We start from the raw sequence: 72,089 nt of genomic DNA, 5'->3' as shown, positions 1-72,089 counted from the left end.
TAATAAACAATTTAAGACAGTCAAAAAAAAAAAAAGAAAAGAAAGAAAATGTGTGCATTTTTCAAGTGGTGATTGCTATAACTGAACAAGGAGGAGGGGGCACATCAATGTTGGTTGAAGTTCCTGGGGGAGGCTTCATCAAGCAATGAGGAAATTATTGCAAATATAAAAGCGTTACCGATGAGCAAAGGGTCCTTTGCACAAGCGTCTTCTCCCTTGGGATCCATGTCACACCGCCACCAAGATTTCATCACCATGGCAACTGGTCATTGGACCAACGAAATAATCAGTTGTCATGGTAACATCATCTCCATCTTACTCCCACCAGGCACCTGTTCCAAATCATCACATCCTCCAACAACCCCATGCCACCTTAGTGCTCCTTTCTTCTTTCCCCTAGTCACCCTGTCATCTTCAGCCACCTTGTTTGAGTCCCTAAACTTAAGGCTAGATATGTATATGAGGCTATTGAAGCCAGAGCAAAGGAAAGTGACTTTGTAGTGGAGAGCTTCACTACAGACAGGGAGAAAGCCTCTGAAATGTAAGAGATGAATGAACCAGATCATTGAAGAAAGAGAGCGTGTGATGCTTTCCGGCCACACACACACACACCCATGTTTCCATAAGTATAATTCCTTTGGATTTTGAAACATTGCACTATCTGGATTCTCCTCCTGTTTCTGTCTTTTCCTTCATTGGCTCCTTTTAGTTCTTCTGTCTCTGAAATGCACCCATCTCTCAAGGCCCTACACTTTGTGTCTGCTCTCTCTCCAAACTGCACTGTCCAACACAATAGCCACTAGCCATGTGACGGTTATAGAGCCCCTGAAATTAAGTATAGATCTGCTGAACTGAGCTGTGCTGTAAGTATGAAATGCACACCAGATTTCAAAGATTTCATACCCCCCAAAGTGTAAAAATCTCATTAATAGTGTTTATAGTGATTGCATGTTACAATGATAATAATTTGGGTATGTTGAGTATAATAAAATACATTGTTAAAATTCAATTTCATCTGTTTCTTTTTGATGTGGTTACTGAAAAATTTGAATTGTAAATGTGGCCCACATTCATGGTTTGTGTTATGTTCCTATTGGACAGTACTGCTCTAAACTTCCTCCCTAAAGCCATCTCACCCGTGCTTTAGGTGGCAAGTATCTCCTCTTTGAAATGGTTCCAGGATCCTAAATCCCAACCTCTTTTCTGAGATCCAAATCCACATTTCCAATGGCCTCTGGCCCTTGCATTGATAACCACAGGTTCCTCGGCTCAGTATGAGCAAAGCCATGAGCTCTCCCTCAAAATCTGTTCTTCCTTTTGATCAGCTTCACTAGCCTTTTGTATCACTTTCTTATTGCTGCAAATTACTACAAACTTGGTGGCTTAAAACAACACAGATTTATTAGCTTCCAGTCCCGCAGGTCAGAAGTCTGAAATGGGCCCACGGGGCTAAAATCTAAGTATCGCAGGGCTGCATTCCTCTGGAGGCTCTTAGGAGAGAATCCATTTCCTCGCCTTTTCCAGCTTCTGGAGCCACCAGCATTCTTTGGCTTGTGATCCCCTTTTTATTTTCAGAGCCAGCGATGACTGGTCCAGTCTTCCTCATGCTGCATCACTCTGGTACTGAACCTGTTTCCCTCTTTCACTTCTAAGGACCATTGTGATTACACCGGACCCATCGGGATAGTCTTTCCATTTTAAGGTCAGCTGATTAGCAACTTTATTTCCATCTTCAATCTTAATTCTCCCTTACACAGCATAACATATTCACAGGTTCCAAGGATTAGGGTATAGACATCTCTTCCAAAAGGGCTGGGCAGAGAGGGGGAATCTGTGTGCAAGGCCAACAAGAAAATAAATGCTCGTCAGAGCAGATCAGAGTATAGTTCTCATTGCTTTCAAGGAGATTGCTGACTTATAGGGAGCAGTTAAAGGGTTGGCTGGTATGGACATCAGTGGTCTAACACCTTTCATAGTTCACTGCAGAATCTACTCTCCTAAGACTCTTTCCTGATCACTCCTTTCCCCCAGTCACACCTTCCTTCCATGTTAGCTTTCTTAAGTCCTTGGACATCTATCTTATTCGTTTTGTATGATGTTTGTGTAGGTAATCTCTTGGTCTGAACCTCTCTACTAGGTTGGAAAATATTTTGTGAACAGGAGCTATTTGTTTTACCTTTGTATTTAACCATGATGCCTAACATGGCACTCAATGTATAGTAGTTTCTCTCTCTCTCTCTCTCTCTCTCTCTCTCTCTCTTTATATATATATTCTCTCTCTCTCTCTCTCTCTCTCTCTCTCTATATATATATATATATATATATATATATATATACATATATATATATATGTATATATATATATAGATTTTAGAGAGAAAGGAAGAGGAAGAGAAAGATAGAAACATCAATAATGAAAGAGAATTATTAATTGGCTGCCTCCTGCACACCCCAAACTGAGGATAGAGCCCCCAGCATGTGCCCTGACCGGGAATGGAACCATGACCTTCTGGTTCATAGGATGATGCTCAGCCACTGAGCCACTCCAGCCGGGCTGTGAACACTTTCTTAATTGAGTGCCATTTAACTGATATGCTTCATTCTGTCTTAAAAGAACCACCAGTGTGATTCTTATAGGTAATGGGCTACTGTGCACTTGAGTTTTATGCTCATCCAGGGTCATTTGTATTTTATTTCATAACCTATTGATGCCAGGTATACTTGATATTATAACCATATAATTTAATTTGAAATTATATAAAACAATCTAATATAAATGTCAAAAGAATGAGTATTGTTCCCACAAAGACTAAGTTGAATATCCTGGAAATGCAAATGTACCACTTGAACAGATTAAGTTAGAAAAAATGATTATTCCAATAAATGCAAAAAAAGTATCAACAAAGTTTAATACTCATTTGTGATTTTTTAAAAACCTTTTAAACTGGGTTTAGAAGACCACTGTCCTCATGTACACATACATATACACAAAGAGAGACTTGAATAAATGGAGACATCTACCAGGTTCATGAATTAGAAGAGGCAATATCATAAAATGTAAATTCTTCCCAAGTTAGTTCTTAAATTCATTATAATTTTAAATAAAATCTAAATATGACTTTTTGTGAAACAAAACAGACTGATCTTAAAATTCATATAAAAGAGAAAAAGGACAATATAATTTTGAAGATATAAAACAAAATAAGAAGACTATCCCACCAGATATCAACTTAATTTAAAGTTATAAGATTTAAGATGGCATGACATTGGCTCAGGGATAGACAAATGGTGAATGGAACAGAAAAGAGACCTCAGAAAGAGGTCCATAAATATATGAAAACTTGATATATTCAATGTGGCATTACAAATGTGGGGGGAAAGAATTAAGTATTTAGTAAATGAGAAAATTGGTTATAAATGATTCAAATAATACATCTGGACCCACCTGATTCCTGGGAACCCCAGCCATACTGCTATTTCTTCACCTCCTAACACTTCCAGCTGTCTCAGTCTCCCCATAGAGGGAGAGCCTGGCTTTGGCGTGGCTTCTGTTGCTCCTAATACAGAAGACACATGGCTCTGGTGCTTTGATTACACTCTACCAAACTCATGGAGGATATGGTCTTCCATCGCTTTCAGGCTCAGCTAAAGCATCAAGCATTACATAACAAACAGCACCAGAGACTGGTTTGCCCATTCGCTACACAGAGAAAGTGTGTAACTCAACCCACAAGTGAATTAACTTCCAGTAGAACAAACTTCAGCCCAGAACAGGGAGGAGAAAAGAGGGGCCAGCAGACTGTTCACCCCTCCTCCTCTGAGGGACTCTTCTGAGGTGTAGTACTTGCACAGAACCTGTCGGGAAGATGTCCTGGGTGACCAAGGCTAGATTCCCGTGGGAAGCTGTGTCCTGCTTTGTAACATATCAACTTGCATTTGCTTTCTTTTCTTCTATGTCTCACTTCCCTTTTCCCTGACTCTTGCTGCCCTGGGATCTTTCCTCTCAATATCTTGGCATGTAGGTGGTGCCTCAGGCTCAGTTTTTCAAAAAACCTGGGGTGAGATAGTTGTATATACCAAAAAAAAAAAAGAAAGAAAGAAAAAAGAAAGAAAGAAAGCTATGTGCCTACATCCACACCATACCAAAACCATATCTCATATCTAAGTGGAATAAAGATCTAAATATGAAAAATAAAACATTGTAAAACACTTTGAAGAGAATGTTAGGAGAACCTGTCAGAAGAAGAAACAAGTATTTATTCAAACCAAAAGCATAAATCATGACAGAAAATATTGACAAATGTGATTACCTATAATTTAAAAACATTTATTCAACAAAAGATGACGTGAACAAAGATAAAATACAAGCTGCAAGCTGAGAAAGATATTTGCAATTCATTTAATTGACAAGTATAGGTATTCAGAATTTAACAAAAATCTTACAAATCAAGAACAAAAGGTAAACAACAGACAAGAGCAAAGGACAGAAACAAGCTGTTCCTAGAAGAGGACTTCTGAATGGCCAATAAACATGAAAAGATAAAGAACCTCATTATTGGTCAGGCAAGTCAAAATAAAACCACTTGAGATACCATTTCACAATCATCTAATTAGGAAAAAATGGAAAGGAATAATAACATGAATGTTGGATGTGGAACAATAAACTCTCACACACGGCTAGTGAGAGCTAAATTGTTACAACTATATTAGAAAATAATTTGACAAGGTACTTGTAAAGATGTGCATGCCCTTTGACCCCAAAATTCCATTTCTTGTTATGTTTGCTAGACTAGAGAAACTCTCTCTCCATTACACACACACACACACACACACAGAGAGAGAGAGAGAGAGAGAGAGAGAGAGAGAGAGAGAGAGAGATCTATGAAGGAATGATCACTGAAGTGTTGTTTGTAATAGAAAAAAGAAAATAACTCATATATTCAATAAGAGAAAAATATAAATAAGTTTTGGAGTATTTTAAAAATGGAGTACTATGCAGAAGTTTATTTTTTATTTAATTTTTAGAGAGAGAGATAAACATTGATTTGTTTTGCATTCATTGGTTGATTCTTGTATGTGCCCTGACCGGGGATTGAACCCACTATCTTGGTGGTATTGGGACAACACTAACCAACTGAGCTACCCAGCCAGGGCCTACTATTCAGCAACTTAAATAATAAACTAGAGCTACATATATCAACAAGGATAAATCTCACACATGATGAGAGAAAAAAATCAAGTTGAAGAATAATACATACAGTATGATACCATTTACATAATTCAAAATATGACAAACAAAACACAGCCATATATTTATGGCACACATATGGAATACATATAGAGACACATATGGGAAAGCTAAACACTGAATTCAGGATAGTTGTTATAAATGGGGAAAATGGGATAGAAATGAAATCAGCATGGAGTGTATACAGGTTTCAACTCACCTGTAATGTTTACTCCTTTTTAAAAAAATCAAAAGCAAGTATGGCAAAATGTTAGCGTTCATACAGTTGGACATGGGAACAGGTCCTTCTGTTCTTTTTCTTGTATGTTTGCAATATTTCATTATTTTTTTAATTAAGTGAAATGCTTTCAAAAGATTTAATAAAGGCTGAGTTATTAAAAACAACAACAACAAAACGCCATTGAGATAAGAATGGGCAAATAAATATACTGTAAAGAGTTGATAAATAATTCTAAGTAATTTAAAGCCCTGCACACAGGTTTCTTTCCAAGGTGTGTTTACTAGTAAGCTGTTGCTCCACTTGAAAGAAACCCAAACTGGGAATCATAAAAATGCATATTGTGAGTGTGGTTTGTTCAAGAAAGATAATTCAGAGCTCCAAATAGTGTCCAATTTATTTACAACCTGCCTTACATAAAAATTTGGTGAATGAATGTGTTTAAATATGTTTGAAGTTAAAGTAAATATTTTAAATGAGTATAGATCACATTTTGTGATTTCCTACTTTAATAGAATTTTTCCATTTCGGATCCAAATCCTGTTGGATACGAAGTCTTCTACTGAGGAGATTCCAAAACGGCGGCAGAATAAGTGGAAGCTACACTGACACTCTCCCAAGACCAAACTGCAATTACTACTAAAATACAGAAAAACCATCCTGAACGACCAACTGAAAACTGCGTCTGACATTGTCCCGCACTAGAGATTGGGATCTACCTAATACATAGACACAAACACAAACAGGCAGCCAAAATGAGGAGACAAAAAACAAGCCCCAAATGAAAGAACAAGAGAATTCTCTAGAAGAAGAGCTAAATGAAATGGAGATAAGAAATTTGTCAGGTATAGAGTTCAGAATAATGATGGAGAGGATGCTCAACAGCATGAGAAAAAATATAGTAACTATGGAAAAGTTTTCTACTATAATCATTCCAAGATCTAGTATCACATATTAAAGGCCTCCATGCTGTGCATTGAACTAGATGCAATGGTTCCCTGACTGAGTGAAACAAAGAGGTTGGGTGTAAGAATCCTGGGCAGTAAATGAGAGCAAATTTAGCAAGACATGGACAGGAAATAGAGCATAGATGCCTTCTGGAAGGTGTAGGACAAGCATGTCAAACTCAAAGGCTAACACAGGCCAAATAAACAAGGTTGAAGCTTAGGTGGGCCACAAAAAAACAAAAGCTTCAATTTTCATAGAAACGTAGGTTTATTTGGATAGAGACATGCTGAACACAAAGGGATGAAATAAATGAATAATCGTTAACATAAAATAATAGAACATTTTAATAAAAATTAATATTTTTTCTTGAACATTAACTTACCAGACACCGAATAACTGCACAAATTAATAAGCGTAACACAAATAAACCTACTTTGGGAGAAACCAAGATGGTGGCATAGGTTAAACACCTAACCTACAGCCTGGCACAACAATTTCAAAAATACAACTAAAAGTCAAAACGGACATAATCCAGAACCACAGGAAAGCTGGCTGACTGAAATGCCCACAACTAGAAGGAAAGAGAAAACCACAAGGAAAATCAGAGGAGCCGTAAAAGCCTGAGGTATGGAGACACGGGCGGAGACACGAGCACGTGCGCGTGCGGGGAGGACGGAGCCGGAGAGGAAGGGGCGGCTGATGGCCTGGCCAGCGTTCTCTAGCAGGAAGGAGATAAAAGCTCCAGATTGCGCTGAACCCCAGCTCTGACTGCACTGAACCCCAGTTCCGGGTGAAACCCTGGGAAGCCAGGCTCATGCTGGGGGAATCTGGGCTGTGGGGCAGAAACACAGAGGAGCGGCGAAAGGCAGAGCTCCGGAGGCACGCTCATGAAGGCGTGCAGAGGACGGACTATTGACTGTGCCGCTGAATTGCCCTGGTGGGAAGGAGACAAAAGCTCCGGACTGTGCTGAACCCCAGTTCCGACTGCACTGAACCCCAGTTCCGGGCAAGACCCTGGGAAGCCAGTCTCATACTGGGGGAATCTGGGCTGTAAGGTGGAAATGCAGAGGAGTGGCGAAAGGCAGAGCACCGGAGGCGCACACAGGAATGCGCGCAGAGGATGGTCTGTTGACTGTGCCGCTGAATTGCCCTGGTGGGAAGGAGACAAAAGCGCCAGACTGTGCTGAGCCCCAGTTCCGACTACACTGAAACCCAGTTCCGGACGAGAATCTGGGAATCCAGATTCATTGGGGGAGAGACTAGACTGTTTGGCAGCGGGCGAAACTCCAGGGCGCTTTTCTCTCAGAGGTGTTTGCAGGGAGTACAGAGGGACACTGAGACCCAGGAACCTCATAGGGCGGGGCTGATGGGAAGCCAAGGCTGTAGGCTCCACCCTGTAACTCCACCCCATCCAAGCTGAGCACAGAGGCTTTTACAATTTTGCAAGTCTAGTTGAATAAGGCTGTCTCCTGGCATAGACACAGCTGATCCTCACAGCCAATTGGACTGGAGGTCAAATCCTCCCAGTGTACCAACAGCAATCAAGGCTTAACAACACCAAGACTTTGCATTCAGACCACAAAGTGGGGTATCAAGAGCGACCACCTAGGGAGATTGGGGAAGCTGAGCTATAGGGAGGCAGCCAAAAAGTGAAGACACCGAAGCAGGTCAGGGATGAAGGAAAGTAAACTAATGGACGACACAGTGTTCAGAACCACATTTATAAGGTTACTTAAGAATCTTCTGGAGGACCAAGATGGCAGCATAGGGCAGACGCCTGATTGTTGCCTACCACAACAATTTTGAAACTACAACTGGAAAGCAGAGCAGACACCATCCAGAACAATGGCCGGAGGAATTGCTGAGAAGGAATTGACCGATGGGAGTTGAGATCGGGAAGACGAGGCCCCGCTGGGTCCCGGATCCAGGTGCGCTCGCCTGGTGACTGGTCGCCACTGCAGACCTGAGTGCCACTGCAGTGACCTCGGACCAGCCCGCCGCCGCGCACCGGGCACACCAGAGCTTCGCCGAGCCCACCGCCCAGTGAGTTCCGCGGCAGCCGCCCCGGAGCTTTGAGAAAATGGCCGAAGGAATTGCTGAGAGGGAATTGACCGACAGGAATTGGGATCAAGAAGACGAAGCCCCACTGGGTCCCGGGTCCGGGTGAGGCCACGCCCCTGGGTCCGGGCGAGGCCATGCGCCCCCGGGCCCGGGCGAGGCCGCGCGCCCCCGGGCCCGGGTAAGGCTGCGCACCCCCGGGTCCGGGTGAGGCCGCGCGCCCCCGGGTCCAGGTGAGGCCACGCGCCCCTGGGTCCGGGTGAGGCCACGCGCCCCTGCGTCCAGGTGAGGCTGGGTCCTGGGCCCAGGTGAGGCCGCACACCCCTGGGACCGGGTGAGGCCGCGCGCCCCTGGGTTCGGGTGAGGCCACGTGCCCCTGGGTCCAGGTGAGGCTGGATCCTGGGTCCGGGTGAGGCCGCACGCACCTGGGTCCGGGTGAGGCTGGATCCTGGGTCCAGGTGAGGCCACACGCACCTGGGTCCGGGTGAGGCCACGCGCCCCGGGGCCCGGGTGATGCTGGGTCTTGGGTCCGGGTGAGGCCGCGCGCCCCTGAGTCCGGGTGAGGCCGCGCCCCTGGGTCTGGGCGAGACCAAACCAGAGGGAGTCAGACCTGCATTACCACCATTTGTCCACCATCCAGAACTGAAAAGTCAGTGCCGACATGTACACATAAGGAACTGGTGGACATTGAAATTGGGTCTCAAAAGAACTGTTGGTCCAGAAAGAAACTTACTACAGACTGATTCATTTGCCTATCAGCATAACTATTATTGCTTGTCTCACATTCGGTTCTTATAAGTATATTTCTAGTAACACATGATCTCACTCATCTAGGGGAAATGATGAACAACATAGACTGATGAACAAGAACAGACCCAGAAACAAGGAGGCATCGATCGGACTGTCGGGCCTTAGAGGGAGGGTAGAGGAGGGTGGGGGTGGGGGGGAGAGATCAATCAAAGGACTTGTGTACATGCATACGAGCCTAACCAATGGTTAAGGACAACAGGGGTGTGGGGGCATCCGTGGGGAGGGGTGTGGGATAGGAATAGGAGGATGAGGACAAATATGTGACACCTTAATCAATAAAGAAATTAAAAAAAAAAAAGATTGTGGTGCCCAGTCCCCTCAGCCCCGCCGGGATGGCAGGAGGGCCCAGCCGATCCACGCGCCTGTCTCCAGACTCTCCCAGTTCCCTCGGCCCCCCAGCCACCCAGGGCCAGCCTGAGGTGCAGGCAAGCCTCAGATGGCAGCTGCCCAGCCACCTAGGGCCACCCGAGGCTCAGGGAACCAGGGCTGGCTGAGGCTTGCGCTGCCGGCAGTGGCAGCAGCAGAGGTGTGATGGGGCGTTGCCTTCCCCTGATCGCCAGGTTGCCGCCCACCCTTAAGGACTCCTGGACTGTGAGAGGGAGCAGGCGGGCTGAGGGACCCCCCACCACCAGTGCATGGATTTTCATTTGTATTGTCTTTATTTTAAAAAATAAAGACAATACAAATTAGGCCCTAATTTTCTTTGAATACTACCCCAATCTCATCCCTCTCTTCCCCTATATAACCAAACTTAAGACTGATAGCTCTGGAGCGAGATTGTCCAAGTTCAAGTCTTGATTATGCAACTTACTTATGACTTTGGACAAGTCATTTAACTTCTCTCAGTTTCAGTTCCTCATTATGGAGCTAATGATAGCACACATCTTACAGGGTTTTTGTAAAGATTGAATGAGTTCAATCTTACAAAGAGCTTAGAGCAATTTATCTTAAAAGAAAACAGTATTATGTTAAGTGCTGTTATTAGCTTTCTTGTTTGTTTGTTTGTTTGGTAGTATCTTAGACCCTTCTCTTATATTTTAAATATATGCACACCTGCCAATAATGATTTTTTGTGTGAGGCTGTTTTAACTAAATGGTACATCAAACATATTGTTCTCTTTTCACAGCAAAAGAAACCATCAACAAAACAACAAGAAGGCCTACTGCATGGGAGAACATATTTGCAAATGGCATCACTGATAAAGGTTTAATCTCCAACATCTACAGGCAGCTTATACAACTTAATAAAAGGAAGATAAATGATCCAATAAAAAAGTGGGCAACAGACCTAAATAGAATCTTTTCAAAAGAAGACAGAAGGAAGGCCAAGAGACACATGAAAACATGCTCAACGTCACTAATTATCCAAGAGATGCAAATCAAAACAACAATGCGGTACCATCTCACACCTGTCAGAATGGCTATCATCAACAAATCAACAAACGACAAGTGTTGGCGAGGATGCGGAGAAAAAGGAACCCTCGTGCACTGCTGGTGGGAATGCAGACTGGTGCAGCCACTGTGGAGAACAGTATGGAGTTTCCTCAAAAAACTGAAAATGGAACTCCCATTTGACCCAGTAATCCCAATCCTGGGAATATATCCGAAGAAACTAGAAACACCAATCAGAAAGGATATATGCACCCCTATGTTCATAGCAGCACAATTCACCATAGCTAAGATTTGGAAACAGCCTAGGTGCCCGTCAGCAGATGACTGGATCAGAAAACTGTGGTACATCTACACAATGGAATACTATGCTGCCATAAAAAAGAAGGAATTCTCATCATTTGCAGCAACCTGGATGGAATTGGAGAACATTATGTTAAGTGAAATAAGCCAGTCAATGAAAGAAAAATACCACATGATCTCACTCATTTATGGATAATAAAGAACATTATAAACTTGAACAAAAAGATAGATACAGAGACAGTAAAGCATCAAACAGACTGTCAAATTACAGGGGGAAGGTTAGGGAGAGGTGGGGGAGATAAGAGATCAATCAAAGGACTTGTATGCATGCATATAAGCATAACCAATGGATGCAAAACTCTGGGGGGTGAGGGCATATATGGGAGTGGGGTGGAGGGTGGCAATGGTAAGATATGTACACATATAATTCCTTAATAAAAAAAAATTGGAAAAAAAAAAGAAACATATTGTTCTACAACTTTGTTTTGTTACTCAGTAATAAATCCTGGAGGTCATTTTCTGTACATAGAAATCAACCTTTTCTTTTAAATTTTACATAGCCAATTCACTTCTGATAGACCTTAGACCTTTAAAGTATTCCTAATTTGTCCTATGATAAGCAACGCTGCCGTGAACAAAACATCTCTGTACAAGTGTCTTGTGCACATGGATAAATGGTTCACTATGGTAAATGCCTAGCGGGGGGAGTTCCTAGGTCATGATATACACATATTTTACATTTCAGTCAATGCTGCCAATTTGCCCTCCAAAGTGTACCAATTTATATTCCTACTAGCAGTCAGTGAAAATTACCCATCTCAACTCTGTGAAATTTTTTCATATCTTTTCTAACACTTAATACTAATAATCTTTTAAATTCTTAACAATGTAAAGAGTAAAACTTTTTATTTTAAGTTAAATTTTCCTGAATCCTAAGAGAGTTGGTTAAATTTAGATTTTAATAAGTATATTGGTAATTTGTGTTGTCCCATTTATATATTATCTGTTGGTATTCTATTTCCTTTTCTTTTTGTAATTAATTATTTGAGTTCTTTATACATTATGAATCATAATTCTCTGATACACACACTGCAAATATTTTCTCTCAGTGTGTTACCTGCCTTTAGCTTTCTTTGTTACCTACTGTTTTACAGAAGTTTTTAATACTGATACAGTCAAGCGTATCACTTTTCTTTTAAGTTTTTAAAAATTTGAATCTTCTTCAATCAAATTTTCCTTGCTCCTAAAGTCATAAACATTTTTCAATAGTTTTTTCTAGTATTCTCAATTTTTATATTTAGGTTTTTAATTCATCAGATGTGTATTCTTAATGGTACTGTTAAGAATACAATTTTATTCTTTCCCCAAAGATTTCCAATCATCTCCAACATCATTATTTGGAAATCAGTTTTCTTGAGAGATAATTCACATGCCATACAATCCACCCATTTAAAATGTACAACTCAATGGTTTTTAGTATATTCACAGAGGAGTACAATCATCACCACAGTAAATTTTAGAACATTTTTATCAACCCCCCCCCCTCCAAAAACAAAACCTCATACCATTTTACCCCATCCCTAGATAACCATTAATCTACTTTCTGTCTTTGTAGATTTGCCTATTCTGGATATCCTATATAATAAAGAGCTAATATGCTAATTAGACAAAACAGCAGAAACGACTATCCAGACATCCTTCCAGACAACCGTCCTGATGACCTTCTGGATGAAGCCAGGGCTGCAAGGGGCTGCGAGGGGCTACGAGGGCCGCCTGAGGCTACAAGGGCCGGCCAAGGCAGCTGGGGCTGAGAGGGCTGAGCCCTTTGCATGGATTTCGTGCATCAGGCCTCTAGTTTCAAATAAGTGAAATCATATAACATGTGGTCCTTTGTGACAGCTTCTTTCAGTTGCATATTGTTTTAAGGATTATACATGTTGTAGCACCTATCAGTATTTCATTCCTTTTTATTAGATAGCCCATTTTATTTATCCATGTGTCAGTTGATGGACATTGGGTTGTTTCCATTTGGGGGCAATTATGAATAATGCTGCAGTGAGCATTGTGGCCCCAGGAAATCATTGATCTGGTTCCTGTGGCTTTTCTAGAATTTCATATATGTAAAATCATACACTATGTATTCTTTTGTGTCTGTTCTCTTTTTACTGAGCATATTGTATTTACAACTCATCCATGTTATTGTACATATTAGTAGTTCACATCGCTTTCTGGTTGAATAACATCCTATCTAATAAAGAGGTAATATGCTAATTGACCCTCACGCCATCACAAAGATGGCAGTGCCCACAGCCAATAAGGAAGGAATGTGCTAATTGACTGCTCCACCCTCAAATATGGTGGCACCCACAGCCAATAAGGAGTGAATATGCTAATTGACTGCCACGCCCTCAAAGGTGGCAGCACCCACAGCCACAAGATGGCAGTGCCCAACCCCTCAGCCCTGCCAGGGTGGCAGGCGGGCCCAGCTGCTCTGCATACCTGCCTCCAGAGTCTCCCAGTCCTCTCAGCCCCCCAGCTGCCCAGGGCCAGCCCAAGGTGCAGGCAAGCCTCGCATGGTGGCTGCCCAGCTGCCCAGAGCAACACAAGGCTCAGGTAACCAGGGCCGGCCGAGGCTTGTGCTGCCGGCAATGGCAGCAGCAGAGGTGTGATGGGGCGTCGCCTTCCCCTGATCACCAGGTTGCCTCCCACCCCTGAGGGCTCCCAGATTGTGAGAGGGGGTAGGCCAGGCTGAGGGACCCCTCTCCCTCCAGTGCATGAATTTTCATGCACCAGGCCTCTAGTTCCACTATGTAGATAAATTCCCAAATTTGTAAACTTGTGAACTTCAATTTACCAATTTTTTAAAGTTTCGTGCCTTTGCCTCTTACACACAATGATCCTTTAAATTTTATTCATTGGAGAAGGTTGACCCTCTGTTTTTGATGAATCTCAGGTATTCACATGACTCTTAGATAAATAAAGAGTCCCACAGTCACAATAAATGACAGTCTCTATTCAAACATCAGAATGCCCAATTCTACATAAAAATAAAAATATCAACTTGACTTAAAGTGAAAACTCTTCTCTTTTGCCGAAACCGGTTTGGCTCAGTGGATAGAGCATCGGCCTGTGGACTCAAGGGTCCCAGGTTTGATTCCGGTCAAGAGCATGTACCTTGGTTGCAGGCACATCCCCAGTAGGGGGTGTGCAAGAGGCAGCTGATCGATGTTTCTCTCTCATCGATGTTTCTAACTCTCTATCCCTCTCTCTTCCTCTCTGTAAAAAATCAATAAAATATATTAAAAAAAAACAAAAAACTCTTCTCTTCTAACTTAAACCATACTCATGAACATTTATAGTAGGAATGGAGGGGAGGTAGGGCCATGATTAAACTATTTCCCCAATTAGGTCATCTCCTTCTTTTACAGCTGACTCTCTCAGATTTAAGAGAAAAATATTCTTGTTAAATAGTCTTAAGCTCACTGGGATTGGCAGATATTGAAAGCTGACTATTTTTCTCTTGAGGTATGCTTGTGGGCAGAAGTCCCCAGTGGGAACATCCTATCATACCTGCCACAATGCAGGTGATACCATTTCCCTTTCATTGGCTGTTCTCATCTTAGCTTTTGTTTTTTTGTTGGTCCCCTCAATACTGGGTTTTTCTGTTGGCTCTACCAAGCAATTCTTTTGGGCAGGATTTTAAAAGGTTTAAGCCAGTTCTCTTTCCAAATAAATCATCCACACTGACTGACTCTGGGAGTGCAGGCCACTTGACATAATCATTTCACCTTCACCACTGTAGTTGGAGGAGCTAGTCCAGCCCATCTCTGCCTTTTACATGTTCCAGGCATGAATCAGACACTGGCCCAGTACATGGAGGAGCTACATATCAATGTCCCCAAGTGGTCCTACTGAAATGGCTCCCTCTTGACTTGAAGAGAATGGTAAAGTACCCTCCAAACCCACCGCACAGCTCTCCGTAGAAAATTCACCATAAAGCCCTATACCAACTATCTTTATGACCCTGAGGGCGAGAGAGTTGAGAATTGTGAAACCAGTTTTTTCCTATCTCCTTGAAAACTCCTACAAGATGGTCTGCTGACAACTTTGTCATCTAGTATATACTGCCTGAGGGTTTCTGGTTGAAACTTCCAATTTAAAATCCTATCACACTTGCATTTGTAGGCTGAACACTATTTGGCTGTGATGTATTATTCTTTTACTATCCTAATGGATTAAATTTGCTAATGTTTTATTGAAGAGTATGGAATCTATGTTCTATAAATGAAATAGACCTATACTTGTGCTTTTTTTTTTTGGAAACTGACCTTGTAAGTGTCATGTAGCAGGACAGAAATTTGCATCCTATGACTCAGATGTGCAAAAGGTTATAATGTTCATTATTTTCTACAATTAATCCTATCTTAGACTCAAGCCTCTATTTCTGCTAATAGTATGGGGAAATTCTATTTGTGTTTATGTCTCTGAGTTTAAATTGAATTTAGTCGGTTCAGAATTCAGACTCCCTGCTGGCTTTGTTTCCCCCTCATAACAGCAGGGGTGGTACCCCACGCTGTCTTGCTGCCTTCCCTGATCCCACTGTTTCAGCCCCTGAGGGAATGCTGGCTCCACTTTGTCTTTTGCAGTATCATTCTGATGACTACTACTGAGATTTGTCATTGCTGCGGTCTGTACTTGCTTCATGCCAACTTCAGGCAAGGAAATAATCCATATTATTAAGAAGGGAAAATGCATCAGGGGGTATTTTCTAAACATTTTAACTAGCTTCCTTACATTTAAATCCAAGATTTTATTGTTCTAATGCTTTTGTTGCTAAATCAAGGATCCAATCCCACATAATAGCTCTCCGTTATACTGGTGGGGGAACATGCTGCCTATTTCCTCCAAGTTTTTGACTCAGCTTCTCAGGATCCTCTTATGAAACCTCTGCTAATAACTATGACATATAATAGTTATGACCCAGGTGCCTTACTTATATTATTTCTAATTATTTTTTTTCCATATTTTTAAAAATTGATTTCAGAGAGGAAGGGAGCGGGAGACAGATAGAAACATCAATGATGGGAGAGAATCATTGATCAGCTGTACGCCCCCCACTGGGGATTGAGCCGGAAACCAGGGCATATGCCCTTGACCGGAATCGAACCTAGGACCCTTCAGATCACAGGCCAACGCTGTATCCACTGAGCCAAAGCGGCTAGGGCTATTTCTAATTCTTGCAACAACCCAGTGGAGTACATAATTCTGCTGCCATGTTATAGAAAAATAAACGGAAGCACAGAATAATTAGGATACAAGCTAGGTTGCAGTAACAACAAGATACCAAAATACAGTAGCTTGAACAAGGTGGAGGTTTATTTTTCTCTCACAAAACAAAACAGAGGCAGCTGGAAAGTCCAGGGTGACAGGTGGCTCTATTTCACTCAGCTATGGAGGGACCCAGCACCTTCTGTCTTGTTAGACCACCATCATCTAATGTCTTGTTCTCATCTGTTTGGTAAAAGCTGACTCGCCACTTCACATGCATGTCCCAGCCTGTGGGAAGGAGGAAGAGAGAGGATGAAGGACAGGTATTTCCTTTGTAAAGAAAATCGTACACAAACCCTTTAACCCACATCCCATTGTCCAGAAAGATCATAGTCACATTTCCACAGCTAACTGCAGGAGGAGAATGTAACCGCTACTCAGTGGCCAGCTGCCAAGGTCAAAACTAGTAGTGGACAGGTATGGTGGTGATTCTATTGCTAAAAGAAGAAGGAAATCATAGATCAGATGGAGACCATTTAGGCATCTCTGCCACAGAATCCCGTGTGATCCTCTCCTTCCCGATTCTGAATAGTGTGCCCCAAACTACACTTCCTATTTCCCTTGCAGATAAAAGCAGCCACTCAGATATAAGCAGAAGTCGTGGGGCTTCCTGCAAAACTTTACCTGCCCTCTTCCCTTCATCTTTCTTGCTGCTTGGAAAACAGATTAGGTGGCTAGAACTTCAAAAGCCATCTCAGACCATGAGTGACCTAGAATATGGAAGTCTTGTGCTAAAGACGGTGGGGCATTCAGAAAGGGAGAACCTAGAAATGTAATGATCAATGTGCCACCACACCAATCCTGACCTTCCTAACTCCACACGTCATTATTTTGAGGGAGAAATAAGCCTCTTTCATAATTAATCATGACCTTGCACAAACAACCAAATGTAATTCCTAAGTAATTAAAATTATTCAGTGAAGTGATGTATTTGAAGTCATGCAGCTAGTAAGGTGTTCGTACTCAGATTTACCTAGCTCCAAAGCCCATACATTTTCTTGCCCCTCCAGGATTAAATTTGTCTTTTCCAAGGTAGAAATGTTATCATTTTGTAAAAACTCTCTGAAACAATCAAGAAATCGTAGCTGGCTCCACCATATTTAAGGGAAGATATTTATCCTTTACATCCAGAGTTCTTTATGTGATAAAGCTGTTTGCTAGCAAAATATTTATCTAATAGATGGATGCAACATAAAATTATAGAAAAGCATCATGAGCCCTAGCTGGTTTGGCTCAGTGGATAGAGTGTTGGCCTGTGGACTGAAGGGTCCCAGGTTTGATTCCAGTCAAGGGCACATGCCTGGGTTGTGGGCTCCATCCCCAGTAGGGGGCATGCAGGAGGCGGCTGATCAGTGATTCTCTCTCATCATTGATGTTTCTATCTCTTTCTCTCCCTCTCCTTTCCTCTAAAATCAATAAAAATATATATATTTTAAAAAGCACCATGAGCTATTGAATTAGGCATGACTTTTTTATTCTTATCTCTGACTTTTTCTATTAATATTCATTGTTTATTTCTTTTGTTGTCAGCTAGCATGTGCTGAGAGACAAGCAGTAGAAGGTACCAGTGCTAAGGAAAATTAATGGGGAACATTTTCGAAAATTATAACATTATATTCATTACTGTAAATTCTTTTCCATTGGGAAAAAAATTCACTATTACTTAATTTTAAGTCTAATACATTAGGTCCACCCTATGAGACACATAGTTGAAGATGCTTTGACCTACATGATTGACTAATGGGGCCTTATACTATCAGGATGGAAAAGACATAGAAGACAAGTAATAGGCTTTGAGCCATCATGGCCCTCTGAACCTAAATAAAGGCTTAGCCTTTCATGTTTAGAGATCATTTGGCTAGAGAAGCAAATCAACCACATGGACTATTTAACCCACGTGTTCTAAATTGCTACTGGAGAAAATATCACTAGAACAAGTAAGGAAAAGTGTGCTACTTTTTTGGGCAAAATACCAAAAAGTGACATAGTTGTTTAGAGGGTCTATTAGATAATATTCTTATTATGATCTTTTTAGAAAAGGAGAAACAGCTCTGCTGGGTTTGGCTCGGTGGATAGAGTGTCAGTCTGTGGACTGAAGGGTCCCAGGTTCAATTCCGGTCAAGGGCACATGCCTGGGTTGCGGGCTCGGTCCCCAGTGGTCCCCAGTGGGGTGCGTGCAGGAGGCAGCCAATCAATGATTATCTCCCACCATTGATGTTTCTGTCTCTCTCTCCCTCTCCCTTCCTCTCTAAAATCAATAAAAAATATTTTTTTAAAAAGAAAAGGAGAAACAATTTTCTGAAGCTGTTGAAAATGTTTAGATTTAGAACATCCTGTATGGTATAAAGGAAATGGGTAAATCTGCAATTTATCAGCAAATGGCAGTTTTTGGTTTTAGGCTTTTGTGGTAGAGAGAATAATAACCCCCCAAAGATGTCCATTGTCTAATCCCCAGAACTTGTGACTATGTTACATTACATGGCAAAACAGACTTTGCAGATGAGGTTAAGTGAAAGGCTTTGAAACAGTGCTATTATTCTGGATAATCCAGGTGAGCCCAACATAATAACAAGGGGCCTTAAAAGATGGAAGAAGGTGGAGAGAAAGAGAGTGAGAGAGAGAGAGAAGACTGTGAAATCAGAGGTTGGTGTGAAGCCATTGCTGAAAGGGGGCCATGAGCCAAGGAATGCGGGTGGCCGTTAGAAGTTGAAGAAGGCAAGGATCTGATTCTCCCTAGAGCCTCCGGAAGAAACACAGCCCTGCCAACACTTGATTTTAGCCCCACAAGAGCCATTTCAGACCTTGAGAGCTATAAGACAAAATTGTTTTTAAAACCACCAAGTTTATGGTTATTTGCTATAGCAGCAATAAGAAATTGTGAATGTTACCCACAACAACAAGAAACAAATATAGGTTTCAAACTTTTGGGGGATTAAGCCAGGTAAAATAGTTGAATTAGTAGCAAGTGGAGTCCCACCCATTCTACTCCCAACCTTCCTCACCAGTTTTTAGAGTTTGTTTTAGAGGCAAATATGGCTTTTTGTTGAAATAGGTGATTCTAGGATTGAGATGGGAAACATACACAATAAGCCTGAAGCATCTTGTTGTGCCAGAAAGAGTTAAAAAAAAACAAAACAAATGAAACAAACACAATAAGACAAGATGAGGATATGTCAAAGGAACGCGGGAACCAATGGAAAGGGCTCCTAATGGCCAAAATTGGAATCATTTAATCAAGAAAATAATCACATCAGTATTGGGCTATCACCCATGGCATAAAATAAATTCCATGAGAACCCAGTGTGATCCTCGCCTTCTAAATGCTGAGCATGTGGCCAAATGAAAAGCTACATGCAAGCAGAAGTCAGCGGGTGAGATAAATGAAAGATGAAATAAGTAAGTAAGCAGGGTGAAGAAACAAATCTGTGCAAAACAATTCCAAATCGTTTCTGTAGAGGCTCTGCCCGCAAGGAGGTGAAGTGTAACTCCTCACCCTTGGACTTCGAGCTGCATGCAGTGAGTGACTTCTTGCCGGAGAGTTCAGTATAGAAAGCAGGGAGGGAGTAACTCTGTGGAGAACCTGAAACACTACTTCAACCAGGTGATCCACGTCAACATCAGCAGGAATAAGTCATACTCATAGTATGTACCCTTGATATGACATGATGAAAAAATGGCCTGTTACCTCTCTGGTCTTCCTCCCAAAAGTCCATAACTCATAACCCCTATCCAACCATGAGGAAACACCAGACAAGTCCAGTTGAGGGCTGTACCACAAATACCTGACCAATTTCCTCAAAACTCTCTAAGTCACCAGAACAAGGTAAGTCTGAGCAAGTGTCACAGCCAACAGGAGCATAAGGAAACATGACAAGTATATATAATGTGGAATCCTGGAACAGAAAAAGGGCATTTGGCAAAAACTAAACAAGTTTGAATAAGGTCTAGGCTTCAATTAATAATCATGATAATGTATGAGTATTATTTCTTTAATTACAACGAAAGTACCATACAAATGTGTGATGTTACGAGTAGAAGTTGAGTGTGGGGGTATATGGAAACTCTCTGCAAAATATAAAATTTTCTGTAAAATCTAAAACTGTTCTAAATTATGAAGCTTATTTAAAAAAGAATAAATCCTGGTGTCTAATGTAGTATCCATGGGGAGAATGGACCAGTGACAAGCAAGTCCTTAATTTTGTATCAGTTGGCCTGTTGAATCCCATACTTGAAGGGTGTCCTAACAAGCCACTCTATTCTTTGGTTTCTCCCTAGAACAAAATCCCCAGAGACTCTGGTCAAGAATTCAGCAGCTTAGCCCTAACTGGTTTGGCTCAGTAGATAGAGCGTTGGCCTTCGGACTGAAGGGTCCCAGGTTCGATTCCCGTCAAGGGCATGTACCTTGGTTGCGGGCACATCCCCAGTGGGAGGTGTGCAGGAGGCAGCTGATCGATGTTTCTCTCTCATCGATGTTTCTAACTCTCTATCCCTCTCCCTTCCTCTCTGTAAAAAATCAATAAAATATATTTTAAAAAAAAAGAATTCAGCAGCTTCCAAGTAAGTATTCATTAAGAGTTATCATCACCACGCCCATGGTTATCCCAAAGGAGGAATGCAGTGTTGTAAGAAAGCAAATGAACACACTATTTCCATCTTTGTCCTCGACACCTCTAAAGGACAGTTTTCTATCTGGCATTATGAATTTGTTTTGTCCCAAGGGGTGGGTTAGAAAGAGGGGAGATGTGCTATTTCAATGCTGAAGCATTAGGCCTCCCTGTGAGCCTAGGGAAAGGTCTTTGTTAATGGGAAAGAATGGCTGGGTGGAACAATGCTTTCTCTCAATTTCCAATGTCCCTTCCAGTGTTATTAGCATAATGCTGGGGAAAAGAGTAACTTATCCGATTAATTAGTTCGGAAGGAGAAGCTGAGCATGTACAGCAGACCCACCTTCCCATCTCCTTCCTTTGGGAAGTTGTGGGTCTGGACAGGTAGCAGGGTCTCTGCCCTGTTCCTTCATGTTTTGTGTTTTATAAATGTCCTTCCCTTATGGAAGAGCCCTCCAGAATTTCAGTGATTTCTCTGACCAGGTGGCAAATTCATCTAACTCCAAGGTTCAGCATTAAGAAAACAGCTTGATTCTCACATCTAAGCCACATTCTCTAAGGAAATAAGCAGGTTACTGTATTTTGGCCTCCCTCTACCAGTTCTTGTCTTGTTTATTATGTGGTTCAGAACTTTGATAGAAAAGAGAAGTGGCCTCAGTCACCCACAAAAGGCCTAAGCTTTGGGGTAATACTCCCCAGGGAAGCCAACACCCTGGTGTACTGAGCTCAACTGAAAGCAAATAATTGCAAACGATGCCTTGACTCCAGGAATTGTGTATTGGGACATAAGACTTGGTACATAGGCTGGGACTATCTCTTGGAAATGGTGGTGTTCAGAAAACTTCCTAAGCATCTCATATGTCTTATGTGCAATCTCCGGGGTTGGGAGGTATTGCCTAGACCAGTGATGGCGAACCTATGACACGCATGTCAGCACTGACACGCGTAGCCATTTTTGATGACACGCGGCCGCTAAGGTGGCCGCATGCCGAGGATGAAACATTTGCTGCTCTTGAGGATGAAACATTTGCGAAATAATGTTTTTTCCTCAAAGTGACACACTACCCGAGTTATGCTCAGTTTTTTGGCGAAGTTTGACACACCAAGCTCAAAAGGTTGCCCATCACTGGCCTAGACCTAGACTAAGCCTTATCTCCTATAAGCCAGGGTCCTCTCTCCTATTCTTATAGACAACTGAAGAGTTGTCTGTCAAATATCTTATGAACATAAACAATATCATAGATCAAGCAAAGCCAAGAGGTAGCCAGTAATTGTTGGGCCATATTTAGTATATCCAGAATGGTGACAACAACATAATTCTTTATGTTAGTATTACCATTGGTTTCTTATGTTGCTCACAGCCTCTATAGGTACTTGAAGAACAATATTGTGTAAGCAGCTCTTTTTGGATATATTTCCCTAGAGATATAGTAACTGAATACCCCCTCCAAAGTAAATCATGGAGAACATTTAGATGTATTTCAAATCTCACACCTAGATTGAAAGGAACATTTAGTGAACCCGTGACTACATTCTTTTCCCAGTACTACCTGTCCTTGCCCCTGTGCGTGGCCATCACACACCTTCCTGGGAAATGAGTGCAGACTTTGCAGCCGCACCTCTGGTCTTACCAGTTTGGGCTTGTTTCCTCTTGGTAGTTGGCTCAGTTCAGCTAATTTGCTCTTGGCTCCAGGTGTTTGTCTATGAGTTTCTTGAATATCTAGTGACACTTCCAATGAGACTATGGGATTAAAGTATTTTAGAGATATCCTTAGAGGCTATTTAATTTATTTATTATTTAATAGGTTACCAAATTAAGAATCTCAAGTTACGGATAAGGCTAGTGAGGTTTAAATGAGTTTCTTAATGTCACATTGCTGTCTAGTTAGCAGTGCTAGGTAGACAGGACAAGAACTTGAGTCTTCTAGTTCAGTACTTTTTTGTTTGTGTTTTACTACCTAGCACAAAAACAAAAGAAAACATCCTATTCTTCCTATATATTCTACCTAGTGCCTGCTGTATTCAATGCACTCTCTTCTACTGAACATGACTCCATTATCTAATGTTGTCAAATAACAACGGTTCCTAGGAACCTTTAGCTGGCTTCAGGATTGAAAAAATAAATAAAATCTGAAGGCTTCAGCAAGACGACCAACTAAATACCAAATACTGACAGTATGTTGTCAGCTTCCCAGGCAAGAAGGGACAAAGCCAATTACTAACGTTCCCAAGTAACAGGTGTGACTCATCTAACTTTTGCTTTTCACCAGGATTTAGTTTGGTACATGCAAGACTGTTGGCAGATCACTTTGAAAGTCAGTTACTCAAAGTTGTTTCACTCCTATTGTTGAAGTTATCTTTTCTTTACAATTTTCTATATCCTTCAATCTGAGCAGTCAGATCTAAGGTCCAATGGTTAAGGTCATCTACTTCACTATTCTCACTATCTCTAGATTAGATTCTACTAATCCTCTTTCATGTATTTAGTAACCACTTTGGGACACATCCCTCCCTCTTATCCTTGCCTAGAACTCTATCCAATCTACTTTTATTTTTTTTTAATATTTTTATTGAGGTATTATGTGTGTACATATCTTACTATTACCCCCCCACCCCACACCCACACATGCCATCCCCCCCCCAGAATTTTGCGTCCATTGTTTATGCTTATATGCATGCATACAAGTCCTTCGTTTGATTTCATAACTCCCCCACCTTTCCCAAACTTTCCCCCTGTAATTTGAAAGTCTCCAACAGTTCTTTTGAGACCCAATTTCAATGTCCAGTAGTTCCTTATGTGTACATGTCAGCACTGACCCCTCAGCTCTGGATGGTGGACAAATGGTGGTAATGGAGGTCCGACTCCCTCTGGTTTGGTCTCGGCCGAACCCAGGGGCACGGCGTCACCCGGACTAAGGGGCACGTGGCCTCACCCATACCCAAGGGGCGCGTGGTCTCACCCGGGCCTGGGACCCAGCCTCACCCGGATGGATCCAGGGGCGCACGGCCTCACCCGGACCCAGGATCTGGCTTCACCCGTACCCAGGGACGCTTGGCCTCTCCCAGACCCAGGGGCACGTGGCCTCACCCGGGCTTAGTTGCACAAGGCCTCACCTGGATCCAGGGACACATGGTCTCTCCCGGACCCAGGGACGCTTGGCCTCTCCCAGACCCAGGGCCACTTGGGTTCACCCGGGCCTAGGTGCACGAGGCCTCATCCGGATCCAGGGACGCATGGTCTCACCCGGACCCAGGGACGCTTGGCCTCTCCCAGACCCAGGGGCACGTGGCCTCATCCGGGCCTAGGTGCACGAGGCCTCACCCGGATCCAGGGACACATGGTCTCACCCAGACCCAGGAACGTTTGGCCTCTCCCAGACCCAGGGCCACTTGGGCTCACCCGGGCCTAGGTGCACGAGGCCTCACCCGGATCCAGGGACACATGGTCTCACCCGGACCCAGGGACGCTTAGCCTCTCCCAGACCCAGGGGCACGTGGCCTCACCCGGGCCTAGGTGCACGAGGCCTCATCCGGATCCAGGGACACATGGTCGCACCCGGACCCAGGGACGCTTGGCCTCTCCCAGACCCAGGGCCACTTGGGCTCACCCGGGCCTAGGTGTACGAGGCCTCACCCGGATCCAGGGACACATGGTCTCACCCGGACCCAGGGACGCTTGGCCTCTCCCAGACCCAGGGCCACTTGGGCTCACCCGGGCCTAGGTGCACGAGGCCTCATCCTATCCAATCTACTTTTATTGAAGATAACACAAAAGGAGAACAAGAAAATGTTGCTGTGTGGCAGATTATATAGCATTCTATTATTTTTTTCCCCTAGCATCCTATTCTTCAATGTCATGCCCTTTCTGCAAAATAAATAAATAAATAAGTAGTTACAGGGCAGCAGTATGAGAGACACAGATGGAGAAATGCGCACATGTGTTTGACCACCTTTGATCTCACTGAGTCACCACTCTAGAGGTCATACCTGGTGGCAACAGTGGCCACGTTCTCTGCTAATCCTATGGAAGGGAGTCTCCATGGGGTGAAACCGGGATTTGGATGTTGCTGGAGTACAGTGAGATGACAGTGCTTCCAGTTTTCTCCTTCACTCTCTGCTTTGCCTGACTGTTGAGGAGCCTTGTAGAAAAAAAACATCAAATCATATCCACTATTCATATATAGGTATGTTTGAGGAGCTGGGGGAGCATAGGCCAAAGGAGGATCAACAGAGGCAAATTGCAGGCAGGACTCTAGATTCCTATGAGAGCACTCATCAGAAAGGAAAGTGTGTAGTATGACCTGCCACGCCCAGCCTCAGGGCTGGAGCGCTGATTAGCATGGCAGTTCTGGGACCAGCATGGTGGCTACTGCCTAAACTGGTCCAGATCTAATTACTCCCCATTGGTGCCTTGCACATGTTCTAGCGAGGAGGGAGGGGGGCAGGTTAAGGCTGCCTGTAACACTAAACGAACTATTTTTGATACATCTGAGAGCCATCAGAATCCAACGGTGTGAGTAAATGTGAACATGGGTTGCTTGGGTGTGGCAATGGTTAGAATTATGAGATGGTTCTCATTGTTTTTCTTGACTTTATTTTCTCTCTTGATGAAAATTTTGCCAATGTCATAAAACATGGAATCCAACAGGCTTTACAATTTACACAGCTGATTGCTGTTTGCTTTTGACAGCTCTGTCACATTTGTGATGGTGTTTCATTACTTTTTCCCTGGCGTATTGGGAGGGCATATGAGGGTGTTATCGTTGGCTGGTGGGGTGGGCCTGTGGTCCTTGCTGCTCTCCCAGCATGTTTATGGTAGTGGCATCCCTCTGGTACGATGACAAACAGAAGAGAGGAAGCTGTTCTTACCCTCTTCACAGGAGACAGCAAGAGCTGTGTTGCTGCTAGCCCTTAGGGAACCTTTATCTGAATGAGGAAAAAGGCATCTCCTGGGGCAGTCACAGCTCTGGGGGGCATGGCTTGGTACCCTCGTACAAATGGAAACCATGCTTCTTCCTCCTGGAGAACACGTGTGAACTAGTCGTTGGTACCCATGTGTGCCCTCATGCATGGAGTGCCCTTGTACACCAAACAACCTACAGAATAGCACAACTGTATGCACTGCTCATGTCAGAGAGTCTCATGGGCACATCTCTGAATATAGCACTGAGGGGAGGTCCCGGAAAGGAGAGAGGCACAAGCATTGGCCTAAGCAGCAGCATGGCCACAGTGGTCCAGATAAGTGGTATCAGTGTTATGGCAGCGCCTCCCCGAGAAGCCTGTCCCCAGATTTGGCTGAGGAGCTGAGGTCCTTGGAACTGCCCCAGGAGGAGGACGAGAGGGGGCTATGGTGCTTCCTTGGGCCTAGAGCAGTGGTCGGCAAACTCATTAGTCAACAGAGCCAAATATCAACAGTACAACGACTGAAATTTCTTTTGAGAGCCAGATTTTTTAAACTTAAACTTCTTCTAACACCACTTCTTCAAAATAGACTCGCCCAGGCCGTGGTATTTTGTGGAAGAGCCACACTCAAGGGGCCAAAGAGCCGCATGTGGCTAGCGAGCTGCAGTTTGCCGACCACGGGCCTAGAGGAAGTGACACTGTGCAGCAGCTTCCACTGCCCAATGCGGCCAGGGCGTCCTGGCCTGGGCCCAGTACCAACCAGGGACTGAACCTGCACCCCGGGTATGTGCCCCAACCAGGAATCGAACCTGCCACCTTTTGTCTTACAGAACACGCTCCAACCAACACAAGACCCCTCAGGAGTTCTGGCCACTGACTAACTGCCCCCTCCCCAGTCAGGACCTCTTGGTAAGACTGTAACTAGTGATGTTTGTACAACCAAAGACTATTTTGTGGTTTCAGGAAAATAAAATTGACTAAGACTGTGTTTAAAAAAAAAAGAGAGAGAGAGCCAGCCTCAAACATGCCAACAATGACCACACCCTGGAGTAGGTGGCACATTAGAATGAAAAAAGCTGGGTCCCAGGATGAACAAGTTGAGCAGAGCTACCTCTTCATCCTGGAGAAATAAATTGCTTGTTGCGTCACTGTCTCTTGGGGTGTCTTTGTTATAGCAGCACAGCCTGTACCCTGTGTGGGAGGAAAGAAAAGATAGTGTTGAGGCTTCTAGTATAATTCCTGCCTTGATCAGAAGTGGCTAAGGAACTAGGAAAGGCTGAGACAAGCCTCTCTCTTGAATGATGACAACTGAGTGAGGCCAGGGCTGGCAGGTAGCAAGGTAAGCTCTTCTGCAGCCTTGTCTCAGGAGAGATAGGGAAAGCCCCTTGAAAACGAAACTTCTACCTGGTTGTGGGAGCCGAGTTCATCCAAAGCAGGACAGCAGCTAGTGATCACCTGAAGGTCATCCTTGCGCTCTGAGCTATGTCCATTGTCATTTTCAAAAGTTGACTCTAGAACAAGGTTCCAGTAAAGACTTCATTGATCAACTCCACTTTGTCATGTTATGCTAATTATGCTTACAAAAGGGAAAAGTTCTCTCTCTCTCTCTCTCTCTCTCTCTTTTTTCTTTTTTGTTTTGTTAATCCTCACCAAGGCTATTTTTCCATTAATTTTAGAGAGAGTGGAAGGGAGGGGAAGAGACAGAGAGAGAAATGCATGCTTTTCATACTAATCCAACTGGGGCTGGGGATGGAGCCTGCAACTGAGGTATGTGCTCGTGACAGAATCGAACTTGTGACCCTTCAGTCCTTGGGCCAATGCTCTAACCACTGAGCAATCAGCTAGGGCAGGGAAAAGTTCTTTTTAATCCCCCTCTATTTCCTGAAGAGGATAGGTCCTCTCATTGAAAGACTGTCTGTTTTGCTAAACACAGTAATTTGTCAGGGATGCAACTTTGGAAGTAGAAACTGAGATAAAATGCATTCCTCTGAATAATGAAGGGTTGAGGAATTTGCATGGGGCTCTGGGAAGGGGGAGTGAAGAGTAGCAAGGCTGGAGACTCAGGCGTGGGGTGGAAAAGATCAGCATTGGCAGAATGTGAGAGAGAGAGAGAGAGAGAGAGAGAGAGAGAGAGAGAGAGAGAGAGAGAGAGAAATTGGGAAAAAGAACCATGTTGTAGGGGGAATTTCCAAGTGAATTGCTGCAATCTACATGATGTAAATCATGTCACCCCTTCTGCAAATTCTGCTTGTTCACTAAGACCCTGGTATGAGAAGATATAAGGTGTATGAATTTGAATCATGCAGGGGTAAAAGCTGAATTACACATAGCATAACAAACAAACAAACAAACAAACACCTGAGCAAGGAAAGTGAGAGTTGGTACCAGTGATTAACAATTCTAAAATTTCAAATACTTTTCATTTAAAAAAATATATTTTTATTGATTTCAGAGAGAAAGGGAGAAGGAGTGAGAGATAGGAACATCAATAAAGAGAGAGAATCATCAATTGGCTGTCTCCTGCACGCCCTCCACTGGGGATAGAGCCTGCAACCCAGGCATGTGCCCTTGACTGGAATCGAACCAGGGACCCTTCAGTCCGCAGGCCAATACTCTATCCAGTAAGTCAAACTGGTTAGGGCTCAAATACTTTTCATTAGTCATTAATTGTATAATTTAAAAAATGTATATTGGCTTGTCATAATCTGAGAGCTACCATTCACCCAATTATTGAGTACCCATTATTGGTATAATAATTGCTAGCAGTTATTAATTGCTTATAAGGATTCAGAATGGAGAGATTTCTACTAGTTGAGAATAGGGAAGGCAACATGGAAGAAGTTATATTTGAGTTGGGTCTTTTTAAAATATATATACATATTTTTATTGATTTCAGAGAGGAAGGGAGAGAGAGAGAGACAGAGAGAGAAAGAGAGAGATGGAAACATCAATGATGAGAATCATTGATCGGCTGCCTCCTGCATGCTCCCTACTGGGGAATCGAGCCCGCAACCCCAGGCCTGTGTCCTTGATGGAATTGAACCTGGGACCCTTCGGTCCACAGGCCGATGCTCTATCCACTGAGCCAAACTGGCTAGGACTGGGTCCTTTATTTTTTACAAACCTTGAGTTGGGTCTTGATGAGTGCATTGAAATTGGTCATGCAAGGCTCTTCAGAGGAAGGGAAAAGCATGGACAATCTGATTAAAGCCAAAGTCTCCTCCTCCCCCCCCGCCCCCCAATAAATATTTATCATATCTACTATGTGCCAGGCTAAGTCCCAGGGATTGTGAAGATGAATTTTGCTTCATAGGCTTTTGTTAATATATCTGTAATTTTCCCATTTACTCTGTTACTGGTTTGCCACATCTATCAGGTCTTTCTTGGCCACGTTTCTGCATGGCCAGTTTTTCTCTCTTGAATCTATGTGTGTGTGATTCTTATTTTGCTCCTTAAATGTACTACTTTCCATTTATTCTAATGCATTTAAACCTGCTATTGATGACCATTTCTCTAATTTATTGAGGTCAATTGAATTTTGATCTTCTATATACTCAGCATATCCATTTGCTTGGGGTCATATGTAATTTTATGAAGACTTTCCCTTTCTTTCCACTGTCCAAACCCACATCTCAATACCCTTTTGTGCCAAAATATAGTGAAGGTTGGAAGTAAGACAAGAAATATATAGCCCTAGAATCCCGGGTTACAAAAACCTAGTGTATCTGTAATTGACCAGTTTTGTCAACTGAAATGGCAATGATGTCTTTTAAATGACACTTAGAATGTTTATCAGCAGACACCTGAGTACTCACCACATGTAAAACAGTGATGCACAATGCATTGGCCCTGTTCTTGAGAGCCTTTCAGTCTACATGAGGAGGCAAATAGATCATGCACATGCATTTGTTTGGCAGGGCACTCTTATACTCCTCTTCCTAACGAATTAAGAGAGAACAAAAGCGAGGATGTAGGAGCATAGGAAGAAGTTCCCTTCTCCTCTCCCTGCCCTCTTTTTTTATTTAATATATTTTTATTTATTTCAGAGGGGGAAGGAGAGGGAGAGAGAGGTAGAAACATCAATGATGATAGAATCAATCAGTCGCCTCCTCCACACCCCCTACTGGCGGTCAAGCCCACAAACAGTGCATGTGCCCTTGACCGGAATTGAACCCAGGACCCTTCAGTCCACAGGTGGACGCTCTATCCACTGAGCCAAACCGGCTAGGGCATCTTCCTGCCCTCTTGCTAGCTACCTTCAAAAGGAAAAAGGAGTTGTTAACCTGACTGGCCAGAATCCAGGGCATTCATTAGTCCACATTTAACCAGTGTTTGGGGTCAGCAGTGATGGAAAGTTCACATGGCCAAGTGTGCTGCTTTTGCTCCAGATTGCCTGCTGAGAAGGCTCAGCCCAGTCTTCATTCAGGATACACTTAGATGAGGAAAGCTGGTCTGCATTGCCCACCTGATCATCTTCTCTTTCTGTTGGGCATGCCTATGCCTGCTAGTTCCAAAATTTAGAGGGGGGAGGGGGGAGGGGGGGCGGGAATAAAGAAGCTTCACTTCAGACTTAGACCTAAGTCATGTGATTCAACTCAGTCTTTTGGAAGAGATCTGTTCTAGAAGTTATTGGGTGCTAGCTCAGCTACAAATAAAATGATCCTTTAGTTTCTATTCCAATTTCTTCCTTGTGTATTGTTCCCTTGAGAACCCCAGGGAGAGGACAAGTGATTAGCAGAGCAGGTTTGGTCCTCAATTGTGGCAGACTATATTGTTGGTCATAAAGTTTCACAACATTTTGCAGCCCTTCCTCGGGAAGGATTATACTTCCCTACTCCACTTGGACTTGGCCAGGTGGCCTTGCTCTGACCAAGAATATGTGAGCAGATCTAACATGCATAGGTTCCAGGCAGAAGTATTAAGAGCCATCCGGAGTAAGACTCACCATGATTGCTATTTCTCTTCCACGAAACCAACATTGTTCCAGATAAAGGTTGCTCTATCAGCTTGGATGCCAGCATAAAGACGACCTAGAATACAGCCAAGCTGACCTGCAATGAACATATATGGCATTTCGAGAAATAAAACTTTATTGTTATAAACCTCTGGAATCACTTGTTCCCACAGCCTAACCTAGCTTATTCTGATACATTTACTTTATTACCATCTGTATCAAACTGATTATTTGCCTTCCCAACAACTATTCTCTCTTCATTCCTCCTAAGAGAACCCCAATTTTTCCCAGGTATTCACCTGGCTCTTCATGTGCTTGGGGGAGGAGATTCTAATTCCCAGTCACAGGGAGTAGAAACAGAATTAATTTGAGCCATTCATGATGGTTCCTAACTCCTTGCTGGTGACTGATTTACATGTGGGAACGTGTGGGAAGTCTGCTTGAGGACTTCTGAGACAGGTTTCCCTTGCTAATAAAATGAGACAGATGGGTAGAAACAGTCTCTGTTCCTCAGCTGGACATTGTGTGTATGCATATGTCAGCTAGAATTGTGGCAGCCCTTTTTAACTATGGGAACACTGGCCTCAGGATGTCAGAGCAAAAAGATGGAAAGGATCTGGGTCCCTGATGTTACTGAGATGTTGAATGAACTAACTCCAGGGTTGTCCTGCCCTTAGATTTCCTGTTACTTGATAGTATACATGTTCCTATTGTTTAAGACAGCTGAATCTGGAATGGAGGGGGAAAGAATGAGTTGAGCTTTAGAGACATTGAGGTGATGGCTGGACAGCACCCTCGTATATTGCCGAAGCTCGTGGGATGTCAGGGTGAAATCTGAATTTGGAGGTCATCTATGGAGAAATAGTACACAAAGTAACAATCTCAAAGTAATCCTATAATCCTATGCCTGGGATAATACCTCTGTTCTTGAGGAATTTTAACAATATAACAATACATTATCCTATGCAAACGGAGCCATTTCCTAACTGGATATGCCACTGTCTCACCTCCTCACTTATTACCCATCCTAGAAAAGGGAGATCAGAGATGATGAGCAACCTCCTAGAGAGGGAGAGCAAAGACAGTGAGGAAGTGAGGAACACATCTGGATCCTCAGGTCCTGATCTCCTCAAGTCTCGGTTTCAGGGCTCTTGGTAGCCATCTGCATATGGCAAACATTCTAGTCTGCATACATGACTATGAAAACGGGTCATAAGCAACTACTAAATTTATTAACTCTAATATACAAATGATTGTTCCAGGAAACTATGGTTCTGATCATCTTATAGACATCCTATGTATGACACTGCAGAAGCTCAGTAGGAAGCGCCTGGATCAATGGGACATCTAGTGTCCAAGTTGATCTGTGGATTAGAAGAGAGTTTTGAAAGTTACTAATCCGTAGGGCACTAGGTTACTGTTACTTTTTTTTTTAAAAAAATCGTACATGGGTGTGTGTGTGGGGGGGTGAATTTTGTAACATAAAAGAATTTACTTAAACTTGCTTGAAAAATAATTAAAATTGTTTAGACAGAACTTTTCCAAAGGCACATTTAGAGGTTAAATGAATGCACCTACATAACATTTACTTTATAGTGAAGCCTATATCTTACTTGAGACATCTTTCCCCATTTCTAAGCTGTCATTGCTGGGCCTGCCTTGAAATTACTCTTGCTTCCATAAGCCAAAACAACAACAACATATATTTTAATAAGCTGGAAGAGCAAATGCAATCTCCAAAGATGGCTAACTTCAGTCTAGCCGTTATTTAGAAAGAAAAATCTGGCTTCAAACATTGCTGTTTGCAGACAGAATTTGCAATTGGCTGGGACCAAGGATGGTGTTTAAAGATGACTCAGTTGTATGAACTGAGGGGCAAGACCAGCCAGAGGTCTATCTTACTAAAAAAGGAGTCACAGATCCCTTTTCATCACGTTGAGGTTCTACAGCCCCAGAACTGCAAACTAGGAGGCGTGTCCATCGTAAGAACATCTGAGACCCTGAGAAATGTGCCTTCAAACTATCTAAACGGGAGACGGCTAAAACCAACTCCCCATCAACCCCTACCTCCAGCTCCAGGCCAGTATTTGGGCAGAGAATTCCAAGGCGGGGGTCCAACTGGGGGCCTAGCCAGGTGACCTTCGCCAGGCTCCTGAGGCCCTGCCCAGGCTCTGTAAGGGGCCACCGGTCACCGCAGCCCCTTCACGCCCCTCCCCTCCCCCCCGCATTCCCCTCACTACCACCACCAAGCTCGCGATCGCCTTCGGGACACATCCCGCTGCGCATCATTACAATAGTCCATCAGCTGGGCCGCCCTCTCCAAACCACCCGGCCGCCGCCCCGGCCCCTCCCGCTCCAACCGCCCCACCCCGACCGGCAGCGCCACGCCCACTGGGGTCCAGGGCGGGATGCCCTCTCTCCGCTTCACGGTCGCCCGCCCACGGCTCCCCGGCTCCCGGGGCCCCGAACCCCGCCAGCATCCCGCCTCCCGGCCGCCGCAGGCCGCCGGCCCCGCTACCCCTCCCCCGGCAGCCGCAGGCCGCCTCTGCAGCTGGCCGCGCGGCCGGCCCGCGCCCGCCGCCGCGCGCTGATTGGCTGCCCGGGGCCGGCGGCGGCGCTCAGTGGCCGGCAGATTCGCTGGGTCAGGGCTGCAGAGGCGCCTGGCGCACCGGCGGGAGCGGAGCCGGGCGCGCGATCGCCTGCCAGCCCCGAGCGAGCGTCCGGGGAGCCCCGGGGTCCGCGCCGCGCCGCGCCGGCGCCGCCGTCCTGGCCGCCATGTGCTCCCAGCTCTGGTTCCTGACGGACCGGCGCATCTGCGAAGACTACCCGCAGGTGCAGATCCTGCGCGCCCTCCAGCAGCGCTGCGCGGAGCAGGGCGTGCGCTTCAGGGCGGTGTTCATGGACCAGATCGCCGTCACCGTCATCGGCGGCCACCTCGGTGAGTGCGGCGGGCCCCGGGAGAGCGGGGCGCGGGCGCGCAGGGGTCCTGAGAGCCGGCCCGTGGGCGCGCGCCCCCGGGCCTCCCCCAGGCAAGTCGCCTTCGGGTCCCCGAAACCGGCCGCTGTCCCCTGCTAGACCTCGTGGGGTTGGATCTGGCTCCTAACCTTGAAAGCTTCTTTTGACCACCACCATCGGCCCTGAGGCCAAGATTCGAGGGCGGGAGTTAATTTCCTTAGGGTACTTTGTTGTAGGAGGAACTCGAATTTACCCGAAGCCGTTTGGAGGAAAAGCAAGCTGCCAAGCCCAAATTCTGCTTGCAGCGATATCCTGTCAGTTTAGATTTATAGAAACCCACGTTAGATTTACAAAATTGCCATTAACACGAGTGTTTTAAAAGTTTTCCAAGAGTGTGCAGGCGTCAATAACGCACTACGTGGAATATCATCCCCAAAGTAGGAACCTACATATGGGGAGAAACCTGAGAAAGATTGGAGTCACCTCTTGAATGTAAAGTGGGAGAGTAGATCTTTGATGGGTTGTCTTTAAATTCATCCTCTCCCCTAAAAAAAAAAAAATGTTGAATTCTGATTCCAGGTACAGACCATTCTGGTCTCACTGGTTTCTCCACTGCTGTGTCCAAGAGATTTCTCTGGTAAGACATGGTTATCATCTGTGGCCCTGACCACAAAAGGTTAATAATGTTTTTAGGTATTTTTAATTATTCTTAATGCAAGCCGTCTGACTTAGGAATCTATGGATTAGGAACTTTTGCCCTGGGTTGCAGCCACTTCAGGGGGGTGTAGGACTCAAAGGGATTTGGGCCCTATTTGAGGGTGCTTCCTGGGATACCTCTCATATTATTTCAACCACACTTGCTTAAATAAGCTCATAATTTGTTACTTCTCTTTGGTGGGGGAAAGGGATTCCAAATTCTGAACTGGCTACTTACAAATGATATTTTGAATATGACCTGTTTCTTAGTGGAATGTATCTGTTCTAGATGTTTCATCCAAATCTGTATCTAAATCCTTGATAAGTAGTATCAGATTGTATAGCCTATTGGAGAAATATACTACAAACGTTAGACGTCTCACATTTAGTCTAAAACAGTGCCTGTCAACCATAAAGAGTACCATCTCTCTCTCCCTCCTTGACTTGATAAAGCGCCCAGTTAATGTAGAACTAAATTACAGGGAATCTGCGGACCTGGATTCTTATTACAGTTTTGCTGCTAACAAGTATCCTGGCTTTGCCTTGACCAAGACACTTGATGTGTTTGAATCTCAGGTTTCTAGTTTATAAAATTAAGGGCTAAGATTCCCCCACCTCTGAAATTCTGTGTCAGTACCATACTTAACTGGGATAATCTGTTATTTTTACTGATCTAGACTCAGGGTTGCTTTGTTTGCTCTTCATTTTATTTATTTACAACTTGTAATGATGCCTTTTTTAGATACCGTAACCAGAATTCCACATGTTCCTGTGATAGACCCATCAAACATGCTGTGAAAGAGTGGGGGAATGTTCTCTGTTTTATATCTAAACCCCCATTTTAAAGAATCAGCCCTATAAAAAGAGAAAATTAAATTCTAGAGCTGCAGAAGGCATTTAAACCCTTTTGTTTACTAAACAAAATTTTACTGAAGTCATGTGTCTCTCAATCAATTAATGAAACCAGGAGTTATTACTTTTTAAAGTACAACAAAATCTATATGGTTATTTGCCTGGTCAGTGGAGGAATTGAAAACAGGTATTTTTGATGCATTTAAAAAAATTTTTTTTTTGCTAGTTCAGATAGCCACACACATATCACAACACATAAAGCAAACTTACTAGATGGTTGTTTCTGCCATCTAGACCATCAAAAGATTTATTTGTTGGGTGGGTTAATTAAAGCACAAGAAAGTGAGCTCCCTGAGAAGAGAGAGCTCATTTGTCTTGTTCAGTGCTGTAATAGTGACTAGAATAGTGCCTTGTACACAATAGGCACTCAAACATTTTGAATAACTAAAGATTATGGGCTCTATTTCCCAGTTTCTTCTGTATTTAAACTATAGAAAACTCTTGGCAATTTGCTAAGCTAAAATATCCTTCTGAAAAAAAAAACCTCTAGAATGTACTGTCTCTGAAATATAGAAACAGATAGTCGTAATGATATGGATGGTGCTGCCCATTTGAGAATTACAGAATGTGAGAGCTGGTAAGGACTTTGAGATCATCCCTTTGGCTTCACCCCTTCAGTTTACAAATGGAGAACCTGATGCTCAAAGAGATGACATGAGTTGCTCAGTGTCATCTCGCTAGTTAGCAGCAAACCCACAGTTAAAAACTTGATGTCCTCATTCCAAGCCCCGTGATGTGGGATAAGTATGCTTTGGGACATCTGCCACCTATAGTACTTTTCTCAGTAGATGTGGAAGTGAACCAAATTGAATTAAATTGAAACTGGATAGTGACTTTGCAAAGTAATTTCATAGTTTAGGACGTTAAGGTGCCATCTTTACAAAGTCTTCATACCTTCATCCTCTCTATTCCTTTTTTTTTTTTTTTTTAAACTTTTTTTTAAAATATATTTTATTGATTTTTTACAGAGAGAAGAGAGAGGGATAGACAGTTAGAAACATCGATCAGCTGCCTCTTGCACACCCCCCACTGGGGTTGTGCCCGCAGCCAAGGTACATGCCCTTGACCGGAATCGAACCTGGGACCCTTGAGTCTGCAGGCCGACGCTCTATCCACTGAGCCAAACCGGTTTCGGCTCTCTATTCCTTCTTGAGAACATTTCCCCAAGGTGAAAGAGTGGATGGAGTCCGTGCCTCCGGCAGTTGCTTAAATCCTCTCCTGAGCTTCCATCGGTGGAGGCTCAAATCCAGAGAAAGAATTTCAGGTTGTATCTGGAAATAGGATTCAGACAAGAGATGAAAAGTTTTGGATTTAAAGACTATAGTTATTTTTAAGCTAATACAAGTAAACTGAAAATGCTATGCAAATGCTAGGTTTTATGATTATTTATTTTTAACCCAGTGAGCTACACTCCCCAGCACAGATTTGGGTGGGGAGACGACTGGAAAAAGTGGAATGACCTTCAGGTGACTGAAGCAATCCCATAGAAAACACCTGCCCTTCACCTTTCTGCTGGATACAGCATCATGAGAATCACATCCATCTTCATTTCCTTCTTAGAAACCTCAAGTTCTTCATTCATTCATTCAGCTAATATTTATTAATTATCCTCACCCCTGGGAATGAGATGGTGGTGAATGTGGCACCAAAATGCGCATAGCAATAGCCAAAGCAAAATATACGTAGTGTTTATTGTGTGCCAGGCACAGCTGTAGGTTCTTTTTACATAGTAACTCTTATAAACATCAATAAGGGTATCCAGGTTGGCAGTAAGGACTGATACTCAGTAATTCTGGTCTCAGCAGAACCAGAATTTCTGTTTCCTCTCGTCCATTCCACACCTGTCCTCCCTCATGCCCCCATCAGCCCACACTGACTTCATCCCACCCCTTGCACTGAAATTTGCTGTGCCTGCGATGCCCATCTAGTCCAGGTCCCTCCCACTTGGTAAACTTTTATTCTTCCTTCATATCCAGCTCAAGCCACTCATCTCTATAAAGTTTTTCTTGAACTTCCTACCCTGCCCCAAGCAGTTTTTCTCTTCCATCTGCTGCCAAATAACATAGTTCATACCTTTTAAAATAGCATTCATCATATTTTATTATAACATCTATTTATAAAGTTTATGTTCCCTTTCCCACTAAATGATTGGGGATTGCTCATATGTATGCTCTATAGTGGTCCACAGTAGGCCTTCAGTTAATGTTTGTTGGATGACTGAGAGAGGTGCCTTTTATTTATTTTTAAAAGTATATATTTTATTGATTTTTACATAGAGGAAGGGAGAGGGATAGAGAGTTAGAAACATCGATCAGCTGCCTCCTGCACATCCTCTACAGGGGATGTGCCCGCAACCAAGGTACATAGCCTTGACCGGAATCGAACCTGGGACCCTTCAGTCCGCAGGCCGACGCTCTATCCACAGAGCCAAACCAGTTAGGGGATGAGTAAGGTGCCTTTTAAAGGCTAATTTAAAGTATTTGAGACTTTTACTGTAATTAGCTTTTGTGTTTGGGAGATCATGAGTGGATGTGTAAATTTTTGTAGGTGTTTTTATGATGAGCCATTATATGAGGACAGAGTCATTAGTGCAAATTAAGGTCTTTGACCACCCACAGGTTTTTACGATTAACTGTCCCAAAAAACAAGTATAGCCACAAAATCAGGGACAGATACCAAGACAGAAAAAAAGAAGCTTGATCTGAAATCAGGGTGTGTTATAATTTGTCTCTTAGGAGCAGAATGATTCAGCATTCCTTCCCTTACCTTCAGAGCTAAAACCTCGTGGCCATATGGCAATTTCTAGGTCAGGTTCTTTAAATTAAGGTGCTCTGAGATACTTTTACTTGGTTCTTTGTTTTAATCAGGTAAATAAGATTTAAAAGGTTTGGGTCAGGGGGAATTCTAACTAAATGTATATGAGGAAATAGTCTTATTGCAGCCTTCCAAAAGACAACAGAGGCCTCACGGAGAAATGATGGACTCCCATTATTGCACAAGAAGACACTAGCAGTAAAGGGTACCATGCTATCCTTTGTGCACAGAGGGGAGCTTTAACCTCGGTCCTTGCTGAAGGCCTGTGCCTGACCCCCTGTAATCCCAATAAACTTCAGTACAGCTCTAGTGGAAAGGTCAGGCAGTGGGTGGAAGCACCTACCATATAATGGTTCCAAACTGACGTGAGCACTGAATGCATATGCTTTACCCCATGGGTCCACGTTTATATCTGTGGGCTGACCTCAAGGACTGAAGGGAGGTTGGATGTGTATTTTATTTTTATGTTTCTAACAGTTCTTACGGACACTTCATGAACTTCGTTGGGAAGAGTTCTAGAACCACAGATTGGGATCCTTAGTGGATCTCAAAGCCCTACTTATAGATTTTTGGACCACCTGTTGTTGCTACCATAACACTTCCACCAAATTTTTTAGGATTGCCTGGTGGTCGGGGGACAGCCATCATCAGAGAGGTCCATGTCATCCCCATCCGTCCACATGTCCTTGTCACTCCCCTTTCCAGCAGAGAGTCCACTGACATCCAGGGCCATCAGTGCTGGCTTCGCCTCACTTCAGACTCTCCCCGGCCCCCTTACTCACTTCCCTGAGATATGTCACCTTATGAGGGTTTTATATTGTTTTAACAAAAGCATATCACACATCTGAAATTCTGAATCTCTTTCTATGCGATCCTTCACTACTAAAACGTAACTCAAGGACTCCACTATGAAAAAGTGTTAAATTTAAGTTAGGTTGCATTGAGGATCTAACAGGAATAATGGTTCTTTATTCCTGTAACTCTATTAATAGTTTAATATCTTTTTTGTGTCTTAATCTTCACAACAAAACTATTCATTTTTTTATTTTACTAAACAAATATTAACTGAGTGCTTACTGTGTGCCAGGCACTGTGCTAGGAACTGGAGATATGGTGGAGAGTAAGGATAGACACAGTCTCCACCCTCATGATGATTTCAATCATTCATTTGGTCAACAGATAATCTGTTGGCTGCCTACTATGTGTAGGATATTGTTCTGGGCACCAGAACAAAAGAGGCAGAAATCCTTCCCTCTCAAGGAGATTACATTCTAGATGGGGAGAGAGAATACAAACAAGTTAAGTTAAATGTATAGTTTGTTGGTTAAAAGAGCTAAGGAGGAAAGAAGTGGGGAAGGGGATTGCAATTTTAGATAGGTTGGCTGGGGCGGTCCTCACCCAGAAGATGCTGTTCAAGTACAGAACTGAAGGAGGCGAGGAAGGAAGCCATTTTGATATCTGGGAGTAATTCAGGCAAGAGGGAATAGTGAGACCAGTGTGGCTGGAGCCAAGCGAGCCAGGGGGCAAGCATTAAGGAGAGGAAGTTGGAAGGTTGGGAATGTAAGAGAGCAGATATGTAGGCCTGTAGGTCATAGAAGAACTTTGACTTTTACTCTGGATGACCTGGGAATCACTGAAGGGTTTTGAGCAGAGGAGTGACATGACCTGACGTATGTGCACAGGGTCATTCCGGACATGGTGTTGAGAATAGACTGATGGCAACAAGGGCGGAAGTAGAGACATCACTTGGGAAGTATTTAGGTGAAAGAGGATGATTGTTGAGCTAGAATGATTTCAGGGGAGGAGGTGAGAAGGGACTGGATTTCAGATATAATTTGAAGACAGTTGTCAGGATTTGCCCACTGGATCAGATGTTGGGTGTACAGGACAGACTAGTCAAAGAGGACTCCAAAATGTTCAGGCTGAGGAGCTAGAAGAATAAAGTTTGCCATTTTCTCGTGAGGACAGGATGTGAGAGGACTAGGTTTGGGCAGGTGGTGCGGAGCAGGATGCAGTCTGTGGTGCCACTGCATATTTCACTTTGTTTGTTTTCTGTCTCCCCCATCCAAGTGGCAATGTCAGGTAGGCAGTTCATCATACTGATTGAGATTCAGGGGAAAGGAAGTGATTGTGGCGGTCCAAGGTCTGAGCTCTGGGCATTGCAATGCTTGTGATCAGGTTGAGAAGGAAGAACTAGCAAAGAGTCCTGAGGAAAGGAAATAAAGGAGCGAGTGTGGTATCCTGGAAGCCAAGTAGAGAAGGTGTTTCAAGAAGAAGATGTGATCAGACAGTGTCAAATGTTGCTTGCTGGTAGACCAAGTAAAATGAGGAATGAGAACTGACCATTGGATTTAGCATTAGTGACCCTGATAAGAAGCAGTTTTAATGAAGTGATGGAAACAGTGAATATACTCACTGTCTTAGGAGTTTGGTTCTAAAGGGAAGGTGAAAACTGGGTTGATAGATTGCTATGGACTAGAGTGTGGCCCCTCTCAAACTCAGATATTGAAGCTCCAACTCCCAATGTGATGATATTTGGAGATGGGTCCTTTGGGAGGAAATTAGGTTTAGATGAGGCCATGACGGTGTTTTCATGATGGGCTTAGTGCCCTTATAGAAAGAAACCAGAGAGCTTGTCCTCTCCCTGCCATGTGAGGATACAGCAAGAAGGCAACTGTCTTCTCTGCAAACCAGGAAGAGGGCTCTCACCAGAACTCAACCCTGCTGACATCCTGATATGGATGTCAGAAATAAATGTCTGTTGTTTAAGCCACCCAGTCTGTAGTACTGGGTTATAGCAGCTTGAAATGACTGAGACTTTGCTCAAAGGGGAGATGGGTTTGAGAGGCGTTTCTTAAAGAAGGGAGAAATAACAGCATGCTCTATGCTGGTGTGAGTAATTCAGTAGAGGGAGAAACTGGCAAGTAGGAGAGAGGTGAATTGCCAGAAAAGTGCCTTAACTGGGCGAGAGAGGTTGGGACCTGTTGTATGTTTCAAGGAATTGGTCTAAGCTAGGAGCAAGGACACTTCAGCCATCAAAATAAGAGAGAAGGTAACCTATATAGCATAGGCACAGGTATGCAAGTAGATGTGATAGTGGGAGATTTTAGAGAAGTTCTTTTCTGATTGCCTTGAGTTTTCTCATCGAAATAGGAAGAGTGAGAATGAGAAGGAGGGAGGGAGTAGTGAAGGGTTGAGGCAAGAAAATAAATTGTGAAATAGTTGTGTAGGGTTGTGGGAGAGTGACTGGACTCGGGACTATAATACTTACTGCACAGCAATAAGGATGCCCTTGAGACCAGTCAGCAGGTTTGGGCGTTTTTAATCCAGATCGGTTTCATGGCACAGGATGGCAGAGAGTAGGCAGAGCGTTGGAGCAGTCTAGCCAGGGTTGTGATTTAGCCAAACAAGAAACAGGTACAAGGACTTGAGGGTTTAAGTGATAGTTCTTGTCTATGGAATTTAAATAGAGTAAAGAGAAAGAGGGTAGGAAGCGGGTGAGGGACAGTGAAAAGATGAGGGATCCAGGCATAGTAGTTCTTGATGGGATCTAAGTGTGGCTGGAGTTGGGAGAAGCTGGAAAGATAGGAGACAGTGGTTGGAAATTGGAATTATGACGAATGCATAAAGTCTAAACTGTAGCTGGAAGGGGTGGCTGAGGTGGGGTAGTGGACAAGACTCTTGGAGAAAAGGAGGTCAAGTCGAGTCCAGGCCCGGGCATTGGAAGAATTCTCCATATGGACACTGAAATCGCCAATATATGTGAACGTATGGGAGAATCAGTGAGTCAGGAGCTAAAGCTTCCAGGACAGAGAGGAGTAACTGGGGTCCTTAGCGAACTTGGACAAGTTGGATGCTGTGCAGTCTGATGAGAGTCAGGCTGGGTGTTTTAGGAGGGAGAAGAGGATGTACTGGAAGCCACAATGAGGAGCAAGGAGCACATCTGTCCTGCCTCTTGCCCCAGTAATCCCAGGTGTGAGAGAGAGAGAAAACAGCCACAACTTGGTGGAGCTGCTGGGTAAGCAGTGTTACTGGGGAGAGCTGGGGTTCAGCGGGACCCAGAAAAAGAAGGCGAAGGGAACACACACTGAAAAGCTTAAAGGTAAAGGATTTCCTGCCCTTTGAGGGGCACAGTGGAGATAGGACGGAGTGGGAGGTGGGAGTAGAAAAGGCAAGACAGAGCCAGGTGGAGCTTAGAGTTCAGGGAAATGACGTAGCCTTGGAGACGGGAGTCTTGGGTGACTGACATGGAAGGGATGAAATTTGTCTCATGGTTGCAAGAAAGATCCAGATGGTGAGGTGGGGAAAGGCTGAGGGAGGGGCCTGAAAGGGGGAGGTTTCCAAAGTCTGGGACCCTTCCATTTTGTAGAAGAGAAAACAGACCCAGAGATTTTTATGTCTTGCCAAGCCATTAAATGACAGCAAGGAATTACATCAAGCCTCTGACTTGGAGGCCACTCTGCCATAATTTGTCTTTCATCTCATATTGTCTCCACTTCTTGAAGTGCTTCAAAAATAGGTTAGCCCTGAGATATCAGATATCCCGAACTCAGTGCTTGTGAGATACCGCGCTGTTCCTATCGATTTGTTTCGGAGAGGTAGACATTACACATTTATTAGTTTTACACATTTCTTCTGAGCCCAGAGGCACCCTGAGTCAACATCTCCCTTCTGAAACCTGCCTTGATTCTCCCTCAGAGGCGGTCACCCACCTGCTCCCTCCAGCACTTCTCACATTGTGCTGTAAAAGGTCGCCTCCTCGCCCCACCCCTGCCCAAACCAGACTGATAATTTTTCTTAATACCCAGGTGCTCTGAGGAGGGCATCCATGGCATTAATCACAGCTGTGTGCTGTCTTTCTTAAATTCCAGGGAATGGTGTTTGTTTCATTCACACATCTCACCCCCGATTCCCGGCCCTTAAGGTGGTGCCTGTTCCTTAGCTGTCAGTGCTCCCACCCCATTTGATAGGGCCCCACTTCTAACCATCAGCACCTGAGTCTGTCTGAGAGCTTTCTCCTGTCACAAGAGCGTGGCCATTTAGCCCACACAGGCATGGCAAGCCAGAAGGGCTAGGGATTTAATACCATGTCCCTGGAGCAGCTCCACCAAAGACTGAGTTGGTGTAATAAAGATTATACCTTGCCAGCTCCCTTGCCCCTTGAGTGGGATAACTGAGGTGTGGGTACTGAACCATTTCTTATTTTTGCACGGCAGGATTAAGCCCCAGTGGCCAAGGTGGTCGCTCAGTTGATAACACACCCTTATTGCCTCATTCTCTTCTCTACTCACTAAAAGTGTTTCCTGACATTAATCACCGTCGTAATAAACCTCATCCACTTAAGTCCTCCTCTCTGGGGAAACCCAAACTAACACTGGGCTTGGCCCAAAGTAGGTGCTAAGTAAATATTGACTAAATGAATGCATGAAACAATAAATGTGTATTGAGTGAATGGGTGAATGAACATCCTATATAATAAAGAGCTAATATGCAAATGGTCTTCACGTCCTCACACCTTCACGCCTACTGGCTCAGACACTCAGCACTGGGGAGAGAGGAATGGGGACCAGCCAGGCTGCGGCCCGGGAGAGGGACAAGCCACCTGCCCTGCGGTCCTGGGCGCCTGCGGCTGCGGCCTGGGCAAAGCCAACTACCTATGGTCCCCTGCGGCTGTGGCTGGCCCGGGTGAAGCTGGCCCGGGTCCTGGGTGCCTGTGGCCAGCCAGAGGGAGGGAAGCCCGAGTCCCAGGTGCCTGCGACTGGCCGGAGGAGGGAATCCTGGGTCCCGGGTAGGGGATGAGGCAGAGGTGGTTAGGGGCGATCCTTAGAGGCCAGCAGGGGAGCAGTTAGGGGCAATCAGGCAGGCAGGCAGAGGTGGTTAGGCAATCAGGCAGGCAGGCAAGTGAGTGGTTAGTAGCCAGCAGTCCCGGATTTCGAGAGGCAGTCGGACATCCCCCGAGGGGTCCCAGATTGGAGAGGGTGCAGGCCGGGCTGAGGGACACCTCCTCCGTGCACGAATTTCATGCACTGGGCCTCTAGTTTGTGTGTAATTCTTTCTCCATAAGGAGACTATATGCTCCTGGTAGGCAGAGACCACCTGGTTCATCTTTGTTTGCTTGCTTCATAGGTGCTGACTCATTCCAACAGTTCAGTAAAGGTTGCTTTGAATTAAATGACCTCAAAACAGCAGTTGGTAGAAGGAGAAAGTGGCCACATAATCACCAGGTTTTAATGAGGTGGAGGTGAGATTTCTTTGGGCATTGTAACAAAGAACTTTAAAAGGGCAGGAGGGAGGGACCTGAAAGGGGGAGGTTTCCAAGCGCTGGGACAATGGCATCTACTCGTACTTGTTAAGAAAAAAAATAACTTTTCCTTATGAGAAAATGCTGAGGGTAGAGTAGAAAGAACAGAGGGAGAACCTGGAGTGTGCGATGAGCCAGGTCATGTTTCAGATGACACACCTTCTCATAACACAACATAATGTGAAGCCCTTAATGGGTTATCCACTTACTTTATTTATATTATTGATTCCTTTCTGACAACTTTCAGAGCTTCGCTACCAGCCACTGTTGTTACCTGATCCTGCTAACATATAGTGGTTCTAAAAGCCGCCATAACTGAGGTCCCTGCTTGCTCTCATGCACAGTGTCCTAGTTTCTGTTTTTTGCTGTTGGCTTTGTAGATGAGGGGTTTTTTTCTGGCATACTAGAAACCAGTTTCATTTTGAAGCTAAGGATGTGTGTGTGTATGCACATAAATTAGTGCTGTATGTGCACGGGTTGAGAGGGTAGTGACCCATTATGTATCAGTTCCATGTAAAGGCAAAGACTTTTATAATCAGATCTATTGCAGGGGTCCATATATACAAGACATCTCTAATTTAAATGAGATAAGCCAAAACTGGTTTGGCTCAGTGGATAGAGCATCGGTCTGCGGACTGTAAGGTCCCAGGTTTGATTCCGGTCAAGGGCACGTACATTGGTTGCGGGCACATCCCCAGTAGGGGGTGTGCGGGAGGCAGCTGGTCAATGTTTCTCTCTCATCAATGTTTCCAGCTCTCTATCCCACTCCCTTCCTCTCTGTAAAAAAATCAATAAAAATATATATTTTTTAAAAATGAGATAATATATGTGGAAGTTCTTAGCAAAGTACATAAAACACAACAGATGCTCAATAAAAATGCGAGCCAAGTTCAGATCTGAATGACGGCACCTTTCATTTATCCCTGCTGCTGCTTCCCTCTGTTGATATGAATGATGAGAGTGGTTTTTAATTTTTAGAGCTCTACGTTCCAATAATGATTTGCTTTTTTCTAAAGCTATTTCTCTGTATTATAAAGTGTATTTCTTTGCTGTAGCACATACAAATGCAGAAGTCTAGTTTTGTAGGGTGAACTTAATTTAACTCAATATGTAAATTAGGAAACGGGCTCAATTCTTTGGGAAAAGTTACACATTTTTCTATCTTGTTTTTAATAATTAAAATATTTCAAAATATAAACAATGGAGAGTTCAAAAGGAAATCAGAATATAATTACCCTTGAAAGTAGATTATTCTTTCTAGAATTCATATGGAGAAAATGTTATTGAGGCTAACTAGTGCATCTCAAGCCCAACCTACGAGTCTGGGAGACCCCAAATATCCCAGAAGCAACTCAGCTCCCTTTTCCCTGCCCTGCTGCCTAGGTCTGGGTGATGCCCCAGAGCACGAGGGCACTGCAGCTCATGAAATCCCTTGTGACTTGAGGGCATGAGTCTCTCCCTGTTGAGGGGTTTCCTTCCCTTCACTGACAGCCAAGCAGAGCCCTGCCCTCCCCAATGTCTTGCATCAGCTCTTCATTCCCTTGGCTTGAAGCCTGTAGATTACAGTGGATCTTGGGAAGGGTGACACGTTAAGGTCCATCCTGTATTAAGTTTATCTTTCCTAAGGAGAGAGGTGAATGAAGAGAGGGGGAGTGATTGCGTAAGTGGTTGACGGTCTCAGAATTCACTGACAGATTTGCCAAGGCCAGACTTAAACCCATATTGTTCTTGGCCATGTCTGTGTGGAGCTGCTGTCCCCATTGAAGCCACAGTGAGTGGCAGCCTCTTGTCTGTTACTTTTAGACATGGTGATATAAACTAGGTTTAGACAGCAGAGGGCAGGAATGAACAGGAGGCCAGTGGAGTGGCCCGTAGCAGGAATGCTGGAGCTGAGCCAGTGGGCAGAGAAGTAACTGGTTGTGTGAGCACTGTATCCCTGAACCTGCCGTGTCCCTCTCTGCACAGAGCTGTACGGCCAGCACAGTTAGAGTCCTGACCTGTCTAACTGTTTGGTAGAGCCTTTTCAGCTACACTTTAACCCATTCCATTCTTCATTTATTAAAGGCTTCAGTTGGAATGAGCCAGGCCCAAAGATTTACCTTTGGAGAAGAGAGATGAAGTCCTGGTAAGACTTCCTAGGTCTATGTGAACCTGCTTGTTGAGGCTGAGCTGTCTCTGTCCACTTGTGGTTGATATTTCCAGAAATGACTGAATTCTTTTCTTCGCATTTGGAAGTGTAACTGTCTGTCTGTGGTCTCATGTTGGGATTGAAAAGCCAACCGTTTCTGCTGCTTCTCGTTTCTCTAGGTCACTTTTCTGTTGCAAAGCCGTTTTTCTCATCAGGTGGTACACATCTCCGTCCATTGTCTTACCTTGCTTAGCAGAATGTCTGTGCAATGCTAATGCCAGCGCCTTGCAGACTATGTATAGCATTGCATAGTTTCAAAGCATTTTTAAATATTTTATCTCATTATGTAATGTTGTCCTGGGCTGTTGCTTTTCCCCTGAGTGTATTTCCTCACCATTTGCACCAACTTGAGTACTTTTCTTTCTTCTGTCAATTTTGATCTGCTATTCAGGGCTTGCTCCCCCCCAAACCCCCGCCCCTTTCATATTATTTCCTACAGGGCCTATAAGTGGCAAAGAAAAAGGCATATCTAAATGGTACTATTTTCTGATGGTAAAGTGAAGATAACCTAAATGCTCTTTATAAATCATCCATGAGAATTATGTCCCTTGAGAATATACTATGAGTAGAAGTACTAAAAACAGTTTCTCTTCATGATTATACCTACTTCCTTTTTCTAAATTGGCAAAATATCTCCTAGAAATGTGCACGTTAGATCCATACTGTGTTTTTTGTTTGCTTGCTTTGTTTTTATTTTGTTTTGCTTATTGTTTTTGTACTAATATTATTCATGCCCCAGTGGAGAAATAGGAATTTCATTAGCACCTTTTGTTTTCTTGGACTTGTATGGTTGTACAGAATATCACTTTTAAAATAGAAGGTGCTTTAGGTTAAAGCTTGTAAGATGGTTCTGGAACTGTCTCTCCAAGGCTTTCTTAAGAGCATTCTGGAAACTCCTTTAAGGTTCACTAAGGCAGACCAAGTTGTTCCCTGAACTCAGTTCTCATTACTCTCACATCCCATTTCATGGCTCCATCATTCCATCCCCAGATGCTGGGAGCACCACAGATGCATAGATTACTACTTGTAGTAATACAAACCATAGGACATTGAGGTTGAATGAGACCAAGCAGGTTGCTGTAAGCGTATCTGATCTTTGCATTCCCTCCATGACATCCTCAAGTGACCAATGAGCCTCGGCCTATTCCATCCTAAGGCACTGGAAAAGTATCCCTTTTGTTGATCCCAAATCTACCTCCCTTCTGTACAATTCAAAAGACATCAAGTGCCTATCATGTACCTGGCATTGTTCTAGGGGCTGGAGATACAGAAGTAAAGAGACGTGGATAGCCGAAACCGGTTTGGCTCAGTGGATAGAGCGTCGGCCTGCGGACTCAAGGGTCCCAGGTTCGATTCCGGTCAAGGGCATGTACCTTGGTTGCGGGCACATCCCCAGTAGGGGGTGTGCAAGAGCCAGCTGATCGATGTTTCTCTCTCATCGATGTTTCTAACTCTCTATCCCTCTCCCTTCCTCTCTGTAAAAAATCAATAAAATATATTAAAAAAAAAAAAAGAGACGTGGATAACTCATAGATAGCTATCGCTTGGGGTCATAGAAGACAAGCCAAATAGTTCTTATCCATGGACACCCTACAGATACTTGAAGACTACACTCCTGTTCCTCTGAGTCCTCACTTGAAGCTACTATTCCCAGTCTATCCAGTGTAATACAGTTCAAATTCTTTTGTCATATGGATCAATTGTCTTTGGATGACTTCTAGTTTGAATATTTTTGTTTGTTTGTTTTGTTAATTCTCACCTGAGGATATTTTTCCATTGATTTTTAGAGAGAGTGGAAGAGAGAGGGAAAGACAGAGAGAAACATCAATGTGAGAGAAACACATCGATTGGTTGCCTCCTGCATGAGCCCTGACCAGGGCCCGGGCCAGGGAGGAGCCTGCAACCAAGGTATGTGCCCTTGACTGGTCCACGGACCGATACTCTATCCACTGAGCCAAACTGGCCAGGGCTGAATATTGAATTGATTTTTAGTAGATTGATTTTTTAAAGTTTTTTTTTTGTGTTATAAAGGTAATATGCCCTTGGAGACATTTTAGAAAGTATAGATAAATATAAATAGGAAATCACACATATTTTCTTTCAGCTTTTCTAACTTGTATTTATAATTTTGTTCCATTTTCTTTACTGACCATTGACATTTTTGCATTCATTATATTCATAAAAATGATTTAAATGCTTACATATTTCAGATAGACTTTCAATGGTTAAGTCATAAAACAGTAGTAAGGATCCCTTATGTGAGCTATCATGCTTCCTTTTCCTCAAGTCCCCAGTCTCCTAAGCCACTATCTTTGAGGACTATTAGTACTATATGGAAGGAAGGTGCTGGGCTATACTGTCTCCTTGTGGGTTCTTCTAATGCGGGTTATTCTTGATATGCTGCCTTTTTTTTTCTGTTCGTTCTTTTGTGTTTCCTCATAATCTTGCTCTGCCCATTTGTTTGGAGTATTGAGTTGACTGTGGCTTTCTTGTTACAACAGGATATTCAAGTGCCATTTCCAAGGCTATCTTCCTGCTGAGTTCAGTCTTGAGGAGTCTATTGGAGTCAGTTCTGGTGGGACTAGACAACAGTAAGCACACGGCTCACTTTTCTCCTCCAATTGCAGGCCTACAGCTGAACCAGAAGGCACTCACCACTTTCCCGGATGTGGTACTTGTACGGGTGTCCACCCCCTCGCTGCAGTCGGACAGTGACATCACCGTCCTGCGACACCTGGAGAAGTTGGGCTGCCGCCTAGTCAATCGCCCGCAGAGCATTTTAAACTGCATCAACAAGTTCTGGACATTCCAAGAGCTGGCTGGACATGGGGTCCCCATGCCAGACACCTTCTCCTATGGTGAGTGTCCTTGAAATAGGGTTGAAGTTTATCTTTCCCCATCGCATCTCTGTGTTTTCCCTCCCCAGTAGCCCTCAAGTGTCTTACTGGTTTTCAACATGGAGCTGTTCATCTTAGATGATTCCACAGCTTGAGTCTATCATGGTCATCCCCTCTGTCTGAAATGCCTTTGCTTCTTTCTGTCTGTAATTCACTCTTTAAATATGTATCTGGCACACACATGTGCCAACCACCATACTAGCACTGGACTAGAGCAGCAAGTCAGAGTCCTGCCCTCGAGGCATTGCCAGGTCTTCAGAGGCAGAGACGGCAAGTAAACAAGCAAGTGCAGTGCAGAGTAGTAAGTGCCATGATAAGAGTTAGTGCAAGGGTGTGAGGGAATACGTAGGAGAACTCCTAGTGAGTTTAGAAGATATTGAGGAAGGTTTCCCAAAAGAAATAGTATTTAAACTAAACTGAAGTTATCCAGGTAAACCAGGGTGGTGGGGGGTCCAGGGGGGAGGGGCGGGGCAGGGAAGTACTCTAAGCCGAGAGAAGAATATAGAAAGACCTAGAGGCAAGAGAGAGCATGACCAATTGGTGGTATTTTGAGTTGTTTGTAGGATGTAAGGGAGACTCAGTTGAGATATAAGGCTAGAAAGATAAGTAGCCATATACAGTATGTGAAGGAGGTTAGATCTAATCTTGAGACTAACCAAAAGTTATTGGGCTTTAAGCAAGAAGGTGGCCCGATCAGAGTTCAGAATATCACTTTGGCTACTCTAGGAAGAAGGAATTAGGCAAAGCAAAGTGGAGACAAGATACATAGTAGCAGACTTTTTAAACCATTCAAAAGAGCAATGATGGTCTAAACCCATGGTCGGCAAATTGCGGCTCGCGAGCCACATGCGGCTCTTTGGCCCCTTGAGTGTGGCTCTTCCACAAAATACCACGGCCTGGGCGAGTCTGTTTTGAAGAAGTGGCGTTAGAAGAAGTTTAAGTTTAAAAAATTTGGCTCTCAACAGAAATTTCAATCATGGTACTGTTGATATTTGGCTCTGTTGACTAATGAGTTTGCCGACCACTGGTCTAAACAGAAGTGGCCATAGTAAGAATGAAGATAAGTCAACAGATTCGGGAATTATGAAGGAGAAAGAAATAATAGGACATGGTGATTGGTTGGATAAGGGGGATATGGAGAGGAGTCAAGAGTGACTGGTTTCTAGTTTGGGCAACCAGATGTGATAGCAAACACTGAGACTAGACACATAGGAGAGAAGACGCAGATTGGTAGGTAGGAGGTGAGCGGCTGCGGGGAGAGATGATTTCAGTTTGGGACATGTTCTGTTTGAGCTGTCTATAGTATATGCAAGTAAAAATATTCAATAAGCAGCAGAAAATGGATCTGGAGCTCCTGAGAGAGGTGTAGACTGGGGAAGTGGAATTGGAAGCCTTACTATGTTAAGTGAAGTCAAAAGATTGGATGGGATTACTCAGGGGGAATTTTTGGAGCTAAGAGAGCTGAACTGTACACCTAAAATGGTTTAAAAAGCCCTGCCGGCGTAGCTCAGTGGTTGAGCATTGACCTATGCACCAGGAGGTCATGGTTCATTTCCCGGTTAGGGCACATGCCCAGGTTGCAGGCTCGGTCCCCAGTATGGGGTGTGCAAGAGGCAGCCAATCAGTGATTCTCTCTCATCATTGATGTTTCTATCTCTTTCTCTCCCTTCTTTCCTCTCTGAAATCAATAAAACTATATTAAAAAAATAATAAAATAAAATGGTTAAAAAGATAACTTTTATGTTATGTATATTTTACCACAATAAAAAAATCAAATGTAATAAAAGAGGGTTCAAGAGGGACTCCTTTAGGGAATGGGTAAAGGAAAAGGAACCTGTACAAGAGACTAAGCAGGAGCAGCTGGAAAGGTGAGACGAGAAAGAGAGTTGACAGAAGCCAGTGGGAAGAGCAGTCCAGGAAGGCTGGCATAATGAAAAGTGTTGATTGATCGGTCTGAAAGGACAAGTAACGTAAGCACTGAGATGTGTGTTGGATTTAGCAACAGGGAGTTTAATGAATACAGCTTCAGTTTAATGATGGGGAGAGAAGCCAAATTGTCAAGAACGAGGAAATGAATGGGAAGTGAGGAAATGGAAACCCTTTCCAATACTTAATTGTAAGGATATGAAGTTGCAGGTAAGGAATGAGGCAGGGTCAAGGAACAGGGGTTTTATTTGTTTAAGATGGGAGAGAACTGAGTATGTTTAAAATGGTGATGGGATTAAGAACTGGGAGGTTGAAGATACAGTAGAGAGGAGACACTTCATTGTGCAAGATCCCTGAGAAAGTGAGAGGGAAAGGGGTCCAAAGCACAAGTGCAGGGAGAAACCAAGATGGTGGCATAGGTAAATACCTGAACTGCTGCCTCACAGAACAACTTCAAAACTACAACTAAAAGACCAAACGGACATCATCCAGAACCACAGGAAGGCTGGCTGAGTGGAAATTCTACAACTAGAAGTAAAGAGAAAAGCACACTGAGACTCAGAGGAGCTGCGGAAATAAAGGCAGAGGTACAGAGGCGCGCGCGCGGAGAGGGCTGGCAACTGAGTACGTGGTTGGCTTTTTCAAGCGGGAGGGAGACAAAAGCTCCTGACTGCTCTGAACTCCAGTTCTGGGCGAGACTCTGGGGACCCAGACTCATTCGGGGAGAAACTGGACTGTCTGGCAGCGGGCGGAACTCGAAGGCAGCTTTCTCTCAGAGGTGCTTACAGCAATTACCGAGGGACACGGAGACCCGGGGGCCTCTTAGGGCAGGGCTGACGGGAAGCCATTGCTGTTTGCTCTGCCCTGAGACTCCGCTCCATCCAAGCTGTGCGCAGAGGCTTTTGCATATGAATGGCCTGGTCCTTTGAAAACTAAACTTACCTAACAAACTGCAGCTGAGTCAGTGAGACCCAGAACATCCAAAAGAAGGCCAAAGGCCCCACAGCAGCTTGCATTGCTTCACAGCTGGGCCTCATCTGGGCACCTCCAAAATCCAAACAAAGAAGAGGAATCTGCAGATCTCTCCGTAGCTCCTGCTGGGTGGCCTCAGGGAGAGACTAAATTAGCACCTTCTTGGAAATCCAAGAGCCAGTGTACCCAGGGGTCAAAGTAGGACCATCCAGATTACAACTCCTCAGATCCATAAGGGACACACTCAGGGGGCAGACTCGGTGAGCACCAAAGCCCCACTGAAGCAAGTCTTGCTTCATAAGGGTGTCTCCAGCACAGAAGTTTTCCCAGCGTAGACACAGCTGATCCTCACAGCCAGTTGGCCTGGAGGGCAATTCCTCCCAGTAATACCAACAACAATCATGGCTTAACTACAACAAGACTGTGCACACAGCCCACAAAGGGGTGCACCAAGAGTGTCCACCTCAGGTAACTGTGGAGGCTGAGCCACTGGGCCCTATAGGACACCCAGCACACAAAGCCACTCTATCAACTCAGGGAAGCAGCCAAAATGTGGAGACAAAGAAACAGGTCACAAATGAAAGAAATGGAGGAAAGCAAACGACTGGATATAGAGTTCAAAACCACGGTTATAAGGTTTTTCAAGAATTTTCTAGAAAAGGCCGATAAATTTAGTGAGACCCTTGAGGATATGAAAAAGGACCAACTAGAAATTAAGCATACACTGACTGAAATAAAAAATAATATACAGAGATCCAACAGCAGACTAGAGGAATGCAAGAATCAAGTCAAAGATTTGAAATACAAAGAAGCAAAAAACACCCAACCGGAAGAGCATAAAGAAAAAAGAATAAAAAAATATGAAGATAGGGTCCGGGTGAGGCCACGCGCCCCTGGGTCCGGGTGAGGCCACGCGCCCCTGGGTCCGGGTGAAGCTGGATCCCGGGTCCGGGTGAGGTCATGAGCCCCTGGATCTGGGTGAGGCTGGGTCCCGGGTCCAGGCGAGGCCACGCGCCCCTGGGTCCGGGTGAGGCTGGGTCCCAGGTCTGGGTGAGGCCGTGCCCCTGGGTCTGGGTGAGGCTGGATCGCGGGACCGGGTGAGGCCGCGCGCCCCTGAGTCCGGGTGAGACCAAACCAGAGGGAGTCGGACCTGCATTACCACCATTGGTCCACCACCCAGAGCTGAAAAGTCAGTGCCGACATGTACACTTAAGGAACTGGTGGACTTTGAAATTGGGTCTCAAAAGAACTGTTGGTCCAGAAAGAAACTTACTACAGATTGATTCATTTGCCTGTCAGCATAACTATTATTGCTTGTCTCACATTCGGTTCTTATAAGTATATTTCTAGTAACACATGATCTCACTCATCTAGGGGAAATGATGAACAACATAGACTGATGAACAAGAACAGACCCAGAAACAAGGAGGCATCAATCGGACTGTCGGGCCTCAGAGAGAGGGTAGGGGAGGGTGAGGATAGGAGGGAGAGATCAACCAAAGGACTTGTGTGCATGCATATGAGCCTAACCAATGGTTAAGGACAACAGGGGGGTGGGGTGGGGGATGGGAATGGGAATGGGGGGATGAGGACAAATATGTGACACCTTAATCAATAAAGAAATAAAATAAAATAAAAATATGAAGATAGTGTAAGGAGCCTTTGGGACAACTTCAAGTGTACCAACATTCGAATTATAGGGGTGCCAGAAGAAGAGAGAGAGCAAGATACTGAAAACCTATTTGAAGAAATAATGACAGAAAACTTCCCCCACCTGGTGAAAGAAATAGACTTACAATTCCAGGAAGCGCAGAGAACCCCAATCAAAAGGAATCCAAAGAGGACCACACCAAGACGCATCATAATTAAAATGCCAAGAGCAAAAGACAAAGAGAGAATATTACAAGCAGCAAGAGAAAAGCAGTTGGTTACCTGCAAGGGAGCACCCATACGATTGTCAGCTGATTTCTCAACAGAAACTATGCAGGCCAGACGGGAGTGGCAAAAAATATTCAAAGTGATGAATAGCAAGAACCTACAATCAAGATTACTCTACCCAGCAAAGCTATCATTCAGAATTGAAGGTCAGATAAAGAGCTTCACAGATAAGAAAATGCTAAAGGAGTTAATCACCACCAAACCAGCATAATATGAAATGCTGAAAGGTATTCTTTAAGAAAAGGAAGAAGCAGAAAAAGGTAAAGATAAAAATTATGAACAACAAATACATATCTATCAACAAGAGAATCTAAAAATCTAGTGAATAAGAAAACTGATGAACAGAATAAATTGGTGAATATAATAGAATCAGGGGCATAGAAAGGGAGTGGACTGACAATTCTCGGGGGGAAAGGGATGTGGAGTGTGTGGGAAGAGACTGGACAAAAATCGTACACCTATGGATGAAGACAGTGGGGGCGGGGTAAGGGCAGAGGTTGGGGTGGGAACCGGGTGGAGGGGGGAAAAGAGGAACAATTGTAATAATCTGAACAATAAAGATTTATTGAAATGAAAAACAAAAACAAAGCACAGGTGCAGCCAGGCTGGCGAGGCTCAGTGGTTGAGCATCAACCTATGTAACAGGAGGTCATGGTTCGATTCTTGGTCAGGGCACATGCCTGGGTTGCATGCTCGATCCCCAGTAGGGGGCGTGCAGGAGGCAGCTGATCAATGATTCTCTCTCATCATTGATGTTTCTATCTCTCTCTTCCTCTCCCTTCCTCCCTGAAATCAATAAAGTTACTTAAAAAAAAAAAAAGCCCAGGTGCAGGGATGGCCTGAGAGAAGGATCCCTCTGTCACTGTATTAGAAGGGAGAAAAGAGGATAGCTAGAGAGGAGTTGAATTTATCAGCAGGTGTCAGGAAGTTGGGAGTTACCTTCTTATAAAACATCCTCTTCTGAAGATGTCCCTAATTATCTTGCCTCTTCATTTAAAAAAATTATTAGCACTTTTGTGAACAAAACAGGTATTAGTATTCCAATTTGCAAAAATTGCTGAACTGCAGTACCATCTGCGGTAAGCAGAACAGTGATCCCAAAAAAATGCAAATGTGGCCCTGGCTGGTATGGCTCAGTTGATTGAGCCTCATCCCATGCCCAGGTTGTGGGCTTGATTCCCAGTAGGGGGTGTGCAGGAGGCAGCCAATTGATGTTTCTCTCACATCGTTGTTTCTTGCTCTCCCTCTCCCTTCCTGTCTCTCTAAAATCAATAAAAACATACTTTTTAAAAAAAGATGTAAATGTGTAGGAAATCAATCAAGTTTGTAAACACAATTTAGAAAGATTTTTATGCACATATTATTAATGTTTTTTAAATTAAGAATTAAAAAAGTAAAAAAAAAAAGAATTAAAAAAGTATAGAGCCAGTTTAGGCTTTCAAGTCATGGCTTAACTTTGGATGAGACAAATCCCCAGGCTTGGTTTCTTTGGTTATTGATTTTCTATTGCTATATAACAAACTACTAAAAACTTAGCACCTTAAAATAACACCCATTTATTTCCTCACAGTTTCTGAAAGTCAGAAGTCCAGCCACAGCATAGCTGGGTTCTTTGCTCTGGTCTTACCAGGCTGAAATCAAGGGGCAGCTGGCCTGTGATTTCACCTGAGGCCTGGAGTCTTCCAAACTCACTGGTTGTTGGCATTTATTTCCTTGCAATTGTAGGGACTGCGGTCCCCACTTTCTTGCTGGCTATCAACTGAGGGTCGTTTTCAGCTCCTAGAATTGCCCACTGTCGCCACTGCATGGCCTTCTGCTCTACCACATGGCAGTTTGCTCCTTCGAGGCCAGCAGGAAAGTCTCTCTGACAATTCACATTCTTCTGAAGGGCTCACCTGGTTAGGTCAGGCCCACCATGAATCGTCCCATCTTGGTTAACTCAAAGGTAGTAGACCTAATCACAGGAATGATACCCCATCATACTTACTGGTCCCTCCCACACTCCAGGGAGGGGATTGACAAGGCGTGTACACCAGCAGGTAGGAATCTTCAGAGCCATCATAGAGTCTACCTCAGGCAGCCGTTTTAAAGGGAGAAAATACCTGCCGGTCCCACGGGATTGTGATGAGGGTTACACACACAAGAGCATGGGAAACCTTTGCCGCGTGGAAGGCTTCGATAAATATCCCTGCGCCCCCCTCTTACATTACAGGTGCACAGTGCACGCGTGTTGGAGAGACAGGGGGCCTTGAAAGAATTCCCCCAGAGGGTGCTGTGTTGCGCTGACCATCAGCCTTACCTTCACTGACTCTCACCTTTTCTTGGCAGGTGGGCATGAAGACTTTTCAAAAATGATTGATGAAGCTGAGCCCCTGGGCTACCCGGTCGTGGTGAAGAGCACACGAGGACACCAGGGTCAGTGCTGCTCCTGCACTTCCTTTAGGCCAAAGCGCTGCCACACAAGCCCCTCCTGAGGCCGAGTGGGAGCACCGCTGGGAGCACCTGGGCTCCCCCTGGAGGAGCTTGCCCTGTGGTCCTTACCTCTGTCCCCTCCTCTCTGCCCCCACCCTTCCCCGGATGATGGTGACAGGCCCTTGACTTGACTCTGGTTTCCCTAACTCCACTGCCAGTTCATCTTCTATTCCTTTTGGAGAGTCACTGTCTGAGACAGGTCTATTCTTATCATTCTCTGTTGAAAAACCCTCTCCAGAGCCGGTGCTGCCTGTTAGACAAAGTCCATATTCCTGCTCATGGCACCGAAGGCCCTGGACAAAGAGCCTCACCTTCCTTTGCAGCTTCTCTGGCCACGGGACCCTCCCACATCCGTTCCGGACTACTTCTCTTTCACCCACGCCATGTACTTCCCTCTCGGAAACCTCTGCTGGGAATGCCATCTTCCTCTGTCCTCTGGTGAACTTCTGCTCATCCTTTAAGGACAGCTCCACCTGTCATTTTCTTTCCCTCCACATCTCTGGCCTCCCTCCCGCCCTTCCAAAAACTCATTGCCCTTCCCTTTGTGTTTCCATAGCACTTTGTCCATGATTCTAGCTCTGTACTACACTGGATGACAGTTACAGGTTATATGCCTTTTTCCCCTTTTCCATTGTGAGTTACTCAGGTCCTGTGAATCTCTGTCTCTGTAAGACCTACTATGTGCTCAGTACACAGTAGGAGTCAGTAAATGTTGAAGAGTGTGGATGCAGCGGAAAGCAGTCCTCCTGCAGGATGTGAGTGGGTACCCAGATGGCATCTGGAGTGAGAGGAGGTATCCCAAACAGACACGCATTGAGCAATTCCTGTGATGCAGGGACCGTGCAGTAGAAATAAACTAGACAGTCACCTTTCAAGGATCTCCAATGTGAAGAGAGTAGAGACAGTTGCGTTGCAAGGTATGCTGCTGCAGCATGCATATCCAGGCGCCTGTTGAGGAGCTTGAGCTGAACAGAGGGAGGGCCAACTCTGCCGTGAGGCAGTGAAAGCGTCATTGGAATAAAAGGAGACTTAACCTTTTGCACTCGGATGTCGAGTGTGACCCTACACGGTTAGCATCGGTAGCAGCTCTTTTTTTTTAATATATTTTATTGATTTTTTTTTACAGAGAGGAAGGGAGAGGGATAGAGAGTTAGAAACATCGATGAGAGAGAAACATCGATCAGCTGCCTCCTGCACGCCCCCCACTGGGGATGTGCCCGCAATCAAGGTACATGCCCTTGACCGGAATCGAACCCAGGACCCTTCAGTCCGCAGGCCGACGCTCTATCCACTGAGCCAAACCGGTTTCGGCGGTAGCAGCTCTTTTTATACTCTTTGAATGTATCAATAATTTGAAATATTAAAAAAATCCAAATAAATAAGTTTGTATGCAAAGAAACTCCAGTTTTTTTATTCTACTGCCACGCTTTGTAAAATCTGGGGTATTTAAAAAAATTAAATCCCGAGTAGAATAAAGGAATCGAGAAAAAAGCAAGCGAGTTGACAAGGGGAATGTGAACTGGAGGAAGTGAGTTATGCAAACAAAGAGCAGCAGGTGTGAGCAAAGCAACCTGTGAGTCTAGAGGGGGCCTGTTGAGGAGCAAGAACAATGAGTGTGGGTGGCAAGGCGGGACTCCTACTACTATTCAGATATGGTACAGGGCTAAAATGCAATGTCTCTCAACTAGTTTTGTTTTTTTTAATCATATATGATTCAAATATGAGTCATATTTGAATTATTTATTCTAATACTGCCGGCAGTATGGGAAAGCAGCAGGTCATCCACAAAAAATCTGCTCTGCAGCCCCCTATACACCAGCTGCTTATATAGGGCAAGACAAAGATTACGTGGGAAATATGGATTATAGGTATGGGGAAGTAGGGATTACAGGCATGAGGAAGTAGGAGGCTGGGGTGGGACTCCATTGTTTGGGCAACAAGGTTGTTAATCTTTCCATGTGAATGGACTGCATTCCAAGGTTGACTCCCAAGTCCAAGGTTGACTCCCATGTCCCGGGGGCATATAACTCCCAGCCAGGTCAGAATTTAACCAACACAAGGCAATCATGGTTAACAGAGCATGATTAATATTTCCCATAACCATAGCTAGTCCCCAATATTCTATTCTTGCCCCTAACATTCCCCCACTGCTATTTCTATCATCTCACATCTATGAGATTAGTTTTAGGCGAAAAGTCTCATCCTGCTGGACTGCATCTGCTTCTGCCTTGAAAGCAGTTCCCAGGGATGGAGTACACCAAATGCAGGATCTTGGATATGTTTTCTATCAACTGAGAATTGTCAGAAAGATTAAAACAGCACATTCCTTTAAATTCTTCACAACCGTGGTTATGCTGCAACAGCAAATAATCTATTGCTGCCCGATTTTCTAGAACTGCCTCCCTGACCTGGCTCAGCTCTTGATTTATCCCATGTATAGCCCTGGAGGTGGCACTAGGGCTTTTACCCTGCTACAAGCCAGCAGGGTCACTTCTACATTAAGGGAGCCCGCCATTACCAGCAGAACAAAAGTGGTCAAAGCAATACAGTCAACAGGGCTCCACAGGTGGAGAGCGTCATTGCAGTCCGGAGCCACGGCCTTGAGAAAGTCTCTTTTGGGTCAGACCCTGTGATGTTTCTGAGGCATAAAGACAGTCAGTCATCCTAAGGAACAGGGCCCCCCGGTGCTGTTAGCAGGGATAAATAGTTACCCCACATATCAGAAACCAACCAGCCAGCAGCTTAGTATGTCCATTACTATGGTGAAATTATCAAAATAACTCATATAGTTATTAGCTACTGAAAGATAATAACTAGAACACTCAGTAACAGTCAGACATTTTCCACAGGGAACTACTGCAGTAATCTTTATTTATTTATTTATTTATTTATTTATTTATTTATTTATTTATTTTTAAAGTATATTTTATTGATTTTTTTTACAGAGAGGAAAGGAGAGGGACAGAGAGCTAGAAATATCGATGAGAGAGAAACATCTACCAGCTGCCTCTTGCACACCCCCTACCGGGGATGTGCCCACAACCAAGGTACATGCCCTTGACCGGAATCGAACCTGGGACCTTTCAGTCCGCAGACCGACGCTCTATCCACTGAGCCAAACCGGTTTCGGCATGCAGTAATCTTTAGAGGAAACATCACTGCCTCCTTTTCCCTGACAGTGGGTCCCAACATGCAAAGATCCCTGTATATGACTTCCCAAAATGAATGGAGTAATTCCATAAATTAGCAATAGGTGTCCCAACTCCTCCTCAGCCAATGGAAAGGTCAGTTCCACACAGGTTCCTCCATCGCCAGCTTCAGGGCAGTCGGAGTGGTGGGAAGCGCATCTCAGGGTCCCATCCATTTCTCTTCCAGTTGGCCCATCGTCCTTGCTCTGCTCACGTCTGTCTAACTACCTATCACATCCCCCCCTCCCCGCAAGGGTCTTGGCTCTGAATTCTTTCACAGAAAAGGGGGTGCAGCATCTCTTCTGTAACTGCTTCATGCTGAGGAGGGATGAAGTTTTTCCTTCAGAGCCAAGAGATCCTTGCTCTCTGTCAAGAGGGACGATGCAGCCTGGTCACAGGTCACAGAAGGAGGTGGCAATGGTGTCTAGAGGTGGCATTCCCTGAGTGCGAGTAGGGCTTGTAACCTGGTGGAGACAAACTGTGTCATAAAATTTAGTATTATTGGGCAAAAGTTAGAACAGCAAGAATACACAAATGATCTAGTGCAGTGGTCGGCAAATCGCGGCTCGCGAGCCACATGCGGCTCTTTGGCCCCTTGAGTGTTCTAACGCCACTTCTTCAAAATAGACTCGTCCAGGCTGAAAACCGACTTCTGCGCATGGGCCATGAAGTTTCAATCGCACTGTACGTGCGCGCCCGCATGTGGTATTTTGTGGAAGAGCCACACTCAAGGGGCCAAAGAGCTGCATGTGGCTCGCGAGCCGTGGTTTGCCGACCACTGATCTAGTGGAAGGAAAAACATTTCAGTTTTGATAATTCCCTATTGAAACACAATTTTTTTCTCTCCCTAAAATCACCCTCATTTTTATTAAAGAGCCAACTTAAGACCAATTTATTTACTGTATTACGTCTAGTTATGATTTGGCCTGATTGTTTGCATGAACATAATACATCAACTGGTTGTTGTTTTTAATTGTGATAATATATATATATATATATATATATATAACATAAAATTCAAATATTTATTGAGTGCCTACAAAGTGCCAGGCATTTCATATTCTAGATACAGAAAGGAACAAAACCAAAATTCCCACCCTCAGTGAGCTCACATTGTAGAAAGGTATGACAGACAATGACAAGTTAAATGGAAGAATCCTGGCCAGGTAGCTTAGTTGGTTAGAGCGTGATGTGAGAGTGAACAGGGATTGAGCCTTGCAACCTGGGCATGTGCCCTGACTGGAAATTGAATCTACAACCTTTCGGTGCACAGGACAATGCCCAATCAATTGAGCCATACAAGCCAGGGCTACATAGTATTTTTAAACATTTGAAAAATTGAGATATAATTCACATAAAAATTTACTATTTTGAAGAGTACAGTTCAGTGGATTTTAGTGTATGCACTATTATATGCAACCATTTCCATTATCTAATTTCAGGACATTTCCATCACACAAAAAGAAAACCCATACCTATTTGGAGTCAATCCCAATTGCCCTTTCCCAGTCCTTGAGAACTAATCTACTTTCTGTTTTTATGGATTTGACTATTTTGGGCATTTCATATCAATGGAATCATATAATATGTGGCCTTTTGTGTCTGACTCCTTTGACTTAGCATAATATTTTCAAGGGTCATCCATATTGCTTTTATGACTTAACTAGTGGCCCGGTGCATGAAATTCGTGCACATTAAAGGGGAATTAATTAGAGGAAATATTTTAATATTACTATTTGCCCTTTCTCTATAATAGAAGTGTCAGAGATGAAAGAAAATTAGTAAAATGTATATGAAAATCTTCCTCCTGTCAGAGTCTGGGCGTGCCACAGGAACCAGTCAAGTCCCCTCCCACCCATGTGCACCTCAAAATCGCTCGAGACCCAGACCCAGCCGGCCCCACCGCCATTGGGCTAGATCCAGACCTGGATGGCCCCACCCCTGTCAAGCCCTGCCGGGTGGGGGGCGCAGCCTGAGGTACCCCAGCCTGGGCCGGAGCAGGGGGCACGCCTTGAGGTCCCCCATCAAGCCCTGCATGGCGGGGGGCATGGCCTCAGGTCCCCCAGCCTGGTGCCGGGTCGGGGGGCCTGGCCTCGGGTCCCCTGTCAAGCCCCACTGGGCGGGGTGCACAGCCTCAAGACCCTGCCCCGGCCCAGCACCAGGCAGCCTCAGGTCCCTGCTGATTGCTCATTAAGGCTCGTTATGGGAACTCGGCCTCAGCTATGGGAGCAGCCATTTTGTGCATGTTCATGAAACTCTTGTCAGAAATCAATTGACCATCTGTGTGAGGGTTTATTCTGAGCTCTCAGTTCTTTTACATTGACCTATATGTCTATCTTTATAACAGGCCACACCTCTTGATTACTGTAACTTTATAATAAGGTTTGAAATTGGGAAATGTGAATCCTCCAACTTTGTCCTTCCTTTTCAAAATTATGTTAGCTATTTGGGATCCCTTGCATATGAATTTAAGGATCACTTGTCAATTTCTGCAGAAAAGGAAGTTGGCATTTTGGTAGGAAATGCATTGAATCTGTAAATCAACCTGAAGTGTATTGCCATCTCAATATTAAGTCTTTCAGCCCTGGCTGGTTTGGCTCAGTGGATAGAGCATCAACCTGCAGACCGAAAGGTCCCGGGTTCGATTCCAGACAAGGGCACATGCCTGGGTTTTGGGCTAGGTCCCCAGTAGGGGGCGTGCAGGAGGCAGCTGATCAATGATTCTCTCTCGTCATTGGTGTTTCTATCTCTCACCCTTTCCCTTCCTCTCTGAAACCAATAAAAATGTTTTTTAAAAAAAGTATTTCAATCGCTGAAAGATGGGATGTCTTCAGAAATGTTTTATAGTTTCCAGTGTATAAGTATTATACTTATTTTATTAAATGTATTCCTGAATGTGTTATTCCTTTCAATACTATTGTAAATAGAATTGTGTTCTTAATGTGATTTTCAGATTGCTCATTGCTAGTGTAACACACAGTATCTTAGGGAACATGAACAGGGAATAAACAAAGTCACAGCAATTTTTAGACTCTAGAACAGTGATGGCGAACCTATGACACGCGTGTCAGCACTGACATGCATAGCCATTTCTGATGACATGTGGCCGCTGAGGCGGCCGCATGCCGAGGATGAAACATTTGCTGCTCCTGAGGATGAAACATTTGCGAAATAATGTTTTTTCCTCAAAGTGACACACTACCCGAGTTATGCTCAGTTTTTTGGCGAAGTTTGACACACCAAGCTCAAAAGGTTGCCCATCACTGCTCTAGAATATGTAAATAAATTTAAAGAAGGCAGTGGACTGGGGTAGCTTGTGCCTTGAGAAGGTGACTAATCCAATGGACCCTCATTTTCTTCACGTATAAAGCAAAAATAGCTGTCTTTGTCCTAATGGCTTCACACGGCTAGTATGAAGGGTAAATGAAACAATAAAAAAAGTATTTGGCACATCATAGATTATTAAATAATCTTAGTGCCCTTCCCTCGCCTCTCATTTTTCCTCCTTGCCTTAAAACTGTAGCTCTTTTATTAACCGAAGACTAAGCCCATGTTAGAACCTCTACGCCAGAAGCCAAGGAATAAGTCTCTATCTCTAGCTCCATCTCTGCTAAAAATCCTACCTAAGGTCCAGAGAACCCCCAGTGCCTACACCTGAGTCCGAGCCCTCAGATCTCCTGGTGCCAAATGTCCAGTGTTTTGGAGACATATTTCCAACCTTTTACGCGGCGAGAGGCCGATGCCCATCACTCTTTTTATGAAGACTTCAGAAAGATCCCCCTCCTTTTAAGACACAAATCTTAGGCAAACCATCCCGTATTTGCTAACAAGAATGCTCAGATTGGGTGTGCTCATGTCAGATCTGTAGAGCAAACCTATCAGGAACCCCTGTCAGATATATTAGCTGATATGCAAATGGAAAGCAGATGCCAGATAATTGCAAAAGCATTGGTCAGTCAAGCAGAAAATAAAGAATTTGGAGTAAAAAAGAAATGCTTTCCCAAGAGAAATAGAAGTTATCGATCATTCCTTTTAGAATTAATAGGTGTTGCCAAATAATAAGTTTCTTATATTTAAAAAAGAGGAAGGATGTCTGTCAGCGACTCACTTTTTGAACATTATAGTATTTTTCATAGACCTCAGTGTGAAATCATGCGGTGTTATACTTACCTTTTTTGGATCTCTCTCAATCTATCTATTTTAGAACTCTTCTAAAGTATGTTCAATCAATTATGTTCTGCTTTGTGCATCAAGTTCAGTATGAAGTTAGGGGGATTTTTTAAAAATGAGTTAGACATGGACCCTGCCTAATCCACATCCTCGGGGTGATAAGAGATGGTAATAACTGTTTTGGAACCGAGTTGACTTGATCCTTAGGATTTTATTTTGACCTCTTCTCTGTATTTCTGGAATGCATTATTATTTCATTTGGATAAGAGTGGTGGTATAGGGAGACAGTCAACATTGTTAAGACCTGAGCAAAATCAAGAGAAAATAATGTTCAATAGCCATTTGATAAGAAGCAAAAGTCTAGTCAGAGAAGTAGAAGAGACCACAGTGAGGCAAGTTCAGGAAGCACTGATGACTGTATCAGACGGGCGACGGGATGGCCAGGACAGGGTTCAGAGGCTGCTCTAACTCCTTCTCTTGTTGTCTTTCCTCTTAAAGGAAAGGCTGTTTTCCTTGCAAGAGATAAACATCACCTCTCAGACATCTGCCATCTGATCCGCCATGACGTGCCCTACCTGTTCCAGAAGTATGTGAAGGAGTCACATGGAAAAGATATCCGGGTGGTGGTGGTCGGGGGCCAGGTGATAGGCTCTATGCTTCGCTGCTCCACAGACGGACGGATGCAGAGCAACTGCTCTCTCGGTAAGGTGCAAGGGCTCAGAGTCTGTGTGTTGGTTATAGGAGGCCACCAGGAGTTTTCATTAGGATGTTTTGACCCATTCAGTAAATGTGTACCTGTCCCTCCCATCTAGTCAGATCCTGGCTTGGTGCCAGGATCAACAGCTAAGAATTAGAAATAACCCCTTTCCTTTAGCAGCAAACAGTCCAGCAGGGGGACAGATGGTGTAAGTGCTGTGACAGAGGTCAGGCCAGGGGTGTCAGGACACTGAGGTTTGAACCCTATCCTATAGGTGTTAGGACTTAGCGGTCAGGTCTACACAAGGGAGTGACATGAGGATCCATGTTTGAGAAACTGACATCTGGGTAGAGGATGAATTGAAGGCATAAGACAGGAGGCAAGGACGAGTGTGGAAGCTGCTGTAACAGCTCAGGCAAGAAATAGTGAGGGTCTAAACTAAGGCAATGACGTGACACAGAGCAAATTCCGCTTTTATACTACAATAGAAAGTTGTGTTTTTCTTATATGTATGATGTTATTAAAAAGCTAGAATTTATATTTGGGTCAAATGCATAACTCCACCCCATGAACCTGTTTAATAAAGCTTGGTTTCTGTGGTGGTGAATGAAGATGACCCAGAAGGCTGTCAGTTCTTGTCCCCAACACAGAAAGCTATTGTCCACCTCATTAAATGAATTTTCATGTTGGTAATATGAAAAAGTACTATAGTTACTGTTTCCTGAATCGCCAGATGAGTGTCCCAAGTCTAATGACTAAGAAAGAGACTGAGACATTGATTTTGTCTTTCCTTCATTAATACTGGCTGAGCAGTTTCCATGAGTGGACTTTGGTAGATATTGAGAGTGTAGCGATTAACCTTTTGTACTCGGATGTCGAGATTAAAATTACTCTTTGAATGTAGCAATAATTTGAAATATAAAAAAATCCAAATAAATAAGTTTGTATGAAAAGAAACTCCAGTTTTTTATTCTACTGCCACGCTTTGTAAAATCTGGAGTATTTAAAAAATTAAATCCCGAGTAGAATAAAGGAATCGAGAAAAAAGCAAGCGAGTGCAAAGGGTTAATGAGAGAATCCTTGCCCTCCCCATAGCTTATGGTCCAGTAAAGGAGAAGACACATAAAGAGATCATTGTAAGATAATATGATAAAGTGATTTAATAGAAGCAAATTCTAGGCTCAGGTTGAGAACTAAGTACTAATTACTAAGTACCTAACATATTATCTCATTTAATTTTCATACTAATCATGTGCAGTGCAACAGTATTGAACCTTATGTGTTATTGTTTTGTCTTTTTTTTAAAATATGTTTTTATTGATTTTAGAGAGAAAGGTAGAGAGAGGGAGAGGAACATCGATCAGCTGCCTCTTGCACATCCACTGCTGGGGATTGAGCCCGCAATGTGGGCATGTGCCATGACTGGGAATCGAACCAGCGACCTTTTGGTGCATGGTATGATGCTCAACCAACTGAGCAACACTGGCCAGGGCTGTTTTGTCTTTTTTAGTTTCTAACAAGGAACTGCATGGTTTTTTAATTTATCCACATTCCTTTTCCTGCTGAGCTGTTTTTACAGCCTTTTCTTTATACAGTATTATAGGTGGGGAAAGGACAGTGGTAAGGTAAAGATATTAGTTATTGGACCTGAGAATACCAGTCATAAGTCTTTCTAGGGAGACTAAGGGAGACAATTAAATCTGAAGTTTTAGCTTTTTATCAAATAAGAGCAATCAGACTCTTTCTGTCCTTGGTATAGGATTTTGTCTCACAAGCCTCTCCATCTCTCTCTACTTAAAAAATAATAAATTAATTCTGTTTTATTCTAATTATACAAGGAGTACATTCTCAATGTAGAAAACCTAGAAAATATAGCAAAGTCAAATGAAAAGATATTTATCATTAATCTCACCATCGAGAGACAACCAGTGTTGACATCTATATTATAAAAGGCCAAGGGCTGTCACGACCTAAACAACCAGTCAGCAGGAAGTGCATGGAGCACCTCTTGGTCCCTTCCCCGAGGCCCATAGGCTCCTATCACAGCAAGGCTGGCAGCGGGTGGGTGGGCGGGCAGGGGGGGTGAGGTTGTTAGCCTCTGGCCTGGAGCTGGGCCAGAGGCCTAATGACTTCATCACTGCTGCATCGGCTGTGGATCAGGCCCTGAGAGAGGCCCAGAGAGAGGCAGGACCTGATCACAGCTGCCACGGAGGCTGGCAAGGCCGAGAGAGAGAGAGAGAGAGAGAGAGAGAGAGAGAGAGAGAGAGAGAGAGAGAGGTGGGGCCTGATCAGCAACTGCCACGGCTGCTGGCAAGGCCCGGAGAGAGAGAGAGGCAAGGTCTGATCAGCAGCTGCCGCGGAGGCTGCGGATCAGGCCTGGAGATAGGCCCGAAGATGCTAACTGGCATAGAAACCAACCAATCAGAACCAAATCTGGGTGAACTGCCAGGAGCCAATGGTTGCCTAGGAAGCAGAGCTTTTGACGCTGACTGGCATAGAAACCAACCAATCAGAACCTAATATGGGTGAACTGCGAAGGCAGAACCTAAGGTGGGGGCTGAGGAGGGGTTTTAAGGGCAACAGCTCTTTGGTGTAAGGTGTAAGAAAGGAGTTCAATTTTTTAATGACTGGTTTGGCAGTATAGTGCATATGACTAGCTATTAGTCCAGATATAGGGATTATGTGTTTTTGTCTGCCAAGAGCATCTGCTCCTGCTGAAAAAGGCTCCCCCCCCCACCCCATTTAAGCAATCTCATCCTATATAATCTATCTATACTAATAAAAGGGTAATATACTAATTAGACCAGGTTGACTGGCCATCTTCTCGACATCCGACTTCCTTCCGGACAAAGCCATGTTGGTGGGGGCCAAGGCAGAGGCAGTTAGGGGTGATCAGGCCGGCAGGGGAGGGCAGTTAGGGGCAATCATGCCAGCAGGGGAGCAGTTAGGGGTGATCAGGCAGGCAGGCAGAGATGTTAGGGGCGATCAGGCAGGTAGGCAGAGTGGTTAGGGGCGATCAGGTAGGCAGGCAGGTGAGCAATTAGGAGCCAGTGGTCCCAGATTGCGAGAGAGATGTCCGACATCCCCCAAGGGGTCCCCAATTGGAGAGGATGCAGGCTGGGCGGAGGGAACCCTCCCGTGCATGAATTTCATGCACCGGGTCTCTAGTTTTGGTATAATTTCTTTCCATCTTTTTTTCTAATAATATCGTTTTGCATGGTTATACTGCTCAGTCTTTAATCCTACATATTTTTCTATGGGATCACAAACTCTCTATGAGCGTTATTATTAATGGTTGTAAAATATGTTGTTTTCCTCTATTGTGATCTACTTAGATTATAAGTTTTCATTTATTCATCAACAAACATTTATTATTGAGTACCTACTATGTTCCAGGCACAATGATTTTTCAGTATTTTTAAATAACTCTGACATCAACATCTGTCTGCATCAAGCCTTTTCTCTGTTATGTAAGATTATTTTCTAAGTAGTAGAATGACTGAGTCAGAGGGTATACGCATTTTTAAGACTCTAGATAAGAAATGACCACACTGTTCTCCTGATTTCCTTCCAGACCTTTTGTGAGTTATGAAAATGCCCTGCTCGCTGCCCTTCCTCAGCACTCCCCCTTCTCCTCCTCCTCGAAGGGTCATTTGACTTGCTAGTCAGTGTCTGATGTCATTGTTACATCACTGTGTTTTCCCTACAGGTGGTGTGGGTGTCATGTGCCCACTGACAGAGCAAGGCAAGCAATTGGCTATTCAGGTGTCTAATATCCTGGGCATGGACTTCTGTGGCATTGATCTCCTCATCATGGACGATGGCTCCTTTGTGGTGTGTGAGGCAAACGCCAACGTTGGTTTCCTCGCCTTCGACCAGGCATGCAACTTAGACGTGGGCGCGATCATTGCAGACTATGCTGTGTCCTTGCTGCCAAATATGCAGGCTGGGAAGATGGCCATCCTCCCAGGCCTGTCCAGTCCCAGGGAGAAGAGCGAGCCGGATGGCTGTGCTGCAGCTCGAGGCGTTGCAGAGAGCATCTACACCATCAACAACGGGTCTACCTCCAGTGAGAGTGAGCCTGAACTGGGAGAGGTCCGGGGTCCCTCAGCAAGCACGACAGGGCCCCCACCCCCCATGCTGCCCGAACCCAGCTACAACATTAACAATAGGATTGCTTCCGAATTAAAACTGAAGTGAATTCCTGCTTTTGTTGGCAGCATTTAAACCAAATCCTACTGCTTCCCTAGTAGTTTTGAATGAATAAAATCTGGACTAATGCAATTTCATTTGCACAGAAACTAGAAATCCCATCTGGGCACTCGACATTCTTTCTAACGATGATTTAAGCAAATGGCCTAGCTTTGTGGTTTTTACAAAGATAATGTAAAAAACGCTCACCAGGAACAGCATCCCGACTGATCAATTTGAGACCGAGGTCTGCTGCAAGCACTTGGATATCCCGACTGATTTTAAGGCACTGACTCTGTGCTGCTGCTTCTGGCTTTTAGCAATAGAGCCCACTAACTCGGAAAAGCTCCTGGCAATACTTTACTCAAAAGCAACCACCGGATGGAGGCGTGGGCAAAAGAGGTGGAATGTGGCTTCAGTTATGTGCTTTTCATTGTGTGTGTGTGTGTGTGTGTGTGTGTGTGTGTGTGTGTGTGTGATGCTTGGAGAATACACAGTTCAAATACTAGTAGAGGATTGATCTCTGCTCCCCCTCCTTCACCATCTTGACCATATTTCTCTGACACTCAGGATATGGTGTTCTAGGGAGCTTCCTCATTAGCATTTTCAATGAAGCGCTTTGTAGAAAGTAAATTCACTGGTTGGCAAATGTGCTGCTCTGTAACTGTGGCGTTCTACAAGTGCTTTGCCACTTCGAACTTACAGGCCTGCTTCAACTAACGCCAGCCCCAGCGGCCTCTTGCACCTTTGCTGCCTTTGGCCTCCGCTGGAAATGCAATTGAATGAGCTAGTGGCCACACACTTCATTTCTTAAGCATGCACTAGAACCAAACACCAGGGACTCTCTCTTCAACGGACGATTTTCACTTGTCATTCCAAAGCCATTGGTTTATATCCTGGAAAGCTACTGGACAATAATCCCCTCCCCGTTCCTCTACTGAAACTTTGTGTACTGCTTAGCTGTAGGAGGTTTTCTTGTATGAGTTGATATGTGGACCTGTTAGGTAGATAGAGCCATTGGAAACACACTCCAGTCCCCTTGACATTCTAGTATTATCCAGGTTCCAGAGACCTGACCTTACCCACCTTTCCAAACTGGGGAGATGCAGGTAACAGGACTTACTCGTTGCCTATTTTGGGGGGAGTTGGATAATGTAGACATGACACCAAGTGCTTTTCATTTCAACTCTTCAAGCAGCAGCTGATGAGCCTTTCCTTGGGAAGTCATGGAAAGGGAATGTTCCACTTTGGCTCTGTGGAGTATGACTGAAAATGGGCAAGGCTACATTTTAACCAAATACACCAAAACAGGCACTCAAGAGTTACCATATCAGGGTTATATCCTGGGAGACCATACTCTTTTTTTTTTTTTAAATATATTTTATTGATGTTTTACAGAGAAGAAGGGAGAGGGAGAGAGAGTTAGAAACATCGGTGAGAGAGAAACATCGATCAGCTGCCTCCTGCACACCCCCCACTGGGGATGTGCCCGCAGCCAAGGTGCCCTTGACCGGAATTGAACCCAGGACCCTTCAGTCCGCAGGCCAACAGCTCTATCCACTGAGCCAAACTGGTTAGGGCAATACTCTTAAGCTGTGATGTTGCACGTGCCAAGAACACATAGAATTCCTGTTTGGAGTTACCTTTGAAACCATGTAAGGAAGGAGGGCTCGCAACCTATAGTCAGGTCTTGTTTTGTGTGTTTGTTTTTGCTGTTGTTAATCCTCATTCAAGGTTTTGGGTTTTTATCCATTGATTTTTTAGGGAGAGTGGAAGGGAGGGGAACAGACACAGAGAAACATCGATGTAGAGAGATACATCAATTGGTTGCCTCCCACATGCACCTTGACTAGGGTTGGGGTTCAGGCCTGCAACCGAGGAATATGCTTTGACCAGAATCAAACCCAATACCCTTCAGTCGCTGAGCCGACGCTGTAACCACTGAGAAAAAACAGCTAGGGCAGGTCTTATTTTTTACACCACCCCTCCCCAGAGGTAGTCCACGCGCCATCACCCATTTTATTTATTGGACTTTTCTTCTAATGTTCTTTGGCTGTTAAAAAATAATCATTTCTTGAAAAATAAATCTACCCTTTAAGGACAAAGACTTAAAAACATCGAAGAAAGTTTATAAGGAGACAGTTTCCAAAGGCAGTTCTGGAAATATTCTGAGTAAGGTCAGCTTCGCTAGACTAAACATACATCTTCCCAAGGTGACTACTTTAAAGGCAACAATACCCACTTGGGTGTATAAACTCCTGCACTTATTCTGCTGTAAATGTAAAATGTGCATAAGGTCAAACAATTCCACTTTTTTTCACAATATTTAAATAGAAATTGGCTTTTAAAATACTGTGACTTAAATCAGATTTCACTAAGTATCAGTTGTACGATTGGAAAATCTTTAGCGCCATATAATGGAGATGTACACTACACAGTTGTAGTTTAAATGCAGTCCCATGTGGGGTGCATGCCCCTAAACTGTAACCTTAGTAATGTGTCCTTTACAGTTGAAAATGGAATAGTTCACCTTTTTAAAAATATATATATTTTATTGATTTTTTACAGAGAGGAAGAGAGGGATAGAGAGTTAGAAACATCGATGAAAGAGAAACATCGATCAGCTGCCTCTTGCACACTCCCTACTGGGGATGTGCCCGCAACCAAGGTACATGCCCTTGACCGGAATCGAACCTGGGACCCTTGAGTCCACAGGCCGACGACGCTCTATCCACTGAGCCAAACTGGTTTTGGCGGAATACTTCACCTTTACATAGGTAACGACACGTACCTTACGTTCACCACTCAGGGTAGGTTTTAGAAGGATAGTTCTAGGTCTTTTCTCTCTGCAATTGGCCAGATGCTTTCTTTGTAAACATTGGAACCAAGTGAGTTACGTTTCACTCATTCTCAGTGTTTAGTATAAGCCCAGTCTTCCCACTCTATCTAAAGCATGCTAGTGGGCCCCATCCTGAGCAGAGCAGCTACAGAGCGCTTCCAGATTTGTCAAA

The 72,089-nt window shown here is 44.1% G+C and overlaps 1 protein-coding gene across 1 annotated transcript; it reads left to right on the top strand.

Annotated features, from left to right (window-relative positions):
* The first annotated feature begins 33,154 nt into the window (after window positions 1-33,154).
* Window positions 33,155-69,519, top strand: RIMKLA (ribosomal modification protein rimK like family member A). Its single transcript, XM_008151287.3, has 5 exons — window positions 33,155-33,699; window positions 49,255-49,485; window positions 56,689-56,775; window positions 64,689-64,892; window positions 68,597-69,519. Exons 1-5 carry the CDS (start codon window positions 33,537-33,539, stop codon window positions 69,085-69,087), a joined length of 1,176 nt encoding a protein of 391 aa, XP_008149509.2. The 5' UTR covers window positions 33,155-33,536; the 3' UTR covers window positions 69,088-69,519.
* The last annotated feature ends 2,570 nt before the right edge of the window (window positions 69,520-72,089 follow it).

Source organism: Eptesicus fuscus, chromosome 9 (genome assembly GCF_027574615.1).
Source record: "Eptesicus fuscus isolate TK198812 chromosome 9, DD_ASM_mEF_20220401, whole genome shotgun sequence".
Lineage (NCBI taxonomy): Eukaryota > Metazoa > Chordata > Mammalia > Chiroptera > Vespertilionidae > Eptesicus > Eptesicus fuscus.
Note: the sequence above shows the minus strand (reverse complement) of the source record. Positions and strands in the feature narration are given on the sequence as shown.

Coding starts and splice junctions, on each gene's coding strand:
- RIMKLA (XM_008151287.3), top strand. CDS start 33,537: ATGTGCTCCCAGCTCTGGTTCCTGACGGACCGGCGCATCTGCGAAGAC. Junction 33,700..49,254: donor CGTCATCGGCGGCCACCTCG/GTGAGTGCGGCG, acceptor CTCCAATTGCAG/GCCTACAGCTGAACCAGAAG. Junction 49,486..56,688: donor GCCAGACACCTTCTCCTATG/GTGAGTGTCCTT, acceptor TTTTCTTGGCAG/GTGGGCATGAAGACTTTTCA.